Below are 72,089 nucleotides of genomic sequence, written 5' to 3' on the forward strand. Positions count from 1 at the left end.
ACATGAAGCAACAACTTGAAAATTTTAAACTCATGTATAATCACATTCCAATCAAATGTGATAATACAAGTACTATAAATCTTTCAAAGAACCTAATACAACATTCTACAACTAAGTATATTGAAATAAGATATCATTTTCTTTGAAATCATGTGCAGAAAGGCGATATAGTACTAGCGTTCACAAACACACACGATCAGTTAGCAGATATTTTCATAAAACCTTTACCAGAAGATAGATTATGTATGATCAGAAGAGAAATATGTATGATGCATGATATGAATATCTCTTAAAAGATAGACCAGATTCAATAAAAATAGAGAGGAATTTTTTAAATACTTTTACATAAACTTGAGATTCTTAACCTCATGTTTGAGACGCTCATTCTCTTCATACAATATCATGTCATTCTTATCCATGGGAACCGGCAAGTGGAATGAAGAATCTAATAAAGATTTCAACTGTTTATTTTTATGCCGAATGATTCCTTCCCTTGTATGAGACTCTTGAACAATTCGTTGAAGTACAATAATTTGTTTTTTAAGATTTTCAACTTCATGATTTCTGACTTGTAGCCGCTGAGAAAAAGCAATAATAGAGGAAGAGTAGTAAGTCCCAAGACTCACCAAGTCATAGATAGCATCAAAATCTGACTTATTAGCAAAATTATTATTTTCATGCTGAAATATGGCACCAATGGTAGCTGTAAAAAGGACAGGAAGTTGAGGTGTAGAATACCTCATGGATGAATTCAGAGGAATGTTAGAAGAATGAGCCATTAAGAAAAGAATTGAAAGCTTAAAACGAGAATGTTGAAGGAATGCAGATGAGTTATAGAGATGAGAAGAAAATTTGATGCGGATTGGATGAACTTTAAGACTGATTTTATAAATATAGCATAAAGAACAAGACAAGCTATCATCCAAGTCAAGGAGAAATGTGATTTTTTTTACTAATTGGTGAAAATGACATTTTTTTAGAAACTCGGAGTCTTCAATCTCGTTTGTCAACAATATCAGGCGATTTTTTCAAATCTCCAGCCACACTTATCAGGTCACGGACGGATCATTTTTTTAACTATCTACAGTTTCTACTAACGCACTATTTTCTTCAGTCTATTTACTTATTGCGAATCCTTTTTAATGATACCAAAAGGGGGAGAAGTGTTAGACTATACATTAACATTATTTGAATTGCTAAACTTGTTATATATGCTAAGAATTATATTCATACTTTTGCTTGAAAAACTAACGCACATTCTCAGGGGGAGTTTAAGTATTAATATAGGTTTCAGATTCTATCAAGTATTTGTCATCATTAAAAATGGGGAGATTGTTGAACCCAAGGTTTCAAATTTTGTGTAATTATATATCTACATATGGATTTTGATGATAACAAGTGAATTCAAAGAATAAAGAAGTTCCAAACTTAAGTTGTCTACACAATGGAGTCAAGCACATCAATGAAACAAGTATGAGCAAGAAGGGAACAAGTTCACATTAAAGTAGAGTAATGTTGTAAATCTCTTAAAAATTTGAAATTATGATTAAGGCTCAAAATTAATATTTTATCATAAAGCATTCAAATGCATTTTCTACATGTGTATGAATATTTTAAAAATTAAATTTAAAAGTTTTGAAAAATGATTGATTGTCATCTTTTACATGTGCATGCCTTGATTAAAGGTTTGAACTTTGAAAATATTAAAGATAATTGATTGTCATCTTTCACATGTGCATGTTTTATTTGAATATTTTCAAAAGTGATTGATACTTTTTTTGACTTATGTAAAAGGTAGATGTTTTTGTTTGAAAATTTTGAAAAGTAAAGTGTGCTCCTTTTGTCATATACAAAAAGTAAAAAGATTAGGTTTGAATTTTTTGAAAAGTAAAGTGTGCTCATTTTGTCATATGCCAAAAGTAAAATATTAGGTTTGAAGTATTTGAAAAATGAATGATGTTGTCTTTGACAATTGAAAAAGAAGAACATTTTATTTGATTTTTTTGAAAAAGCTAATGATGTTGTCTTTGACATGTGAATCTTTTTAAATTTGAATATGAAGTCTCATATGCTTATAAATAGATCATTTGAGAGTTTCAAATTTACAACACCAAGAGTATACAACATTCATTCAAAGCCTTCATTCTCTCTTCTCTAAGTATTGAGTCTTAATCCTTATTCATTTTGAGAGATATATAGTTTGCGATGTATTGTTCTTATTTCCCTCATTGAAGAGTGTTTTCTGATAACCTACCCAACTATCAGCTCTTGTATCAGTAAAAGGGTGTGTATAACCCTTGTGCGTGTAGAAAGTGTTCTACACAGCGAATAGTTGAATCACCACGTATAAGGTGATTGCAAGTGTAGAAGATGTTCTACACGGATCCTTTATAGCTGTATTATTCAAAGGTGTAATAGGTTTCTATCTCCACATGAAGGAGGTTGAATAGTGAATTTGGGATCCTCAAGGAGTAGCTTGAGGCGAGGACGTAGACAGTGGGGTCGAACCTCGTTAACATACTGAGTTTGATTCTCTCTTACCCTTACTCTTTATATTTATTACTGTTTCGTATTTTGTTTATATTTTATATTGTATATTTGATTTATAATTGTTATTTTTTTAAATACAACTCAATTCACCCCTCTCTTGTATTAGTCATCTGGGCAACACAATCTGTATGAAAATACAAAACCAATGGATGATGATGTCAATCTATTTTGTCTGTTGATGAGCAGTGATCCAGTTAGTTTTGTGGAGGCTAACAAGGAAGATAAATGGTGAGGTGCGATTGATAAAGAAATCAAATCCATTGAGAAGAACAAAACATGAGAGCTGACCAATCTTCTAAAGGGCTGAAAAGCCATAGGAGTGAAATGGGCCTACATGACCAAGAAAAATGCTTAAGGAGAAATTCAAAGATACAAGGCCAAGCTTATAGTAAAAGGATACAAGGAGTATGAAGGAATTGACTATGGGGAGGTGTTTGCCCCAGTAGCCAAAATGGAGACCATTAGGTTGATGTATTTCGATGGCTGCACAAAAGAAATGGAAAATCTACCAATTAGATGTGAAATCAGCATTTTTGAATGGATTTCTTGAAGAAGAAATCTATGTCTAGCAGCCACTTGGATACGTAAAGAAAGGTTGAGAAGATATGGTTTATAAACTAAAGAAGGTTCTATACGGACTGAAGTAAGCTCTTCGTGCATGGAATATGAGGATTGACAATTATTTCAAGGAGAATGGACTTAAAAAGTGTCCATAGGAGCATGCACTATATAACCTGAAGAAGGAAGCTGATGGAAGCTTCTTGTATGCATGTTTGTATGTTGAGGACCTGATCTTCATTGGAAATAATCTAGGTATGTTTGAATCCTTTAAACAAAATATGTTCCAAGAATTTGAGAAGACAGATATAGCGCTTATGGCTCACTTCCTTGGCATTGAAGTCGTGCAAAGCAACAAAGGCATATTTATCTCCCAAAGCAACTATGCTAAAGAGATTCTCAAAAGGTTTAGCATGGAGAACTACAATCCAGTTGCAAGTCCTATTGAAACAGGACTCAAGTTGGGGAAGAATGAAAAATGAGATGTTGATCCAACCTATTTCAAAAGTCTGGTTGGAAGTTTAAGATATCTTAGAGCATCCTCAATGGATTAACTAAATGTTAAATCCATCCCATATTTAGCTAATAGACCCCAAAATAACATCACATTGGATTAGCTAAAGTCCAAATATAGTGACTTCCGAAAGATTTTCCAAACTTGAAAGTTACTGTAGAGAGACCAAATGTGTATTTTATTATTATTTTTTCTCTTTCTTCCTTCTCCCAACTGCCCCTTTATTATTTTGAACCACTTACAGGAATTTACATAAAACTCAGTTCACATTAAAGAATTAAATACAAGCAAAGGAAAGAAGTGAGAGAAAGCAATGCTACCGGTAGAAGAAATCAAAATATTAAATAAATAAAAAGAAACAACGTAAAAAAGAATTGCTATAGTTGGATGGGGAATAAGTAGATTTTTTTAATTATTAATTAGAATATTTAATTTAATTAGAATATGATTACTAATTAATTTTTTAACCCATAATTTAATTAGAATATGATTATTAATTAACATGTAATAGGTAGATTGGTAAACTATGATAAAATATATTAATAATTACAAAAAATTAAATATTTTTTTAATTATTAATTACTGATCATTACTATATAAGGAAAAAATGGATAATTCAATATGAAAATTTGATGTGAATAGCCAAAGTCAAATTATTGTTATATTATTTTATTGTTATATAATGAAAAAATAGCTATTCCATTGTGATGACTTATGTGAATGGAATAGCCAAAAGCCAAATTCCTCTTCACATTAGCTAAAATTGTCCTTTAGCTTTGGACAATCCATTGAGAGTGCTCTTATGTACATCAGGCCATATATACTCTATAGAGTTGGACTAATCAGTAGGTACATAGAGACTCCTAACGAGTCTCATTTAAATGCAGTAAAAAAGACACTCTGTTATATCAAGGGTACTATCAATGATGGTCTGTTTTATACATCAAATGAAGATTCTAGACTCATAGGCTAATTTAGATAGCGATTATGGAAGAGATCTGGAGGAAAGAAAGAGCATGACTAGATTTACATTTTTCTTGGGAGATACAACCTTTACATGGTCTTCAAAGAAATAAGCTATTGTGACACTATCATCGTGTGAGGCTGAGAATGTTGCTACCAACCCAGTTATATATCATGGCATACGGATAAGAAATGTGTTAAAATATTTAGGATTTCCACAATAAGATCCCACAAAAATCTACATCTATAATCGTTCAACAATTGCACTAGCCAAGAATCTAGTATTTCATGAACAAAGCAAGTACATTGATACAAAGTATCATTTTATCAAAGAGCATGTGAAGAATAAAGAAGTAGAACTAATCTCTTGCAGGAAATGTGATCAAATTGCTTACATATTCTCAAAGCCTCTAAATCATGACGTGTTTACAAGACTAAAGGTCGTGAATGGGATGAAGAAATTTGGAGAGTTAAGTTTAAGGGGGGATGTTGAAATGTAAACTTAAGAAGCTTGGAGAACCCACCAAAGTGGGTAGCTATAATCCACATTCAACCAAAACAGTGCCAACCATTGTTGACCATGTTATGAGGTCATTGCTTATGCAATGTACCTCCAAATTGTATCTATAAATAGAGCTCATTATAATGAACAAATGAATTAGAGGATGCTCGGCTATGAACGCACCGGGCGTGGAACTGGGCATCGCTAGTTATGAAGTTATGCGTACAGTCGTTACCCATGGTGTGACTAAGGGAGTCAGGGTGTGCGGATAGTCCCTAAGGGAGATCATGGTGCATATATGATAATTTGGATAATGGGCTATTTTTTGAAAAAATAGCAGTTTTGATAAATGGATATGTGGACTATTTTCTGGAAAAATATCAGTTTTATACTCAGGCATTTTTCTGAGAAAATTGTAGTTGTTCATTTAATAGACTTGTTTTGGGCCAAATGGGATTTTGGCATGCTTTGGAAAATAATCATTTTGGAAAAATGATTGTTTCAAACTCATTTATATTACGGCATGTGCATGCATTCATATTGGTTGTTTAAATATATTTTTATCTCGTAGGTTGTTTGGTTGATTTTTACTGAGATTCGTATCTCATGTGGTATTCAATACCCTACGGTTCTGTTTTACGGAATCGTAGATTTTGATGTAGATGATGATGCAGAGCCGAAGGCTTCGGCTCCACTAGAGGAGTGACCTAAGGTTGCTTTCGCGTGCATTGTGATTGGTTTCCCGCTTTTGGATCTTGTATTTTGGTTTTATTATATTTTACCGGATACCTGTAATATATTTTGAAACGCTTTTATTTAAGTAAATATGTATTTGAAATCCTGGTACTTAGTTGACTTATTTAATTTATCTGCTGCTTTTTTTTTTTTTTGTTATACACTTTCTATATGTAAACACACTTGGCACTTATTGTTGGGATGTGTGACCCGTGTTGTCATCATCCCTACATCATGATTCTCATGTTTCTGTACGTGAGAGTCGGGGCATCACAGGTAGTATTAGAGCGGTTCGACTCTGGGTAAAATCACATATCTCGTAGGTGCAGTACTAAAATATTTTAAAGGTGTAATTTGAATTTATTTTATTTAATTTGAAATTATGTTATTTTATTTATGGGATTTATTTTATTTTACTTTGTTTTGTTTTGTCTGGAGTTAAAAAGTGGGGTTAAGGGTTATGCTATGGCAAGAAGATAGTACTATTGAGAATACCATTGTTAGGCTTGAACATTTAGTGTAGTAGGCCTGAACTCTTAGTGATGTGGTTTTCTATTAAAATATCGAGACTTGAAGGGAATGCCATAGTTTAGGTGATCTCTTTGGAGTAGGAACTAAAGTCACAACTGAGGAGGGGAATAGCTTTAAATTATTTAGAATACTTGAGGTTTTAGATTCCGTAGAGTTTATGGAATGAGTTTATAAAATGGGAGGGTGTAAGTTCAACAAATTCTAAGGATAGATTTATGAGAATTTCATTTAAGGTTTGAGGCCCTATAGATTTTATGAATCAAGTTTATGGGAATTAAGGTGGTAGGTTCAACAAGCATTTGAGGGATTAATTAAATTAGAAGTTTTAGATTTTGACGATTCTGATGAGTAATTTGATAAAATTTGGGGCTTTAGAATCTACAAGCTTTGCAAGGTGATTGTTTTTATATCTAAGTTCACCGATCTTGAGGATTTTGGAAAATGATTCTTAATTGGTTCAAAGTTTTAGAATTGCAGGCTTGAAAGACTGATTTGTAATAAGATTTGGGTTTTTAGTTCTGTAGACTTGGTATGCTAGCTTGATCTGTTCTGAAGGTTGATTAGATTGTAACCATTAAAATGAGATGATTAGAGTTAAGCTATTGATATGGAAATTTTTCAGGAGATTTTTTCTTTGATAATTGAAGGTAATGATCTAATTTATGTATTTTTCTGAGGATTGAAGATGTCGATCTAGTTTGGAAAATAATTGTTATTAGCTGGAGGTTATAGTGGCATGTTTGAGTATTGATCCATATCAAGTTTAAGGAGAATAGATGGTGCAGATTTAGGAGATGATTCTTGTTGATTTTGAGGATATAGGTCTACGTGATGACAATGGTAGAGATGGATCACTTGTACATTTGGAGTAATATTGGTTTTGGCTAAGGATGCATGAGATCGACGCGTAGTAGTCGTGAGTGCGTATGGATTTCAGAGAGTATAGGTCCTAGTTTCATTTTTTGGCTTAGAAGAAGTGGTTTTGGTAGGTGTTGAGGTGGATTTAATGTGATAGCATTAGATTCAAGAGACCTTAGCTTTGGGTTTTCGACGAGTCGATCGAAGTGTTTAGTCGAAGCGTGTCACCCAATGAAATGATGGCTGGCAGTAATTATTGTGATTATCTTCAAGAATTAGTTATGACTTGAGGTCACATAGGAATTTAAATTTTTGAAGCTATCATTTCCTTTGGAGATTGGATGTCCAATTGGGAGAATTATGGACATTGTTAATTAACTTGAAGAGAAATTGTTGGGTCACCAATGTGTGGTGTGCGATAAAGGCTTGGATGTTGAAGCTTAGGAATGGTGGATAACATAACCGGATCTATAAGGTAATAAATCATTAGGATCCAAGAGTGTTGTGCAATAGTTTTTGGTGGATTAGAGATCTGAATAGCATGGCCTACTTTGAGGTTTAATCATTATGAGATATTGAGGAACTAGTCGTGCTAATACTAGGACTTATGAGAGTAGAAGCAGGTGGGTGAGTTACCAAGAAGATTTTAGTAATATTTTGGTGAATTCGATGGTGGTTCATATTGAGTTTAGTCACCTCCAAATTAGATGGTATTCAGAATCTAGGTGATAAGCTTTTAAGTATAGGTTGTCGGGAAGAAGTTTATAGGTGCTTTTATTGTTGGCCGGGATGGATTTGAGTCTTTTAGGTAAATTCTTTATCTTAGATGGGATGTATGTATTTTGAGATGATTTTACTTATTGTCAATCTGGGATGTTGAGGTTGATTTGGTATTGGTTTCCTGTCTAAGATCGTGGAGGTATTCTGTGGAATATTCATTTTGATTGAGACAACAAGAGCCAATCGAGGAATAGGGTGATAAATCATGCTTTTGGGAGACAGAGTATTTTCTACCAAATGTGGTAAAGGTTTTCTTGTTAGTAGGTTGAGCTAGCTTGTAATGGATGATGTTTTTTTTTTTTAAGACATAATTTTATGCATTTTGGCGAGTTATCAAAGTGCGCACAAAAGCGTGATATTTTGTGATATAGTTGGAGGTTCAAACTTCGTACCGATCTTGAAGAATTAGTAGTAACTTGAAATTTTGAGACGATACTTATAGTTGGAGATTAATCATTTGGTCGTGCAAATTATGCTTATTGATGGTTAACTTGAGAAGCGCCTAATGAGTTACCAAAGTGTAGTTTACAATGAAGGTTTAGAAGTTATAGCATAGGAGTCGATTGAGGTTAGCACAGTTTATCACATGAAGATAATAATCATTGGAGTTTATTGGGTGTTGTATTAAGGTTATTGTGGAAATTGAGATTTTGGATTACATGGCTGTCCTAAGAGTACTAGATGTGGTGTGCCACTGGGAGACTTGTGCGTATATGATGGAATCACCTATAGGAATAGACATGAGAGAGCAGTATCCATAGTGGTTTGGGCATTAATGATGGTATGTTTTTCTCAAGGGTGTGCTGTTCTAGGTTGTATCTTATATCTTGCCTTGGTGTTAATGTTTGACCTTACCAATTTCGAAGACAACATTTTATTTAAGAGGGGGATGTGATACCCTATATTTAAGTGTATTTTTAATTAAATAATTATTTCATTTATTAAGATTATAGGCTTCTTGTTTTAAATTTTAAATAATTTATGTGGTATTATTTTACGACTTCTAACTGTGAAATTTAATTTAGAGTATTTTCTTGCTATTAAATATTGTTCATTATTTATTATGCTCTTTATTTTAAATTGGTTTATTGTTGGATCTTACTATTTTATTTTATTTAGTCACTACGTTTAAATTATTTTACTAAACTTGCCATTTTAAAATTATTATCGTTAGATCAATTTTGGGACCCCAAGTTGAAAGGGTTGAATCTCATTTCTTTTTCCTTTCTTTTTCTTTTTCCTTTTCCTTTTTTTTTTCTTTTTCCCTTTCCTTTTACTTTCTTTTCTCCCCCCCCCCCCCCGCATCTCTTCCCGCATGCAGACCCCTCCCTTCCCTCACGCCATGCATCCTTTCCACCCAACCCAGCCCTGTCGTGCACCACCACTGGCCGACACCACCCAACCCACGACCTCTCCCACCCACCGACGACCTACCCCACCCCAGCTTTCCTTCCCCACACACACACACTCTCTCTCTCTCTCTCTGCTGGCCGTGTGTAGCCCGAATGGGTTGTACATTTTTCTACTCCACTGTGTGCCGCCCTTTGGTGCCAACACCACCATAGCAACTTCATCTCTTGCCGACCATCCTCCTTCACTAAGCTCAGCCCCTAACTTACCATCATTCGCTCCCACGAAGCCCACAAAACCCCACGGTTTTTTCCACTTTCTGTCGTCATCCGCCACCACTTGGCCACTGCACTACCACCATTAGCTTTCCCTTTCCCCGGCGAGTCTCCCCTTGCCTTCCCACCCCCATCGGTGCCTCCACGTTCCCTCACTCTACCACAGCCTCTTTTCCTCAAAGTTGGTCGATCTCCTCCGTACACCGCCACCCACGGCCACCAGCCACCACCATCAACTCCACCGACCTCCATAAGCCCCTCCATGGCCAATCCAAGCCTCCCGTAACTCCCTTTTGAAATTCTCAATTTGAAACCCATGACTATTTCTTGGAAAACACTGTCCGCCATTGCTCTACCACTTTTGGTGTGACATTTGATCTTCCAGAATTGCCTTTCATCATTGTAAGTAATTTTTTGAAGAAATTTACAAGATTTAAATACATTTTTACCCTAATAAATCTTTTGTGATTTGGTTGGTTGTACCAGACGTTGACTCCAAGGAGTTTGAGGGTCGGTTGGATTGGAAGATAGAGTTGTTTGTGAAATTGGATTGTGGTGGGATATTTTATTTGTAGTGTTCAATGTCTTAGCATTTATCATTATGTTTATGCATGTTCATGTGTTAGAAATAAAAACTAGGTTTTTATGTGTAAATTGATTTTTGGGTGCGTGCGTGTCACGACCCCAAGCCAAAATGAGGCATTATCTTGGTGGAACTCATCTACTTACTCGGGAGCGTAATATACTAAGTGACGTCCCCTTGAGTTGTAGCTGGACGACAACGGAATTGGACGGGATGGTAACTCTCTCGTGCCAACTCCGTGACCCCTTTGCTAGCGAAGGCTAAAGGATGCTTAGCTACGAACGCGCTGGGCTTAAAATTGGGCATCGCTCGTTACAAAGTCACACGCACGGTCATTACCCGTGGTGTGACTAAGGGAAACAGGGTGTGTATAAGGTCCCTAGGAGAGATCATGATGCATACGAGATAATTTGGATAATGAGTCATTTTCTGAAAAAATAGCGGTTTTGATAAATTGATATGTGAACCATTTTCTGAAAAAATTGTAGTTTTATACTCGGAGCATTTTCTGGAAAAATGAAAATTGTTTATTTAATGGACTTGTTTTGGGCCAGATGAGATTTTGGCGTACGTTGGAAAAATTATGATTTCAAGCTCATGCATATTTCGGCATGTGCATGTATTCATATTGGTTGTTTAAATGTATTTTTATCTCGTGGGTTGTTTGGTTGATTACTTACTGTATCTCACATGGTATTCATCACTCTGCGGTTCCATTTTATGGAATCGTAGATTTTGATGGAGATGATGATGTAGAGCCTGAGACTGCAGCTCCAATGGAGGAGTGATCTGGGTCGCTTTCTCGTGCATTAGGATTGGTTTCCCGCTTTTGGATCTTGTATTTTGATTTTATTATATTTCACTAGATAACTGTAATATCTTTTGAAACGCTTTTATTTAAGTAAATCTATATTTAAAATTCTGGTACTTAGTCGACTTATTTAATTTATCCGCTGCATTTTTTTTTTTTGTTATACACTTTCTACATGTACACACATTTGGCACTTATCATTGAAATGTGTAACCCCTGTTGTCATTATTTCGATATCACGATTTTCATATTTCCAAACGTGAGAATCGAGACGTCACATAACCAAACGAGACCTAACTATAAAGTAAACGCTATGTCTCTCTTGAAAACCTAATATATTTTCTGAGGGGGGTAAAAATTAGTAAAGAAAGAGGCATAGAGTTCAGCTATATATGCTAGCTTCCTTTATGCTTTATATATGGTCATGGACGTCTACAAATTTAGGAAAATTACAAAGGCAGGCATATATAATTCAAATAAATTAAAAATGGAAGGAATGAACAATCCGAAATGTTTTTCAAAATACACGATACACGATCAACTTGCGTGCTCCAAATTATTAATTTTGTATGTAGTTTGCAGTAGTCCTAATGGAAAATGTGGTGAGTAAATTGGGAAGGCAGGGCTCGTGAGAGCTTTATTGGGGTCGATCATGATTGCGGTCCCTCGCTTCCCAAGGCTACTGTGAATCCTTCCCAGCATTTCTTCGCGGCTTCCTCGTTACCCAACATCTTATTTATGAGAGCCTGTCATGCATGCATGTGTAATTACATCCATCATATATATATATATATATAAATGTAAGAACCGTATATATTTGTGAATTTAATTCGTTTTTCCAGAAGAATATACGCACGTACGAGTCATTATATAATTCCAGGCTTGCAGAGAAAACTTGAGCATTTTAATCTGCCATTAAGCTTTTAGTTAATTGCTCAAATGATCTAAGATGGTCAAATGAGGCAACCTCGGCCGGCAAGTTAATTTGATTTCTAAGAGGTACAGTACTTTGCATCATGACTTCTCTTAATTTTTTCTACTTGATTTTCATTTTTCTTTTATTAAGTACTTTATTAGTTACTACACTTGAAGATATCAAATGATATTCACATACCGAGAAAAGAGGAACTCGAAAATCTGCAATTCCACTCGTACTTTGACAGCTGATACAGTCGTATTGTAAGGCTTCTTCACATCTTCCCTGTACAAGTAACTCATGAGATTAATTATATGTAAAAATATCACGAAGAATACGTACCCTGCATGGTTTCCAATGATCTGCCTTTTTTACCGTGTTTTTCCCTCACGATTACCTCATGCAATGGATTGTTTTAATTTTCATTTTTTCTTTAATTGATCATTGTCCTTTGATCTCGGACCTGCTAGGATTAAACCAACATTTTTTCTTTTCTTATCTTTACAGTTCAATACGTTTTCTCTAATAAATAATAGAAATACTTTAACTACAAAAATATTTCACAAAAGTGTACCCACAAACTAACGTAGTTTAATATGATATATTAGATTATAAACCTACTTTTATTGTAAAGTAGATCTAATATATCATTAATGGAATTCATGTCAATTTGTAGATTTGGATTAATTTCTATGCAACTCTTCTCAAGAAACAAAGCATAAAGAAAAGCATTGCAAGCAAGAAAGACATGGAAACATTGAACATCACAGCTGCAACACACAAAGCAATACATGCGGCAGCAGCAAAGGCATAAATGAAATACTTTGCAATGACCAAGAAGTACATGCAGTAGAGAAAACACACTGCAGAAAAGAGAAGCAGAAAGCACCTACAGAAATAAGAAAGCACTGACAAAGAAAAGCTAGTGATCACTCATGAAGTGCATGGTTACATGTCAGGGACTAGATATGTAAAGCCATGCTGTCCATAAAGTTGCAGTCCATTACTTGTAATTAGAAAGTAGATTAAAAAGTTGGTTTTTAGATCTTTTGCTTTTCAGTTTTTTGTAATGTATACATAGCAGTAACTTTGTATCACAAAAGACAATTAATGAGAACAAGACTTCTCTCCATTATTACTTGTTTATTTTCAAGTTCTGCTCTTATTTTAACATGGTATCAGAGCGGGTCTTCTCTTAGTTTTTGAGCAGACCCCATCTCGAAAATCATGACATCTTCATCTTCTTCTTCTCCTTCTTCCCTTGAAGATCCAAATAGTCATTCCTTCCTACATCACAGTGACAATGCAACACTGTGATTGTCTCACCACCATTAACTGGTTCAAATTATATTTCTTGGAGCAGATCTTTTCTGCTTTCCATTTCCATCAAAAACAAATCTGGTTTCCTAGATGGGACCATTACCACTCCTGATTTGTCAGATCCTTCCTACATTTCATGGCTAAAATGCAACAACATCCTCCTTGCATGGATCCTAAATTCTGTTTCAAAGGACATTGCTTCTAATGTTTTTTTCATGACCTCAACTAAGCAAGTTTGGGACAAACTTAAAGAAAGATTTGCTCAACTTGATGAAGCTCGAATTTATCATCTTCAACACAAGCTGAGTGGCATTGTTCAAGGACATCTATCGGTAAGTGATTACTTCACACAGCTTAATGCTATTTGGGAAAAGTTGCATAGTTATAGACCCCTTCACTGCTGTTCTTGTGGAAAGTGTACCTGTGATGCCTTGAAAAATGTTGGTAAAGTTCAACAAGGAGATTATGTCTTTAAGTTTTTAATGGGGTTAAATGATAGTTATGATTCTGTGAGAGGACAGATCATTTTGCTAAGTCCTTTGCCCTCATTGGATAAAACCTTCTCATTGATTTTGCAAGAGGAGAGACAAAAACAAGCAAGGAACATAGCCTTACCCATATCAGAACCCTCTGCCCTTCTTGCCTACCAAAGCTTTCCAAAGAAAAAGGAAAAATCAGACATTGTTTGCCATCATTGTGGCAAGGTAGGACATACAAAGGATAAGTGATATAGGTTAGTAGGCTTCCCACCAAATTTTAAGTTTACCAAAACCAAGTTCAGGAATGCCTCTACTACTCCATATTCTGCAAACCAAGTTGCTGGACAAATTACCACTTCACTTAAGGAAATGCCTGCCCAAAGTGCCTCTCAACTGAACATCTCTCAAGCACAAGCACAGCACCTCTTAGCTCTTGTCAATGCTCAATTTCCTCAGATGAACTTGGAACAAACCAGGCCAATTTTGCCTACACCTTCTCCTGCCAAGCTAGACACTCCTAAAACTAGCTCCTCAACCACACCTTACTCAAACTTAGCAGGTAATCATCACTGCCTTTCCTCTCTTTCTATACCTACTGATCACTCTCATCTTAATGCTGTGAAACACTCTGATACTTATAACACACCATGGATCATGGACACAGGAGCCACTGATCACATGGTGTGCTATACATCCTTCTTTGACAGCCCCCCTTCTTGCATACAAGCCCTTGTGCAACTCCCACAAAGGCTCGAGTCACACACATAGGCACTGTTAAGCTATCAAGATCACTATCACTAACTGATGTCTTATATGTGCCTTCATTCACTTTCAACCTCATCTCAGTTAGCAAGCTTACTCAAAAACCAAATACTTGTCTTTTTTTCTTAAGAGATCTTTGCTTCATTTAGGTCCTCTCTTCATGGATGACGATTGGACTTGCTAAAATCCATGCTGGCCTATATTATCTGCTGCCTCCTTCTCATGACAACAGCATCAACTCTCCTTTGAATCCTTCCAATCAAGCTCGACTCAACCAAGCAACCATTCAACAAGATTTTGACTTATGGCATTTTAGACTAGGACATTTATCTTCACAAAGAATGAATTTAATTCACTCTCTTGTTCCCAATGTAAAGTCCAAGGACTTGCCTCATTGTAAAATCTGTCCCTTGGCTAAACAGAAACATGTTCCTTTTTCTTCAAGTGTGTCCACTAGTTCATTTCCTTTTGATCTAATTCATTGTGATATATGGGGCCCATATTCTAAAGCATCAATTCAAGGGTTTCATTACTTCTTAACCATTGTGGATGACTATTCAAGAATTACTTGGGTTTTTTTAATGAAATTGAAATCAGACACAAGACCCATCTTGCAATCATTCTTTCAGCTCATACACACTCAATTCAATAGCAAAGTTAAGAAAATCAGAACTGACAATGGTCTTGAATTTGACATGGCTGATTTTTATAAAGATCATGGCATCATTCACCAAAAATCTTTTGTGTATACTCCTCAACAGAATGGTGTTGTTGAAAGAAAACACCAACACCTCTTGAATGTTGCTAGATCACTCCTTTTTCAAGCTGGATTACCTACTTCCTTTTGGGGAGATGCCATCTTAACTGCAGCATACATCATAAACAGGATTCCTACACCCCTCCTTTCTAACAAATCTCCCTATGAAAGGTTGTTTTCTTCACCACCCTCCTATTCTCATCTTCGAGTCTTTAGATGTTTAAGTTATGCTAGCACTCCTAAGCACCATAGAACCAAGTTTGGGCCTCGAGCCAGACCATGCATTTTTCTGGGATATCCAGCCATCATCAAAGGATACAAACTCTATGATATAAAGACTCATTCCACCTTTGTTTCTAGGAATGTAATCTTCCATGAATCTGTCTTTCCTTTCCACTCCACTCCATCCTCTCATTCCTCTTTAGATATTCACTCCTCCTTCCCTCAAAATCTGGTTCTACCTCCTCCACCACCAGATAACCACTTCCCATCCTCCCTTGATGAGCTGCACTCTGATGAACTACCTTCAACCTCCAATTCTACTCCCCAATCTGAACCACCTCCTCTTGAGACATCTCTGACTGCTGCCTCTTTTGATCCACCTCTTCCTTCACCTCCTCTTGATGAGATACCTACCACCTCAGTTTCTAATCCACCTCCTCGAAGATCCACCAGAGATAGGCATCTACCTACCTATCTCCAACAATATCACTGCCAGTTAGCAGAATCTCTACCTCTCAATACCTCATCTCCACCCTCCACACTTTATCCCCTCAGCCATCACCTTACCTACAAACAGCTCTCTCCATCTCATCAATCATTCTCTGTTTTCCTCTCCCTCCTCTCTGAACCTCACTCTTATAGTGAAGCTGTGGAATTTAAACATTGGCAAGATGCTATGCAAACTGAACTCAATGCTTGGAAGAAAACAACACTTGGACTGTCACTTGTCTTCCCCCCAACAAAACTGCCATTGGTTGCAAATATGTCTACAAAGTAAAGCTAAAATCAGATGGTTCATTTGAAAGAACAAAGCTAGACTTGTAGCCAAGGGGTACACTCAAAGAGAAGGTTTTGATTTTCAAGAAACATTCAGTCCAGTGGCTAAACTCACCACAGTTCGTGTCTTCCTTGCCTTAGCATCCATTCATAACTGGTTCTTATCTCAATGGATGTTCATAATGCATTCTTACATGGGGATCTCAATGAGGAAATTTATATGGAGCTGCCTCCAGGCTATCACATTCACAGAGAGCAAATTGAGGGGGAGAAATTAGTATGCAAACTGATTAAGTCACTCTATGGACTTAAACAAGCATCAAGACAATGGTTCTCAAAGTTTTCTAACTCACTCACCTCTATTGGATTTCAGCAATCTAAATCTGACTATTCCTTATTCACTAAGGTTAGTCAAAAGGGGTTTACAGCACTCCTAGTATATGTGGATGATATCATAGTGGGAAGTAATTCTCAAGAAGAAATTAATTCACTCAAAGCTTACCTTCACAGCCAGTTCAAGCTTAAAGACCTTGGACCTCTCAAATACTTCCTAGGCCTAGAGGTTGCAAGGTCATTTTCTGGAATCAATATCTGTCAAAGAAAGTATACTCTTGAAATCTTGGAAGATGTAGGCTTAATTGGTACCAAAACAATCTCTACACCTATTGAGTTGAATCACAAGTTGAGTCACACAATCACAAGTAATTAGAAAGTAGATTAAAAAGTTGGTTTTTAGATCTTTTGCTTTTCAGCTTTTTGTAATGTATATATAGCAATAACTTTGTATCACAAAAGACAATTAATGAGAACAAGACTTCTCTCCATTATTACTTGTTTATTTTCAAGTTCTACTCTTATTTTAACAACTCTAACATGTTAAAACCTGAATCAAGACTTCAAATAATATTACTTTTATTGCCGAATTGTTCCGGACGGTACCTCAACATGATTCATAGTCCATGCTGCATGGTTGATATATACAAACAAAGAAAAAAAAATGAGAGAATTAAATACCGAAGGTTTGATCTAGTTTTCTTGCAAGGTAACGGACAGATTGTTTTTCTGTCGCCGGGAATTATCATCTGCTGACTTTCATTGAAAGAGGCAGCCAAAGGGAGAAAAGCCTCCTTTTGTCTAGGTAAAGTCAGTCCTAAAACTTGCCTTATCAGTAGGATGTTGGTTAAAAGCAATACTATCAATTCTCCATCCTAATTTTTGTCATTCTCGATCACACATGGTGATAAAAAATTCGCAACCAATTATCAGTAATAGTATAGTAGTACTACTAGCTAGGGTCTGTACGTATGTTTCCAAGTTGTGTCCTGAAATTCTCATGATGTGAATGCTAGGAGGGGATAAGTTATATTAGAACATACCAGGCAGATGAGAACTTCAACCAATGCCATCTCCACAAAAAATTTAGACTCTGTACCATCGCACTCCTTTAATATTTTTTGCAGTAGTCCCACTGCGTCATTACCCTTTCCAGATTTCACCATCCACATTGCCTCATTCTACATATGTAGTTGTGAAGAAAAAGAGTTGTTACACTATGAGAAAATGCTGTTATAAGAATCAGTTCTAACTCGAATGGTATCCAAATTTAGTTAGAAATCTTATACATATATAGAGAGAGAGACAGAGAGAGAGAGTCAAGCATGGTGAGCAAAAATGAGCACTTGGTGCACCCAGCTGTTAATTAAGCAGTCTCATTCAAATATTCTTATTTACCCACTAGCTTTTTTAATTAGTCTAATTCATAAAATATCTCATCTCATCTCATCATTATAATTTTTTTAAATTCTCATACAAAATATAATAAATAATTTTAACTTTTTCAAATCTCAAAACAATAATAATATTTAAAAAATATTCTAATAATATTTTACTCTAACTCTCGTCTCTAAATCCAAACCTGGCCTTAATGTCCAGAGAATCAAGTACTGAGTTAACTGGGGCCGATAATAAAGACAACATGACGAAATGTATTTTTAGCTTGTGAAGGGTTAGGATATAGATCAAGTCAAAACAATTTTATCTATATCAAAACAATTTTCTATGGTATTTTAGCATCAGATTTTAGTTTGTATAGAACTGGTAAACAGACTATAGTTGGATAGCCGGGTAGATCATGAATGCAAGTTGTAGGGAGCAGAGATGTAAACCTTTAGGACACCAGCCTCCTCCTTTGAAATCTTTTTATCACGGTTCAGCTTGAAATGGGCGGGCTTCTTTTGACTTGAATAGACCCTGATCATATCCGAAAAGTATTTCAGTGCGGCTTCACCACCCTCTGGGTATATATCATGTATAGCGCAGACCACTTCAGGTTTCTTCTGATTGTTGTAAATTGCCATGGCTTTAGGGCTCTTCATACAGCCGCAACTGATGATACCAAGAGCACAAGCCAACATAAGAGACGCCCCCACGGTCCCAGCTCGCACAACTTTGCTGTCACTCTCATCATTAATCCTCCAAGGTGTTGGGTTCCTATTCATGGCACAAACTATGGGACCGAATGCATGCCCGAGCCGGCGGTAGATGCATAGGTTAGTGTTACTAAGTGAAAGGGATGATGGGATAAAGCTGAAGTGAGGCATGGTTATTACCCTTGCGGCACCATTAACAGGGGAATTTGGGATGCGCAGGGTTAGACCGGGCAGGTGGCCATGGCGGAGGCAAAGTGCAGATTCCATGCTGCAGCTTCGGCTTTCAAGAATTACAACCTAAGTGGCTATTATATTGTAGCAATAAGCTGGTTACAGCGACTTATTGGTGGACATAATTTGCATGGAATAGCCATCACTGACACAACACCTGCCTTTTAGGCATTTAAGTAAGGTATCGGTTAAGTGCTTTAAACCAAAGTCTCATCATCTAACTGGCAAGGCATATTTTCATGCATTCTAATAGCAAGGAGAATGAACGTGTTACACATGTTCGAGAAAGGACTTGGCTTGGACACATCTCAAATATTGGAAAAGATTCATGTATTATTACTGGTCTGGCCATATTCATGGCCATCTTCAACTCTCCAAGAAGTTGCACAACATAGTAAATTAAACCTTTTTTATCTGCTTAATTCTAGCCTAATACATTTTTCTCCCTCTTGTTCCACGTGAAACTGGCATTTGGAATAAAGCTTTGCTTAAAACACAAGAATTTCCTTTGGAAACAGGGGCAAAGTTCTTGCTTCTTTTGTAGGAGAGGAACAAGCCCTTCTTTGAAGTTTGAAATTAGATTCCCGAAAATGCTCAAGATTCTTTAACCACCTTGCAAGTTAGTAATCGGAACCATTTCATATCCTTCACAAGCAACTAATACATGAGTCTTCCATCGTCTCCCTTAACTTGCCCACATGATACGTACGACGGTGCTTGATCAGCTACAAATTAAAAAGAAATTATTCCTCGGGAAAAATTCCAATACAATGAATATTGGTTATAACCAATAAATGTGCATGCCTCGATTATAAGCTTTGAGGATAATTCACATCATCACATGGCAAACCCTTTCAGGAACTTCTCCATAAAAGATAAATATGGAGCAATGGCAGCAACTGCAACAGTACCGGCCATTGTCATATTTGCAGGCGTTTATGTAGCATGGGTTTATGCAAGTCGTGTTCTTAAAAAATATAATCCACCAGTTCTCTCGAAATCCACATCCATTGGAATGCTCCATGGTGGCAAACTAGCCTTGAAGAGACTGCTTGATTATCACCATGCCCGAGCGGATGCGAATGTGTTGGATGAGGCTGCCAATGAGTTAAAGACTGCACTCGGAGACGCATATCCAGATTTCTGGAATCTGAAGGTTAGGCCTCTATCTCTACCTTGATCATCTTGCACACTTTTCAATCAAACTGCCAAATATTTTAGTTCTTAATTATTCAGGTACAAGATGAACTTCACCAAACTTACATGAGCTGTCTCCCCCATATATCCCATATTTTTTGAAACGATATTATATAGAAGCAAAGCTAATTTCTGAATCGTTCCTTATGAACGTGGTGTAATTTTCTTTAAATTCACTAGACTACTACATCTTCGGAAAGCTTTGTTTTCTATTTAAAGATATTTAAGAATCTTGTAATTTGAGGTATAATTTAAGAATCTTGTTTTCGTTGAAGTGTAATGTGGCAAAGATGGAAATGAACGGAAAAGAAGACGAGGCAGTGACGATGCTAGAAACTGCATTTGAGGAGGCCAAGAAGCAGAGGAAACCGCATGAAGCCTACGAGATTGAAATGTTGCTCGTCGAAATGCTTATATACAAGGTGTTAAACTGATCTGCAAACAAGCACCCTCACCCCTTTCATGAATATGCTCGATCCCTAGCCTGCAGCGCAGCTTGATTTCCCAATATATACACAATGACAAAGCAATGATGGCTGCACTGTTTTCAAGGGACTTATCACTCCCATCCAACATTGCATGCAAAGCATGCATATTATCATTATCAGTTTCCTCCAAATAAGATTGCATCCTGCCAGATGTTAGAAACATCTTCTAGAATTGTCGCAAATAACCACAGATCGATACAAATTTCGAAGTTCTGCTGCAAATTTCAAAGTTCATATTCTGACCGCTGGATTACAGAATTATATATAAAAAGCTTTTCTTTTGTTCTGATCTTCAGGGAGAGTTTAAAAAGGCTAATGATTGCGAATGCTTATCAAGTGAAGATCAAATTTCAGACGCACGCCGTCCATTATACAAGGTATTTTCTGCTATTCTATGTATGTTCTTTAAACAAGTAATGAATATTAAAGAGAGATAGAAAGAACTCATGATCTAGCTATCCATAACATGATTTTAATAGTTCATTGTTCTCATAACTAAGATGGTCAATTCCATGATGAATAATATGGTGATTATTTACTACTTTTGGCTCTATGAAAATTTTTTTAAAAAAAAAATAATTAGTTATCATCGTTTTAATCAACAATATTCTCTTAATATGCATCTCATTACGTAGCATTAAATAATTGTTTTAGGTATAAATAAATTAAATATTTTTCTAATCATCTAATACTATATCATAGAATAATTATCAGAGCTGATAAGAAAAGAGATCATGATGAGTAAAATCTCTCGTGAAAAATTCACAGGCTGTTCTTCAGATCTTGCTGGGGCACTCAGATCTAGCCTTAAATTGTTGGCAAGATTTCAAGAGACTTCGGAAACACTTTCTGTTGCAGCCAAGTCTGGAGGAAGAAAAAATCCACAAAATTGTCTCCGATTTTGACGAGTTCAAGAAGTTAATCAACTTGCTCAAAGAAGATATTAAAAAGGATCGCCTGAGAAAAGCACCAGGACTAAAGAAATAAACGATCCATGGTATTATTGTGCTGCATGGAGTGAGTAGGTCGTAGTGTAAGAAATACGATATGTATTAATCCCTTTCCTTTCCTACTACTCTTTTAACTTTTATCCTTTGTCGGTTCTTCTCAACCCGTGCATGGCGGTGGACTACTATCTTCAAACAGTTGAGAGAGTTTTTATAAATAAGACAAAAACAGCATTAATCTCATGACTGCTCATAATTTTTTTATACTTTTTTATATCATAATGTTTTAAATTGTGGGTAATAATTTTATAAAATTTTGTTATTTTTTACTTTATAAAATAACTAATACAACGTAAATTCGTGAAGTGTATAAATATTATATAGTCACTTTAAAAACAGTAAAATTTATTATTAAAAATTAATTTTTTTTCATATAAATCTCGTATTTATTCACTTTTTTCAAAATGATTGCATGATATTTACATACTCACGACTACAAATATCATTTCTTTTATAAAATTATCTTTGATTTAAAATACAGTTAGGTAAAAGATCATAAAACTGATCGTCTATATATAATTTTCTATTTCCTCATTGATATCTATAATTTATTTGTCCTTAGTTCCACTCCCGAAAAAATTATAAAACGAGTTTTATAATAATTATAGGATATCTAATATTATTCAAGAGATTCAAACTAAGAATTAATTAAAAGAATAATTATTTAATGTGCTCAATTATTTAACCAACCATATATGTATGGTCATTAAATACATTACAATTTTGCTACATACAGTCGCCACATGCAGTCGGCGTGCAGTCGACTGTACGGAATGAATAAAAAAAATTATAAAAATTTTTTTTTATATTCAATGGGACCTACATGAATTATAAAAAGTTATAAAAATAATTTTTTTTTCATGTAGGTCCCGTATTAATTTTTTTTTACAGCCGACTGCACGTCAACTGTATCTCCCGACTGTAAAAAGTATTTCTCCATTAAATATTACAACATAAAGGTGTGACCTTTACGTGACATGTAAGTACTATGGGGTCAAATCAATTATTATATTTTAGGGCAGATCTCCCGTGGCATCATTGGCCAAAGAAATATTCAAAATCGCATATATTTTTTTTGATAAAACTGTTGGATTCCCCGGGCAGTACGCCCAACTTCAAGAACATATTCTTGTTTATAATCCAGACATTTCCCAGCTTTTTGCCTTTTCTTTTTTATAATTAATAAAGCTCAACTCACATCGCATTTATGCTAGAAAAGTTACTTGAAATTATAATTAAAATGCTATAGAATCATTATAAAGAGTATGGTTATGTTTGGGAGAAAAGAAAGTGAGAAAAAATAAAAGAAAATCAAGAGTTAAGATAATTAATACTAGAGATAACAATAGGCTACGACAAGTTAATAAAATTATATCTTTTTTATAACAAAAGTTTTATATACAGTTATTTTTACATATTATTTATATATATTCTTATAATTATATAAGATATAATATATTTATCAAACATGTAAAATTTTAATTGTATTAAATAATTAAAATTAATCAAGAAGTTTCTTTGATATAATTGTTTTTCATTCGAGCACAATCATGATTTCTTTGATTTAAATTTTTCTTTAGGCGCATTAGCAATTGAAGTAATCATTATGCTAAATCACCACAAATTGAATTCCAACTTTCAATAAGCATCGGTACTAAAAGTCAAATTATTATTTAAGATTATCATCTTAATTCTCTATATTTATTAATCATTTTCCACCTTCATCTAATAAAATAAAATGAGAGTTTAATAGATACTCCAATTTATAATTTTTTTAAAAAACAAAATAACTCTAGAACGAGCACTTCTTATTTTCTACAAAAACCTTATTACTTGGGATCGTCACCCAAATAGGATAAAAATAAATAATTCTAATAAAAGAACATATAGTAGGCGTGGAAACTCATAGGATTGCTCTTTATGGGGAAGGTAATTTCAACACCACTCCTGTTCCAATCAAAGCTCCTCTGTTTCTCTCTGTTCTACCTCTTCACCTCTCTCTTTCTCGCTCTCTACACCTCTCTCTCCCAGTCGAAATGCCTCTTCAGATCATCCCCCTTCGATCCAATCCAGGCCCCTCTCTTCGTCTACCCTCCTTCCTACGGCGAGCACAAATACGCCATCCCTACCCATCGTTCCACATGCACTTCCCCTGTCTTCTTCTCAGGTATCCTTTTTTATTTTTTTCCAGCTTTCCCCTCTTAATCACTGAATTTTTGCTTTTATTGATTGCAGTCACCGTATTTTAATAATGGTTTTTTCTTTGTGTGTTCAGATTATTGGGTGGTGTTGAAGGAAATCCAGGATTTCTGTAAGAATTCTTCGCTGGTTTCGCCGGTTTTGAAATATATGCAGGGCCACGCTGATAGTTTCGGTGGGAATTTCAGTACCCAGAAAAGGATTTCTTATTTTGATCATGAGAACACTAGTGTCGAAGTTCCATGTGGATTCTTGAAGAATTTTCCTATTAATAAATATGGTTAGTTTTATACCGAAATTCTCAGATTCATAGTTTTCTTGCCGTCTTTCAGTTTTCGTATAAAACGGGGAATTATTTTTCTTTTATTTTACATACCAGTCAGTTCTTACGTGAAATTCAGATCGAGCTGCAATGGAAAAATGTAATGGAGTGGTCGTACTCTCTGCAATCTTCAATGACCATGACAAAATCCGGCAGCCAAGGGGTCTTGGATCCAAAACTCAAGATACTGCATGTTTCTTCATTTTTGTAGATGATGTTACTCTCCAAGGACTTCATCACCACAAATTAATCTCGAACAAATCAGGGGAATATAAGATAGGAGTGTGGAGAATTGTTAGAGTTTTGAGCAAGTACTTGTATGAGAATCCAGCCATGAACGGAGTGATACCTAAATATTTAGTTCATAGACTTTTCCCAAACTCAAAATTCAGTATTTGGATAGACGCGAAGCTGCAGCTAATGGTGGATCCCTTACTGCTGATTCATACACTTGTTGTATCGGAGAATGTGGATATGGCCATATCCAAACATCCCTACTATGTTCATACCATGGAAGAGGCAATGGCAACAGCAAGGTGGAAGAAATGGTTGGATGTTGATGCCTTGAAGACGCAGATGGAGACGTATTGTGACAATGGGTTGCAACCATGGAGTCCTAAGAAGCTCCCCTATCCCTCAGGTACTACAGCATTAATACAGTCTTGTTCTGTACATATTTAATTCCCATATACATTTCCATGCCATTGAAAGCATCAATGAGTTACCGCCAAGGGTGGTGACTCAATAGTCTTTAGGTTACTCCCACATGATTTGGCATGTATTAGATACTAGGCTTGAATTAGAACTTGAATTTTCCTTAGACTATTAGTATTAGTCACTTAAAGATTCCTTGAATGTTCTAATAGGGCTTAGATCTAGGCTATGACTCAAACTCGACTTAAATGAGCGCTTGTGGCTTCTTGCCATCTAAACCCCTCCTATCCTGTTCCCAATAGGTAAGGTGTCACTATGACCATGCCTAGGTATGGAGACTACTTCCAGTCTCTCCCTACTAGACTTTCTACTCACTAAAAAGGCAAAAATAAAAGCGATCTGTTTAACTAAATTCCTTAATGAGGGTGAGCTGTAAGGTAGGCGTTGATGAAATTGACTGGTAGTTCTTTCAGTATACCAATATATGTATATGCAAACTAGACTCTATAATTGATGTGATGTCCGCTAAGGTTGTTTCCCTGGGCCCTATCAGAACATAAAATTATTAGGTAAATTACTCCCTCGGATGATATCATCCTGAGGATAATTCAAGAAACTATGACCTATGACATATTCCATGACGAAGGCAGAAACCAAGTACAATGGTGCCAACTTTACAACTCATCTCTCATCAATGTGTTTTTATAAGACACAAAATGACTGCTTAGGTTTCAGTGAAGTTTCTTCAAACGTTGATTAGATGCATCAATTCTGGTCTAAAAATCAATCGTGGTCCCAAAAAAGTGAAACATGTATAGATCAAGTATGCTATAGTAACTATGCATTTCCCAGTTCACAGCAAGTAACACTGTTTTCCGAACATTGGTGTGAGTACCACATGCATAAGATAAGATTATTCTTCATTTTGGTCCACATGATTTATTGTTTATTACTACTCCATGTGGTAGGTCATTGTGATTATAACCTAACCAAATTTTCTCAACCTCTAAACTCCAAAAGAATAAGCATTTGGTTGCTTCTTCTCAGATGTACCGGATAGTGCTCTGATATTAAGGAAGCATGGACTGGGTAGCAACCTTTTCTCCTGCCTAATGTTCAATGAGTTGGAAGCTTTTAACCCTAGAGACCAACTGGCGTTTGCACATGTGAGAGATCAGATGAAACCAAAGCTCAAGCTCAACATGTTCGAGGTAGAAGTATTTGAGCAGGTTGCTGTGGAGTACAGGCACAACCTTAAGCGTAGCAGTACTAGCGGTGGGGAAAAGGGGTCGAAAGGAACAATCAAGAACAAAAGAACCAAAAGAGCAAGCCCAGATTGGTTGTATGTTAATGGCAGCTGCTGCAGCAGGTGCCAGAAATACCTTTTGGGGATGTGGGGTGAATCCTGAATCCCAAGATTGCTTTTCTTTTTTCTTTTTTCTTTTTTCTTTAAAAAAAAAATCTAAACTAGTTGTATATTAAAAGAGTGGAAATTAGATAAAAAGAAAGAGAAAGTGTTAAAAGAATCCAACAAACTGCCTGTCAGATACAAAACCTGACAAGCAATAACAGATTGGCAGAGGAGAGGATCTTGCTTTTTCCTTTTGTCTCCATTCCCATTCTTTTTTTCTAGAAGGCGTTGACAGGTCATGTTGCTTCAGGGGAGCATTAAAAATATATCGTTGTATAGATTGTCCTCCTTTGACACTACAAAGATAGAGATTTATGGCTGCTACCATCAATCAATTGAGACCCTATTTGGATGAACTAAAAGCGAAGAAATGGAGGTAGGATTACATACTTTTCAAAGTTTATATTGTTAATGAATTTTATGATAAAAAATATTAAATATTATAAGATTTATATAATATGTATATCTCTTTAAAATTATACCATCAATATTTAAAAAATAAAAATAAAAACTTCATTCGCCATCAACAATGGCGCGTGAATATATGATAAGATGTCACTCATGTGGTATATTTGAATTGGCTGGCTTTTGGAAAAGTAAGGGAAACTATATATTTCTTTGGTTCCTTTGTGTCTATTCACGAAGAAACGAGAATATATGGCCAAGGAAAAGAAAAAGATAAAAAGAAGGGTAGGCAGTCTGTAAGATATTTGAGGAGATGATCAATGGAGATGCTTCTCGACAACTTACCACCGTAAACTAAACAAAATACCAAACTAAACAATATTCAAATCCAAGCTTTTGAAGGCATGAAACCATCCACCATTGATATAACGAAAAGAAAGAAAGATTTTTTTATTGCCAGCTCGATCTTTTGTCCTCATAAACATTTCCACGCTCTGTCTGCATAGAAGTGATAAGCGTGTCAGGCGAAATCAATCAGCCCAAAATCGGAATGGTATTGGCGTTAATGGGGTATTAGAATGTCTCTATAGCATTTAGCGCTTTACGAGAAACTCTCAGAGGCCAGAGCACAATTAAATGATCAACCAAAAAGTAAGACTTGATAACCAAAAGAGCACTTTAACCTTCAACAAGTAACTTTCCCCCATTTGCTCAATTATGTACTTGAGTTCTACTATGCCCAATATATAAGGTGTTAGATGTACAATGTTGTTGTTATTATTATTGCGGCATTTTATGCATGTGGGTCGTGTTGTTTAAATCATGAGTACTAGACTATACACATCAATCCAAACACTAAAATCCTAACATGACCTCTATTAAAAAAAAACAAATATCCTAACATGACCCATATAAATATAAGTTACAGTTATGACCTGCTTAACCCATTTCATATAGATGAGTTTAGCTAACATGTTAATTTTTTAATCCAATTAATATAATTTCATATATAATACAAGGATAACTATATACATAATTCACAATTACAACTGAAATATTTTATTATCAAAATCGAAACTAATGATATATAAATAAATTTATATTTTCTTAATATAAAATTACATATTAATATGGAGTATAATCAGTTTGATTCAGTCTGATTTTAGACATATTTTATAACTGAATTGGTCGAAGTCAGTTTTGGAATTCTAATTCCTTTTTTTTTTCCTTTTTTCTTTTTTCTTTTTTTCTGTTTCATATCTATTCGGTTCGGTTTTATAACATGTATGGTTCAGTTTTAGGCTTTTTTTGGTTGGACTAATTGGTCTTATAACCCAAATGAAAAAATTATACCAAGAATTGTACTTATAAAAAATGTAATTTTCCTTAATATATATAATGTACTCTTATACTTATACTATATAAGGATAAATAATAAAACATTAATAGTAGTGTTTAAGAATAATTTTATAAAAATGAAGTATAAATAATAAGACTAAAATTTCATATTATATTAATTTTATAATATGTATAAAATAAAAAATTAAAAAATACGTATTTTGATTTGGTTCGATCCAAACCAATTTTCAATCGATTATAGTTTCTAAGAATCGAAACCGATTGAACCAATTGTGGTGAGCGTGACTAATATAAATATTACATCCCAACAACAAAATAAGACATACAAAATTATCAATTATAAAATCTGATAATAGAATTTATTTGTGTTATACAAAATAATTGCAGATTTCATGAATTGATAATTATTTATTAATTCTATTGGATCAACTTGTTTAGATTTAAATACATTTATATCAATCCCAAACTCATTTATTTTAAAATATATTATCGTATAAGAGTTGTGTCATATAATTACCTCCCTATTTCTCATTGGTAGACACGTTTGATATCACCCATTAAATATGAAGATTCCCACTTCGCATGCTGCAATCAAAAGTGGGTTGAATTCGCTTTCAAATAAAATAGGTTGAATTCGTTGGTAAATAAAATAGAATAAAAATAAAAAGGGTAATAGGACCCCAAAAAAAGAAAGAAAAATGAAAAAAGAAAAAAGAAAGAAAGATTACAGAATCATTAGAAGATCATTTCCCATAATTTCATACAACGCTAATGAAAAAGCATCATGCTCACCCACCCCCGCTTTTATATCTCTCAAAGACGGGGGAATCATCCTCAACGCAGAAGAGACTGAGGAGAAAAAAATGGGAAGCCAGCAAATAGCAAACCACAGAGACGACGCGGAGATCTACCATGGCGAAGCACTGTGCAAGCAGAAATCTCAGGAGCTCCTCGGAGATATCTCTCTGCCCAAAGGGCTTCTCCCTCTTAACGACGTCACGGAGGTGGGCTACAACCGCACCACGGGCTTCGTCTGGGTCAAGCAGAAGCGCAAGAAGGAGCACCGCTTCCGCTCGATCGGGCGATCCGTGTCGTACGATACCGAGGTCACGGCTTTTGTGGAGGACCGCCGCATGAGGAGGCTCACCGGGGTCAAGAGCAAGGAGTTTCTCATCTGGGTCACCATCTCCGATATCTACATCGACGACCCCAGTTCGGGTAAGATCACCTTCGCCAATCCAACCGGCATCTCTAGGTCGTTCCCAGTCTCGGCGTTCGAGCTTGACGAGGGGAAAAGTGGGGATCACAAAAACTGAGGCCTCTGTTTCTGGGGATTTAGGGGATTCTGAATTGCAACTGATGGATATGGGGAAATCTTGCGCCGAATAACACCTGTATGGGTTTCGTGTTTTTACTTTTCTTGCTTTATTTATTTCCAACCGGTTCGAATCGATACCGTTTGGTTGCTAAGAATCCTATGGATAAATGGAATTCGCAGCCAGAACTAAAACCCACATCTTTTTTTATTTATTTTTTTCTAAATTTTCTGATCACCAATTCTTGTTTTTCAACTTGTTAATATTCGAAGTTGATTCACTGAGTTCGGCGAGGGAATTTATTACTGAACTGCATCGATCTTAATACCCGAAAAAGCTAGAAAATTTTATATTATATTAATTAACAATTTAACATATAATATAATATAAAAAATTAAAATTATATATACCAGTTCAGTTTTGTTGAAATTGGTTTTCAATATATGAAAATAATTACCAAACCGGTTTTCAGTACTACACCGGATCAATTACGAACAGACCAAACTCACCGGGCCAGTCCGGTTCAACCAGTTTTCTGATTATTTTTTTTACACCCATACGCATAACGATTCAAGGAAGGACCTTGGGCATAATTGTAGTCAGCAAAGGTCCTGGGCATATTTTGGTGTTACAACAATAAAAAAATAAAAAAAATGTGACTCAAAAATTTAAATTATGTATAAATTAGTTTAAAATATGAATTTAATATTTAATTTTAGTAAAAAGATTATATGAATCTAAATAAATTCAGCAAAAATGTAATTCATGGATATGGTCTTAAATGTCTTTGTTTTTTATTTTCAAAAAAAAAAATGTCTTTGTTTTTTCTCATCAAATATCTTCATTTCTAAAAAATTCATATGCTATAAATTTATTCAATTGGGATATTTTGCGCATAACCACAAATTTTATATAAAATACTTATTCGCTCTAAATTTTTTTCATTTCAGCTAAAATATTGAAGTAAATTTCATAATTCATCTTTTAGACTTTGTACATGCCATTTTATCAAATACAAGGATGAAAAGCTTAATATAGATTTAGACTATATTTGGTTGTTAGATTGAGCTAAATCTATTTCAAATCAATTATTGATATGATACTATTTTTTCAACTTTACATAAAAAAATAAAAAATAAAAAATTAAGAACGGTGCTAGCAAGCCACCTAGCATTTACAACTGGGTGTACCCCTAGTGCAATTTTTTTTTTCATGTTCTTTTAAATATCTTTTAACATCCTTAACCATTAAAAAAATATACAATTTTACTAATAGTCATTTTTCTTAACCACTAAGCAAAGCAAAATAAAATAAAATAAAATATTCGAACGATATCTTTAAGCGATAACATTGAGTGGACTAAGTAGCATTTTCTAAAAGTTAAACCTCATTTCAACCTAGTTCATATATTCAAACACATATCTCAACCTATTTATATTTAAACACATCTCAATAACATCTACAAAATACTATTATTTACAAATCAAATCAAATCATCTGAGATCACCATAACACCCAAACACAGCCTAGTGCTCTCATATTTTGTACAAGCAAAAAAAAAAGGCTCATGTCTAAAACAAAACAGTTTTGAATCAACTCAATTAGATCTGAATTCGTTAGAATTGCTCTAAAGTAGCCGATGAAATCGATTTTGTTGTCCAATAGAAAAATACACTAAACCGAATTCAGTTTTTGATCAATTATTTGAGATGAATTGTGTTTTTATAAAACCATTATTAAGAGCGCAGCCAACACAAACTACATGGATTCTGAGTACTTGGTTTTTGGGTTCTCATTGCATTTAGCTTCATAGGATGATCCTACAAAATATTCTCACTACTTTCCCATTAGATATCTTGCCTACATATACCAAAGAACCAAAGAGATTAGGAAGCTTCCCTACCCCTTCCACCTTTGGACGATTGTGGTTCAGTGCTTTTGTGTTTATTCATGCCACTCATCTTTGGGAAAGAAGAGGGAAATGTAAAGAAAACGAGGAGTTAAAGGTTTATGATCTTATATATAAGGTTGTTCCACATCTGAAACACAATAAAAAAAATGTAAGTTGAGTCAATTCAAATTGATTGAAATCAATCTAAAGATCGATCTGCTGGCAACAAAATGTTCTCAAGTATTATCAGATATTTCCTACTCAACCAGCTCAAACACAAAATATTTTAAATTTCATATCATCAACTTTTTTATCTAATCTAATAATTACAAATTTTTCAAACTCCCAAATAAAAAACAATTTTATTTTTTTAAAATTTCAAAATAAAAATAATATTCAAACAATTTTTTCAACTTTTTATCTATCATTTTTCAAAAATTCAATAAAATAATCAACTCAAATCATTTTACTATTATTCACAGGTATACTGATATATACTAAGTATCCAAACGGACCTTAAATTAGTTGGAATTTGTATAAATCAACCAAATTAATCGATTTTGTGGTTGAACATTAAAAATGTACACTAGAATGAGTTTGCTTTCAGATCGTTGAATCAAACTATATGGATTAATATTAGCATTTACTTTTGGGTGCTCATCGCATTTAGCCTTATAGGGCGACGCTACTAAATATTACTTCGGTACTAAGATATCTTGCCTACGTACACCAAACAACCAAAGAGATTTGGTATAGCTACCCTATCATTTTCCCCTTTGGATGATTTTGGTCCACTTTTGTGCATATTCATGCCTCTCGTCTTAATTTGCTAAAAGCTAGTAGAGGGAATTGTAAAGAACATAGGGTTAAAGGGCTATGCTCTATATCTTTACACTTACCCATAAGTCTTCCCAACTAAAAGCATAGGACAATGCTAGGGAGTGCCCCAGTATGTACTGTTAGCTGTGTCGCATTTTTAATTTTTTTCTTTTTCTTTTAAATATATATATATACACATTTACTAGTAGTCATTTTTTTAACCATTAAGAAAAAAATAATAATAATAATTAAAACACAGGTTAAACTGAGGGGGCAATATCATAGGCTATTTACTACTTAGCAATGTAGGGTTTTACCAAAAAATTACTTTTAAAACTTGGAAATGGCAAGAACTCTAGGGGATTTGGTTTGGGTATTTTTTTTTTTTTTTTCCGCCTTTTAATCACAGATTATTATAAGCTGAATAGAAATTTTCCAATTTCAAGCTTAAAGTTCAAACTTTGCTAAAACTACTCAAAATAACCTAAAGTTTGTACATCTAAAATATATATATTAATGAGAGAATAGTTAACATATAAAGTCTGTCAACCCTACATTATTTATACTTTTTGTATGAATTATTTAAATAACAATACATGCTCAATAAATATTGTGTAACCCATTTATTTGTCCATTTTTCTTATACTTTCAAGTTTCAACTCTAAATGTCAAAATCTTACTTCAATTTCTTTTAAGTTTGTTTAGATATGATTAGGGGTGAGAATCGGTCGATCCGGACCGGCCATTTTTGGACAGGACCGAATTGGGTCCGGTCCGGTCCGGTCCATTTTTAGGAAGACCGAAGTCATTCGGTCCGGTCCCAGTTTAGGGGTTTTCCACCCCAGACCGAACAGTATGAAAAAAAAATAAAAAAAATATAATTTATATAAATAATTTTATAAATTAATTATATAATTTTTTACTTATACTAATATTTATAATTATATACTAATACTAATAGTCTAATATGGTATTAAAAAAAATAATACTAATAGTCTAATATTATAATATACTATAGTTATACTTATACTAATATAGACTATATAGTTATATTAAATACTATAAGTAATACTAATACTAATATATAGCTAAATCACTATAAGTATAACTGTATAACTATATATATTTAGTATGAATGTATTATTATATTCTTTAATGTATAACTATAATATATAGTACTATTATATATATTAATATATTAACATATTATAGAGTTATAGTATAAATATATTAATAAGAGTTATGATACTAAGAGTTATAGTATTGAAACATCGTATTCAAACAAATCCTCATCCAACTTCCGAACACTTCCAATTGAAACAACTTTCAATTAAGAATTGATCAATCCAGTTATAAAAAGAAGTGATGATAACATCTTCCATAATCACAATTTTTTCATATCAAATTCAAAAATTGCAGCTCTGCATTGCATGCAACCCACGTTTGATTCGATTTTTGAGATTCTCTTGATTCATATCACATTCACGATAATGATGATAGCGATCTATTATGATCAAACGGTACAAAAATACAAATCGTCAGTACTGCAATTCTATAATCTTCTCACATGTTAGATATTCACCGTACATTAAGACGTAAATGACACTCTAAATTGGTGCTGTGCGCAATATTGATCTAAATCTCCACTATTCACTGTACATGAACTCAACAACCTCTCTCGCAAAATCATATTGCTCAAATCCAAAATTCTCTTGCTCGAACGCAAAATCTATTTTCTAGTATCCAAAATCCTCTGGCTTCTCTGAAGCTCCAAATCAGTGTGAAAAACTTCTCCATGAACACAATTGATTTTGCATTTTTGCCATAGACAACCACAAAGAGGAGAGGGACGATGGAGTCCGGCTTTCAAAGCTGCAATTTTTACTTGCATGAGGGAAGGGGCGATGGCGTACAAATGAAGGGAGGAAAGGAAAGGCTTTTACTTTATCATTGCAGTTTTATTTTTTATATATGGGCCACTCAAAACATAATACTTAGCATCGGTCAACTATCGGTCTAAAATCTTCGGACACCACATTCACTACCTGCAACACTCTGACGTGTATGTGAGACACGTGTCACACATGTCAAGCCATTGTCATGCATCCACGAGAACAGGGCGCAAGCCCAACCCAATATATAAAGGCCCATGCACGCATCCCCCTACACTTCCTTCCAAAGATATAAATACACTTCCTTTCAAAGAAATAAATGTCACAAAGATATTTGATTCCTTCCAAATCGCATCTTCAGGCTTCACCCGAAATACATGCAAACTAAATGGCAACTCAAGTGATCGAGTCTTACAGATAAAAGACAGAGATTTACCATGGTGGAGCACCATGGAGCTCTCTGCAAGAAAAAAGCATATGAAATACTGTTGGAGGAGTTCTCTCTGCCTAAAGGTTTTCTTCCATGGTGTCCTGTGAGGGTTACTACTGATGGGAAATACATTCTTCAGGTTCACCCAATTAGATGACATCCGTAAACTTAACAGCTTGAGATATAAATACACAATCCTTTACTAAAAAAATCAAATTTTCTTCTGAACACCAATTCATTGCTCCTCAATTCCACAGTGCATCCAATCTTCTTGCACGTTTTTGCCTTACAGACCCTCCATAGGTACTATGCAACAGCAACAAATGCCCAATGCAATTGCAGTAGATTTCAATGAGTGATGCATTCTGATTTAGGATTTTGTATTCGCCACCACCTCTGCTCATGCAGGTGCCTGCCCGTACGGTGGAATGTTCCCCATCCGAATCCAACCATAGGTACGATCTGCAGTTGCCTCATGGTTTTAGAGATTCGCACACGAGGCAAGAATGTGCAGGAACATCGAATGTACCACCAAACTAAGAAGCCAGGAGAAGGAGAATCTTATGATCCAAGACTGACCCAGTTCAGATGTGCCACCAAACAAAGGAGAGATTAGGAAGATCAAAATAACCTGAAACAGACAGATCGTGGTAAGATAGTATTACATTTTTTTTAAATAGCATCCATGCAGAAATTACCTGCAGTGACTGTGAGCCAACCAAATTGAAGCCAGGAATGTTCGTGTTTACCAAAATCTTCTCTAACAAGGATTAGCGACACTTAATCTGCACAAATTTACATGCTTCCTCGAGCACGGTAACACCCCCAAAAAAACACAGATTTAATTCTAAAGCACGGTCTAAGATAATGGTGAGGATGCAACTCCCAATTACAGCACTACATGGAATGTTCAATATACAATTTCCACCAGGTGGTAGGATTCTAGCCCCCAAGACTTGTGAGGAGAGCTCTTCAATCAGTCACCGATTCAAAATAAAATATTCATAGGCAAAAGGAGCCATGCATCATGTTGAAGATTGGACAAACATTTATAACAAAAAATAACTTGAATGCCCACTGAAAAAGTGAAATAAAAATAAATAACATAATATGCAGAATTGTTGCCAAAACTCTTTGTTCTTTCTACTAGATAATCTTTTTCAGAGAAATATTAAGTTCCTGAATTAAAAGACTCCAACAGGAAGGGCTCCTCAAAGCTCACACACTATATCAACAAAATCCCTCCTTTGAAATTGAAACCAATTAACAGTTCCCAACTAAAATCGAGTCACCATTTACCTTTTTCTCAGGTGTTCTTCTTGTAATCTCCATTCACAATCAAGATTACTTTGCCATCTCAACCAATTCTTTGGCCTTCCTCTTGTCTTGGCTAGCACATTCAGCTTGAACATATCATTTCCTTCAGAAGCAGTCATTCTTGAGTATCACACAAGCTGCTCAGAAGCAATCATTCCAGAAAATCTAATCTTGTCTAATTCCCCGGTAAGTGCCCCTTCTGACTTTTCATGAATGTAACCATTCCAAGTTCAATCTGTTCTAATCATTTCAATCACTTCTGTCATATAGACATATTCCTTTTGGAGGATAGACATCACATGATGATAATGGCTAAAAAATTTATTTACAAGAAGGTATTGAAGCATCAAAGCTGTGCTCTAGAAGACATTTAGCCAGATAACAATTGTGTATAGTGTGTATGGTCCACAAGTATGCAATGAAGACGGGGAGCTAAATTTCAACATTCGAAAGTTCTTCCCTAAATCCAGAAAAGAATTCATTCACAGGGCCCCATCCACCTTCCCTGAACCCTCATTTGTTTTAGTTTCATCAAAGGACCGACTTTTCCATACCCCAAAAGTTTTATAGTCCCATACAATCTCAGATATCTCATCTTGAGGCAAACTTAAACCATGTCGTTTAATTGATCTATGCAGTTCACAAAAGAATTTTGGGTCTTGCAGTCTAATATATTCTCGCAACACCTTCTCGTGATCTGGGACCCAATTCCTAGGAAACGGGGTGTAATCACATGATGGAATCAAAGACATGTGAGAAAACTGAACACCCTCAATAGCATCGACAAGTCCCATCCTCAAAAGATCTGAATATTCAGGAGCTGAATTGTTACTGCTCGCCCTCAGAGGATGGCTAAGATCACGTGAAGCAATCTTATACACCTTGGCACGAGACTTTAGTCTATACCTTGCAGCATATAGTTTAGCTAAAGAGCTCCTAATCACATAAGCACAAAACCCAACAACTTTCTTGCGATTGTCAGCATATCTGTACCATTCGGCCATGGTCTCAAGGAACTTGTTCATCTGGGAATTTGAATGAGCTTGACTTGAATACAACATTGGGTTGCAAGGCAGTGGCTCAGGATCCTTATCACCCTTAACTAACTCAAGCCGCCTGAATTGGCGAATACACTGTTGCAAGCTAGCAGTAACAGAAAGCAAAGTACCTACACCCTTTTCACTCACAATATTACCTCCAGTACCAGTGTAACGAAGTGTCGGGTGTATCACCCTGCGACAAATTATATGGTCCAAGAAATTTATACCCCTGGTAATGTGTTCTATCTCCACCTTTGAATTATCCAACCTTAACCCAAATCTGCTTTCACAAAACTCAATTATTTCCTTTCTAACTTGCACCGCGTCCTCTCTAGGGCCTCGGATCCCGATCAAGAAATGACCCCCATATCGTATATAGTCCATTTTCCTAGTTTTCTCTTTCCCACTAGAAGGAACAAACTCTGGCCAAGCTGGGTTATGACACCCATCATTAATAGAATCTTTCCATATCGAATCAAGCTTAGACGGCCTAAAAAACTCAACTATTCTCTCTTCCATCATATGATCCAATTCATTAAGACACACATTAGCAAGCAAAGGACTAAGAATACCACAATAACCATAAGAGGGTACCTTAGCAGCCTCTTTAGGTGCGAAATTAAAAAATGTTCTCAACCAATAAGGATCCGGCTTGGGCTCATTCTCATTGAGGATCTTCTTCTTCTTAGGCTGCCGTTTCTTCTTCTTCTTTCTCAGCTCTTCTTTATCTTCAGTTTCTAATTGTGACCGATCCCTAACCGGTCCTTTGAGCGCCGATTTGATCAAACCCAACACTTTCTTATCCTTAACGGCCTTTTCAACACAACCCAATACCAGACGTCCATCTACATTATCAAATATCTCACTCAAATCGCCTTTCAGGAACCACAGGTACCCTGCGAAGTTACTGCGAATGGTCCGAATCACCGTATGTGCATTCCGTCCAGGCCGAAACGCTTGTGATTTTGGCGAGAACCGAGCCTCAAAAACCGGCTCCAACACCATCAAAAGGACCTCCTGAACGATCCTGTCTTGGAAACAAGGCTCGTCGGATTCAAGAATCGCCTGAAGCTTGCGTTTGGAGATAACTCTAGTAAGGGGCTTGTCGTTGGGGCTCCGAATGTACTGCTGGGTCTTCTTGTTCCAGAAGAATTGCCCATGAACGACGGCATTTCGGAGGGAGAGGAGGTCGGAGAGGACATGAGAATGGATGGCGTTGCGAGGAGGGAACGTGCCTGTCACTTGAGCGCAGGAGCGCTGGTAGGCGAGGACCCAGAGGTCGAGCTTGGAGAGGAAGCCAGTGAGGTTCGGGAATGTTATATCGGGTGGGGAAGAAAATGTTTTGACCCAGAGGGAGGAGCAGATTTGGATAGGATCCTCCTTGAGGAGAGAGTACGGGTCTTGATCATGGTTGTGGTTTTGGATAACGTGGCGTGGTGGCTGTGACGGAGGGTAGGTGGCGATGGAGGAAAGGGATCGAGAGGAAGCAAGGGGTTTAATCAAGTAACGGTGGTGGCGATGGAGGTGTTTGATAATTGTTCTGACTGACATTTTTATTCTCTTTAGACATGCAAATGGGTCGGAAATTTTCAACCTATTCTGGGCGAAGCTTTGATTGGAAAAGGGCAGTGGGTGGTTGGTTGGTTGGTTTGGGTTTGAAAGCCGGAGACAGCGTGGAAAATTTAAACCGGAGAATCGGCCCGGATTGGTTAGTCTATTTTTCAACTGGTCTGGCCCAGAACCGATTCTTATATTTTAAAAGGATCGGGTTAGTGTACCACCCAGTTCTTATTGCTATGCCGCCCAATTCAACTTTAATTTTTTTTTTTATATATTTTTTAATATATTTAAATATTTTTTAAAAATAAAAAAATATACCAATATACTTAAAATTACTTTTTTAATCATTAAGTAAAAATAAAAAATAAAAAAATAATTTTTTTTATCGAGTGGTACACTTGAGCAGTACCGCCCGAACGACATAGTAGCATTATGCATTTTAAAAATTGGCTAAATCTAATCCTATTTTAGTTTTTAGTTTTTCGGAATTGAACCGAACCAGATCGATTTGTAATATATATAAATTAATTTTTAATATTATATAAAATATTATATAAAAAATTTTATATATAATTATATATGAAACTTTTATATATAATTATATATAAAAGAATTTTTATATTATAATTTATAACATAAAATTTTAATTTTAAATGTGAACATTTTTTTATCATATATTATTAATATAAAATATATATACTAATTATATTTTATGGCCTAATATATTCTCAACATATTTATTTGGATAAATAAATATATATCCAAGATATATAATTAATATATATAATAGTAATTAAATGTATGAAGTGCAAAATATAGGGCCAAGTGGTACAACCGTCCTTAATTCTTGAATAAAAGTAAAGAATAATATATGATAAAATTAACTTCATTAAAAACATAATACTTACAAGGAGATTAATTATCAAAAGATTGAAGGGTAAGAGACATGAAAATGAGTTTACAAGGGAGAGTATTTTAGAGAAGAGTGACGAGAGAAGAAATGGAAATGGCTTCAGATGAGAAGGTCTAAATGCCCCCTTACTTACAATCTATCTATTTATAGGCACCAAAACAATAGCTTACAATAATATTACTGGCATGAACAGTGACTTCAATAACTCATACACAGTAAATAGGTGGCTACATTAAATAAACGTGGGCGGCTAAACAGTAAATACTAAATAGGCAGTTGGACGACTGACTTTTCTTGACATGTTCTGATAGGCATCTTGAACAATATTATGATAATAGACAAAAAGAACAATAAGCTTCTGAAATTATATAATTTGATGGTCATAATTTGTAAATTCCAGTTCAAACGGATCTTGAGAATCTATCATCTGCGAAGGATAATATGACGAGTTGTCATGAGAATGAGAGGCTTGTTAAGAGGGAGAGGCTTGTTGTAATGATGATGATGTTGCCTGTTGTGCTGGAGATAATCTGACTTGATGGTCTTCTTCTTCATCATTGTCCGAGACTTGTGACATTACCTCAACTAATTTTTTCAAATCCTTTTTATTAATAATTGATGTTAATTGAGCTTGGAATCTATTTCTCTGAACTAGAACTTTAGGGGTCTTGATCATTTTTTAAAAGATTTTTACAACATGATCATAATGGTACTTTTTCCAGCATTTTACAGAAACTTGGTGGGCCAAGAACATAATATTTTTTAGAGAATGATGAGGTTTAATGACATATTATCACTTCATAATCTAATTTAATTTGATTTTAATGAAGAAAATGAAAAGTGGTGGACAGTGTGATAATAAATGTGGATAATCATTTTATAATATAAAAACCAGGAGACTTTCCTGAAGAGGAGTAGAGAGAATGAGAGATTCTACTTTAAACTGATATCACCATATTAGAAACCATCGTGGGAGTATTTTAATTTCTTATAATTTGTCAAAATAAAAAAATAAAAAAAATAAAAACTAGGAATTGTGCAAATTCTTGTTGTCTTAAAAATGTTTTGTTTCATGCCTGCTGATAATTATAATAATCAAAATAGGGAGAATCATATTGCTAAGAAAATCTTTTTGTCAGATAAGGGTTTTTTCCCCACTGTTTTAAGGTAAAAACTTGTTTAATAGTGATTTTGTGAAATGCAATAATCGGAGTTGCAGGTAGAGAATGTTGAGATTGAAGAGAACAAAGAATTTCTGAGATAATAATAGAAAAGAATCAGGTAATTTTAAAAGATCAGATAGGTGCTGTAATTTGGGTTCAATAGGAAAGACTGTATGCCAATGGGTTTTGAAGATAATGGGAGTTGCAGAAGGTTGAGATAATAGTGGAGGACTGATAATTTGGAAATGAGTAGAAGTAGAAGAAGAAACAACTTTTGAGTATGTTGGTAATTTTGGAGAGGATAATAATGAAAATGGATTGTAGGATAGCCTAATATTTTGTGGTAATGTACCTAATATTGTAAAGAGTTTTGGTGTGGCAGAAGGATAAGGTGGCGAATAAGAAAGAGAAGGTGGCTTAGCATAGGAGGATTTAGATTTTACTCTGGACTTTGAGGAAGACATAATTTTCCCTATAAAAATTCTTGGGATAGAAAATTAGGAAAAGAATTAGAATCTCTTTTAATATATTCAATATCAAAATAAAAAATATTTAATATAACGTGCCATCTAGCAAATATTTGTTTAGCAACCAAGTTTTTAACATCTTTGACTAAAACTTCCTTGGCTAATTTACAATCAATTATAAGTAAAAACTTTTGATTTAACATGTCATTTTGAAACTTAGAAATGCATAATACAATAGCCAAAATTTCTTTTTTAATAGTACTATAATTCTTTTGAGTAGGATTCCAGTATCCTGAATGGAATTGAATAATCTGTTCGGTTTCATTTGATAATTATTATTTCGTATTTTCTCTATAACCAAGATCGAAGGTATCTGTTTCAACAATCTTGAAAGCATTAGGAAATGAGAGTTCTAAGCATAGTAATTTCTTAACATAAACCTTTATTTGTTTTATAATATTTGTGTGTTCTTATGTCCATGGAAGTGGATTCTTTTTTAATCTTTTGAATAACGGTTTACATAATGGTCTAAGTGTTTAATAAAAATCAACAACATAATTTAGACTTCTTAGAAATCTTTGTAGTTGTTACTTATCTTTTATTTCATTAGAAAATTTATTAGCAAACTTTATAACCCTATTTATTGGTGTAATAGTTCCTTGATAAATGTCGTGTCCAAGGAACCTAATCTTATCTTGAAATAACTTAACTTTATATGATAAAACTACTAATCCATTTTGTTTAATAATTCAAACAAATGTATTTAAATATTTTCAATGTTGTTCAATAGATGAAGAGAATATTAATACATTATTTATATAAACTATAGAAAATGAGTGAAATGCGTAAATATTTCATTCATAATATTTTGAAATTCACTATGAGAATTTTTTAATCCAAAAGGCATAACATTTCATTCATAATATCTAAATAGGATAAATGCTTCTGTATTAGTCTGTTTAAGAGATGAAAGATATTATAATTTCCATGATTCGTTACTTGACATAGTTGAATCTAGCCTATTCCAAGGTCCAATTTATTTTAATTGTTATCTTAATTATTCACTTTCATTATTTGATATTAATATTTTACATGTTTTAACATTAAATATTTAAAAAAAATGGTTATCATATGATAAAAGGATCACATCTTTTAATAGTAGTATATAAGATTCATTATAAATTAATGAAAACAACATTAGAGCCACAAACTCTTATTACTAGCCTAAAAGGTTATACATTATTATTATAATCTAGTACACCAAATTCTAGCATACAAATTCCTAAACAAATTCATTAGAATTAGATTACTCTTCCTAATGAATCACAATTAGAAAATATTATTTCATTACCAAATTAGATAGAAAATAATTCTAAAGACGATTTAGATTACATAAATTAAAACTAGGATGAAACAGTCTAAATTACTTTTAAACCTTTTAAGAAATTAAAACTAGGATGAAACAGTCCAAATTGCTTTTAAACCTTTTAAGAAATCATTCTCTCATTATTCTTCTCCAGCATCTCTTAAACCAAAATGCTGAAAAAGAAATATATAAAACTACATTTACAGTCTCATTTAGACATTATGAATGAAATGTTATACCTTTTGGATTAAAAAATACTCATAGTGAATTTTAAAATATTATGAATGAAATATTTATGCATTTCACTCATTTTTCAATAGTTTATATAGATGATGTATTAATATTCTTTTCATCTATTGAACAACATTGGAAGCATTTAAATACATTTTTTCAAATTATTAAACAAATGGATTAGCAGTTTCATAATCTAAAGTTAAGTTATTTCAAGACAAGATTAAGTTCTTTGGACATGACATTTATCAAAGAGCTATTACACCAATAAGTAGAGCTATAGAATTTGCTAATAAATTTTCTGATGAAATAAAAGATAAGCAACAACTACAAAATTTCTAAGAAATTTAAATTATGTTACTGATTTTTATCAAGCACCTAGACTATTATGTAAAACGTTATTCAAAAGATTAAAAAAGAATTCACCTCTATGGACAGAGGAACATACAAATATTATAAAACAAATACAAGTTTATGTTAAGAAATTACCATACTTAGGACTCTCATCTCCTAATGCTTTTAAGATTGTTGAAACAGACGCTTTCGATCTTGATTATAGAGGAATTATGAAACAAAAAATTATCAAATGAAACGGAACAGATTATTCAATTCCATTCAAGATGCTGGAATATTGCTTAAAAGAATTATAGTACTATTAAGAAAGAAATTTGGCTATTGCATTATGCATTTCTAAGTTTCAAGATGACCTGTTAAATCAAAAGTTTTTACTTAGAATTGATTGTAAATCAGCCAAGGAAATTTTAGTAAAATATGTTAAAAACTTGGCTGCTAAACAAATATTTGCTAGATGGTAAGTTATATCAAGTACTTTTTATTTTGATATTGAACATATTAAAGGAGATTCTAATTATCTTCCTGATTTTCTATCCTGATAATTCTTACAGGAAACATCATGTCTTCCTCGAAGTTCAGAGTAAAATTTAAATCCTCTTATGCCGGCCACCTTCTCCTTCTTATTTTTCACATTATCCTTCTGCCACACCAAAATCCTACACAGTATTAGGTACATTACCACAAAATATTAGGTCATCCTATAATCCATTTTCACCATTACCCTCCCCAAAATTATTAGCATACTCAAAAGCTATTTTTTCTTCTGCTTCTACTCCTTCCCAAATTATCAATCTTCAGTATTATTTCAGCCTTCTGAGACTCTCATTATCTTCAAAACCCATTGGCATACAATCTGTGACGCCCTCAAATTCCGTTTGGGATCGGACGGACATTTGAAGCATCGAGACATGCAACACAAGTTTACCTGCCCCCGTTCATGACATATAAGATGCAATGTTCCTAACATGCATCTAACATTATACAATATTCGCAGAGGATAATTTTTTTCTTTAGCAATACTATGCACCAAATTGAAAATATCCCAAATGCTTAAAACATACTTCATACATAAAGACCTATTGAATAGATTACAACACTAGTCCAAAATGGTTATGATCTAAAAAGTACTAAAGATGCAACTCCATTGTACAAGTAGTAATTTACGTTAACTACTATATTAACATTGACGTCGCACCGTCGCTTAGTCAACTGTGTTTAGTTGATCAGCTCCTGATTCTCCTTCAGGTCCTGTAACAAGATCTACCATTCGGGGGGAATGGTAGTTGAGACTATTAAAATGAGATTTGATTACAAATCTCAGTAAGTTAACAAAAAAACTTCCACATAAGCTAATGATGCATGCATGACAGTAAAAACATAAATGCATAATCAAATTTATAAGTAATTAAAGCATAACTTGGCATACAACATAGCATAATTGACATAACTTAAATTGAAACATGAACTGAACTTGACTTGACATGAACTTGATCTGAAACTTGACTTAACATGAAAAATACATACTCCACAGTTGTTGTGGACCCATGTATTCTACGTGTAAATACATACTCCACAACTGTTGTGGCCCTATGTATTCTACACAAACTTGACTTAACATGAAAAATACATACTCCACAGTTGTTGTGGCCCCATGTATTCTACGTGTAAATACATACTCCACAGTTGTTGTGGCCCCATGTATTCTACGGAAACTTATTCTTTAACTGCTTAAATACATACTCCACAATTGTTGTGGCCCCATGTATTCTACGTGTCACAATTGCTGTGTCTCACGTAGTGTATGCGTCACAATTGCTGTGACCCCATACATAAGTAATCAAGATGAAACGTGACTTAAATACGAAATGACTGAAGCCCTGACGTAACATGACGTGACTTGAATATAACTTGAAATACATGACCAACTTGAGATAGAAATATTTCGTAACATTGCATAACATATAATAGACAGCATATTTAACATGACATACTTGCAACAGTGAATATTACATGACTTGACATACATGTAATAGATGACATACTTAGCATGACGTACTTGTAAGGTACAGTAATACATGACAGAATATATTATGTAACAGATAAAAATTGACGACAGAATAAATTCTATATAATAGACAATTACGTGATAACTTGGCATGGCATGACATATATGATAACACACATACATACACTGTAGTTCCTTTACTTAGTACACATACACAGTAGACTGCTAGTAAGTTAAAAACTAACTTACCTCGATTTCCGCATTTCTTATAAAACTTCAAGTGCGACCACGAGGAACTGTAATTAGTGATTCTAAAAGTTAGAACTAAATCACTAATAATTTGAAATATGGAAAATACTAACTTAAAGAGTAAAATTTTCTCTCTACATGTGGGAAAATGACCGTTTTACCCATAACTTAAGGATTTTGCATACTAACTCCAAAAGTTTCCAAAATTTACATTCTTCATGTAAATTTTGTCCTAAACTTAAATATCAACTCAGAAAAATTAAAAACAAAACACAACTATGAAGAACACACTATGGCCGAAACATCCATAGGCATTTCCCTTGATTTTTGTTGCAATTCCTTCTAACTTCAAAACTCATGCTTAAACCAAAATTTTGCAACAAACATCTTCCAATCCTAAGTTCAAAACCATACTTAAAACATCCATTTAGAAAAAGCTAATAATTAACACCAAACGTTTTTTGTAAAAAGATCCAAGCACTTGAATCACAAGTTTTGACCTTAAATCAAAATATCTCCAAGAATTTCAAAAATCAAATCTTATTTCTAACATATTCATAATATCATCCTAACATCAACCATGCTTTAAATCATCAAACTAAAGTCACCAAAATCACAAAATAACATTTGGAGTTTTTGGTTTTACACTTAGTCCAAAAACAGAAACTTTTTCCTCAACTAGTTTTGATAAATCTCTTGATCTATGACTTATAAATATATGATCTTCAAACCAAACCATCACATGGTTTAAAAAGATGTCCTAAAATATATATAAGCTTCTAATTCAAGATCACATGGTTAGAAATTAACCAAAACATAAATTTAGGCAAGAATATCCACACTTTGGCTTATTTGAATATCTCTTTGCATAAAATTTCATATCTTTGAAACTAACAGCAAATATCTTCAAAATAATAATATAACATGTATATAAGATGCTTAGGATCCTCCAATAAAATTATCAAAGTCATTGGAATAGGTTTAGACCACCAAAGAGTTAAACTTTCTCAAAACAGAAACTGTTTTTCTTCTTCCAGTTTCTAAGTTTCTAAACCTGAGAAAATCTTTCATCAAAACCTTTAATCATGCAAAAATCCTCAACCAATAGTCACATATACATGTTAACAATACTCCATAAAAATTTCAGACCAATATCTATCCATTAGCTTGGTCAAAAACTCCAAACTATAACATATTCTCCAGTTTATCTCCCAGAATGACCTTTCTATAGTTTACACAATATTTGACTGACCAAATGATCTTAAAATGGGGCAAATAAGATATCCATGTAAACTAGACTAAAAAAGGAACAGCTTATATGAAGGAGACTTTATGATAAAACACTTACAAAATCTTCGAAATGGGTGTGCAAAAGACCTCCTAAAAGCTGTCCGAGAGAGTGTGTTTGATATTCTTTCAATGGAAAGTGTAAATGAAGATAATTTCGTGGGAAGAGGTGGCTGGAGATACTTATGGATGAGATATGGAAGAGATGAGGCTGGAGTTGAGAGTTGAGTGTAGTTTTCTCCTACCTAAAATATCTATAAAAGATTATCTCATAATATTCTATCCAATAATATCTACAAAAAATCAACTTAAGATATTTTTATCTAATAATATCTATAAAAATCAACTCAAAATATTTTTACCCAATAATATTCATGAAAATTTTCTCAAGATATTTCTTTTTATCCAATAATATCTACAGTTTTGAACAGACGTTTTGTCCGAAAATATGAAAAAATGTTATTGCGCCATAAGACTTTAAATAACCCTCCGAGTTTAATGACACAAACCATAATACATTTTGACACTTCTAACTATCTCCAATAATCAAAAACACACTTCTGATACCATAGTAAATAATAACACTAACTATGTAGTTAGACAAAAACCTATACGATTAATGGATTCGTGAAAACTTATGGGATTTTCACGAGGTTCCTAAAGTTAATAGAAATTTCACAATTGAATTTCTAGCGGGCTGTTACACAATCTTTTCTATTGAACCCGAATTACAACACCTATCTAATCCCTAAAAATTACTTGATACTTTGTTATTACCAAATTGGCATTATATTCTTCAAAACATTACGAATACCCAGAATTTTTATGAATTTATTTTGGTAGATACAGACTCTATTATTATATCAGAAATTCCTTATTCTCTTCAATCCCAACCTTCTTCACCTGCAGCTCCGATTATTGTATTTCACAAATTCATTATTAAACAAGTTCTTACCTTAGAACAGTGGAAAAAAGCCTTTATCTGACGAGATGATTTTCTCAGCCAAATGATCTTCCATATTTTGATTATTTTGATTATTATGATTATCAGCAAGCATGAAGCAAAACATTTTTTAAAAAAAAACAAGATATTGCGTCATTCCTGGTTTCTTTATTTTGATAAATTATAATAAATTAAAACACTCCCACGATGGTTCCTAATATGGTGGTATCAGTTTGAACTATAATCTCTCATTCTCCCAACTCATCTCCAAGAAAGTCTCTAGACTTTTACATTATAAAATGATTATCCATCTTCATTATCACACTGTCTACCACTTCTCATTTTCTTCCTTAAAACCAAATTAAACTGGATTATGAAATGATAATATGTCATTCAATCTCATTCTTCTCTAAAAAACATTATGTTATTGACCCGCCAAGTTTCTGTAAAATGGTAGAAAAAGTACAATTATGATTATGCTGTAAAAATATTTTCAAAGATTAACAAGATCCCTGAAGTTCTAGTTCAGATAAGCAGATTCCAAGCTCATTTAGCATTAATTACCAATAAAAATGACTTGAAAAAAATTAGCTGAGACAATGTTACAAGTCTCGAACAGTGATGAAGAAGAAGATCATTGAGTCAGATTATCTCCAATATAACATACAACATCATCACAAGTACAACAGGCTTCTCCCTCTCAACAGGCCTCTCATTCTCACTACAACTCGCCATATTATCTTTCGCAGATGATAGATTCTCAAGATTCATTTGAACTGGAACTTGCAAATTGTGACTCTCAAATTATGTAATTTCAAAAGATTATTGTCCTTTTTGTTTATTATCATAATACTGTTCAAGATATCCATCAGAACATGTTAAGAAAAGCCAGTCGTCCAGCTGTTTATTTACTGTTTAGCCGACCTTATTTATTTAATGTAGCCGTCTATTTACTGTGTATGAATTATTGGAGTCACTGTTTATGTTAGTAATATTATTGTAAACTGCTGTTTTGGTGCCGATAAATAAGCAGATTGTAAGTAAGGGGGGCATTCAAAACTTCTCATGTGAAGCCATTCTCATTCCTTTTCTCATCACTTTCAATCTCCAAAATACTCTCTCTTGTAAACTCTTTTTCATATCTCTTGTCCTTCAGTTATTTGAGTATTAGTCTCATTGTAAGTATTATGTTTTTAATGAAGTTAATTTTATCATATATTGTTCTTTACTTATATTCATGCATCAAGGACAGTTGTACCGCCTGCCTTTATATTCTGCACCTCATGCATTTAATTACTATTATATATTAATTATATATCCTGGTACACACAATACTAATATATATTTATATATTAATTATATTTTACTTTAATTAATAAGTATACATTAGGAAATTATATATATATATTATGATATTGACACTTAATTAAAACTGGACCAAACTGGATCGGAGCCGATAAAACCAGAAGTTTCAGTTTAAGAGGAAAACTAGTCCAAGATCAGTTCTTTAAAATATAAAACCGGTATATACTAATTTAATCTCAACATTTGTAGAAAACTGAACCAGGTACACCTCTAAGCATGCTCGGCCTAAGGCTTGATTTATGATATAAAAATGTTAGAAGCAAGCCTTACATAGCATACTTTTATTTAACTAATATGTGATTTAACATTTTTTTTTCTTTTTCATTTAAGCATATACATTTCTTTTTATATATACATTTGGGGGATGAGGGTTTAAATGGAGGTCTTGGGGGTTATGTCAATCAAGTCACAAGGCTTTGGCAACACATACATTTTTAAGTATTAACGTAGAATAACAAAAATGAAAAGTTACAAATTGAGACAAAGGTGTATGATGTAATGTTTTTATGTAGAATTTCTCTTTATGATACAATAACATTTCTTAGCCTCTCTAGTATAATTTCATGAGATTTTATAAACTATACCCTTATTCTCTAACTAGATATAGTCTAAAGAGGTAGCTTAGAGCTCATTCCGACAGTTAAATATTTATGAATAATAATAAAATAATTTGTGAATAATAATGAAATAATTTGGTTTAAGATATTTAATTGTGTTTCAAGAAATGAGAGATAAAAAGTAAAATAAAAATATTATAAAATTAAAAATTATTTTGATTTCTTTTAACCGAAAAAATTATATTATTTTTTATATTTTATTTAGAAGTTTGGAAAATTTGTATTGGGTTTTATGTTTATATAATAATTAGGTAGTATGATTGGATAAGAAAATTGAAAAATATTTTACGTTTAAATGATGTTTGAGAAATAAATATATGAAAATACCTTAATCAATCAATTTTTAAATCTTCTTTTAAAAATATAAAGGAATATCCGATGATAATAAAAGTGAAATAAAAATATGGTTTGTTAACTCAATATATTGTAAATTTCTTCTGATTTCATTAACTAATAAATTGGGAATAATTCAAGAGGGAATTGAATGGGTAGCCCAACAAACATTCCAAGATGATAGATACCACACGGCTTTCAAAACAACAAATCAAGAAATAGCGATACGATAATTTCTCTGGTCTCGATGGCCGCCTGCTGAGATGGTTGTTGAAGCAATCCAATAATTTGATTTGATTGCTATGATTTATGAAAGGAAAATGTTATGTTGTCCTGTAAAGATATCGTTAATGTATTTGATTTTTAAAAAAATATTAAATAAAGTTATCTATTTATGCATTTTTTTAAAATTAAAAATAAACAAAAGAATTAGATATTAGTATACGAAAAATTATACTTATCATCTTTTATACCAAACATTAACATATGATTTATAATTTTTGCCATTCTATTTAACTACACACAATAGATATGACCCAGTATAGACACAGTAACATTATACACGCTGATTTATAGTTCAAACCAACCATAAATCACTACAATAGAGAAGACTCAATACAGATAGAATAATTTACAATCTATTTTTGAAGTTCGTCATCTTACTTGTAAAGGTCAGTCTCTCTCTTTATTAGTTTTTTTTTTTTATTTTTTTAACCTTCATACTCACTCAACAATACATCATCCTCCCTCTTCCTAAATGTGTTCTCTCTTCTCATAATATTCTCCTCTACTAATTGATGTATATTTGACCATGTGAACAATTGACATTTTGTTTCTCTCTTCATTGAGGTCAAGAATTTAATAGTGAACCTTCATGATCTAACAAAGCAGCCAAAAGAGACATATCATTTCCAACTGATATGAGTAAAAAAAAAAAAAATAACCTTCACTCTCCAATAATCAAACCATGCATATGGACAGAGCCCATGCGAGGTCTGTATATACAAGTATATATAATACAGAGTTAATGGCTCCAACCTTCTCTATATACAAAAGAAGATAGCATTTTTTCTAAAAAAACATCTCTGTGCAAAGTAGAAATATACTACATAAACTTAAAACAAAGGAAAAAAATCAAGTTACCATACTTGCCTTTGTTGAAGAAAATATACTATAGTTTCCTTCAATTGTAATTGATGCCACAAAGGACAGCAAAAAAGTACCTTAAAAATTAAAATCAACAAACGCAATGGAGCACCATATGAGTTCTGTACAAGTTGGTCCCAAATTAGCGAGAAAAAGTGTTGGACATGAGGTGGGATTTTGTGGAACACCAGGCAGCAGAGGGTTATGGTGTTATAAGAAATATTCTTACAAACATAACTCTAAAATTTAAAGAATAGTGCAAGTACTAATCATATGCTTTTGAATATAAAATGAATCCAAATATACTCAAGTCCTATGCTGTATAAAATATATGCAATGACCCCATGGGTAAGTGTTGCTTAGTGATCCATTGCATAGCAATATTCCCACTTCACAACTCTTTTAAATGGATAGTAGGGATGCCTAGCTACCTAAGTAGTCTCCAGAATAACTTGATGGGCATGGAATTTTTTTCACATGGACCAATGTCTAAAAGCATATTCATGTATCTCCTATATATGGATGATAAAATTGTTCAAATATTCAAGCTTGTTTCCTAACAGAGTTTTGCTATATACAAATAAAGTCACATATTAATCTGCGTATTAATATTGATTCCTTTATACTTAAAATTTTAATTAGTACTGTTTTCAATAAAATTTACTTTTTGACCAGTCACAATATATTGATACACATATTAGTGCACAATTATGCTTGCAACTAGATTTTTTCTTCTTAAAATAAAATTGTTTTAACATAACTTAGGAGGGAGGACGTAACGGGAAAGAAAAATTATACTTATCATCTTCACACCACATATAATACATAATTTTTAAATTTTTCTCTTACTAAATATGTGGTACATAGATAATAAGTATAAGAACTCAATTTGTTCAGAAAGAATAAAACTAATTTTTTTTTTAAATTTTAAAATATAAAATTAAGTATAACGTGTGATGTATAAAAAGGATAAATAATAAAATTCACTGGAACAAAAGGGAAGTGGGGATCCGAAGAGAACAAAAGCATTTGAAAAAAAAAGACAGCAAAGCGGGGTAGGATAATTAATTATAGAGGCAGGGTTGATTTTTCCTTGTTAATTTAAATAAATACTGACAAATAATGAATTACAAGTTTTAACTTAAAAGTTTTTATTTTAAATTACAAGATGGAAATTCTGACAAATAATGAATTAAATAAATCCAAAAAGTAGTGGGAGTATTCAAAAATTAAAATAAAACAATTTAAAAAGGAGCTTAAGCTTAAAATTACAAGAACAAGGAAAATGATATTATTACTATTCAATTACAACTTATCTATTACTTTTTTTATATTTAATTTTTTTTAATTTTTAATTTTATTTAATGATTAAGGAAGTGAGTATTAATAAAATTATATATTTTTTAAAAATTTTTCTTAATAATTAAGGATGCTAAAAAAATACTTAAAATAAAAATAAAAAAATTTAAAATACACTTAAGTGATAGATGGGTGGTAATAGAGTGGTAACTCTATCACTACCCCAATAACAATATCCGAAGAAATTGAAACCTAGCTAGCCATGCATATAATTGCATAGATGCCAAGATGCAGGTCCTAAAATAATGAAGAAGGTGTACATGGTAGCTGGCTAAGCTTGGCTTGCTGCGCTTGCAACGTCAAGACGAACGTCAAGACGAGGCATGCATTGATTGTGATTCATGTGTTTATTACGAGGAAAACTGCGGGAACCTTCCTAGCTAGCTAGCTATCTGTTGTAATAGTATTGCTAAAAGCAAAGCATTTTGGACAACCCACCGACAGAGGCAGAAAAATATTTTATTTGTTTTAATTTTTTTAATCATTTTTTTTATATTTTTAAATATTTTTTTAAAAATAAAAAAATTCATAATATTATTAAAAAATTATTTTCTTAACTATTAAAAAAAGAAAAATCAAAACAAAAATTCGAAATCACATTTGGTGAGTTTAAGATTTCTGATCTATATAACTCAGTCATCGATAGATCTTGAGTAACTACAGGAACCTTCCTAGCAAGTAGGCTAGCTGGGATCGATCCGAGATACTGCACTCAATTACCAAAGGTCCAAAGCAACGGGAACTGGCCTGTAACTTCCTAGTAGATCAGAATGTACTCATCAAAATCAATATCATGTTGAATTTTTGGCTCTATTTCCATAAATTTACGTAACCAATGTGACAATGCCCTATTTGGTGTGGGCACCAACGTCGTCCGATCATCACCTGCATGGCGAGACAAGCAGTACCAAGTGCAGGTTTAAATTTGTGCAAAAGACAATATTGCTTGCATGGCGTACGTACACGCGCGCTAAACGAAAATGTCGATTACCCATGAAAGAAATTAGAGCCCCGTGATCATGAACGACGGAAATTAATTCGCATATATATTTAATTGGTTTCTTGATCATGTAATTATAATCCTCCAAAAGAAATAGATCTCGCGCGTGCAATATGGGACACCTTTTCTATTTTTGAATGAAACAGAGACATTATTCCTCTACGAAATTTGAGTGTATAAAGGCTTATATATTTTGGAATCATACGGGCCCGGATTGAATTCCCGATAATTAATTAATTCACGTTTCAATGACACTACAACGGAAAAGCGCAGATAGGGAATTAAAGAAATCCATTTTGATTAGTGTCTTAGCATGCAAAGTGGGAAAAATTGTAACAATACAAAACACCAATATTAAAAGATATAAACAAATTTCAGAACAAAATATATAGGAACCATGACCATCCTCGTGATCTGTTTTCATGAGTGTCCATCCCGCACCAAGCTGGGGGCCCCTTAGTACTGCAGGGCATTACTCACTAGGGATCGCAGTGGAAGGTGGCCCTGGCCGAGTGAGGATATTTATTGCTGCACGGAGATGAACCTGAGGGAGGTACAAAACCCTTTGGCAGCATGACTGCGAAAGGCCTGCTGGTTTTCTCTTTCTTGATCTTCTTTCTCCAAATATTCTTCTTGCTGCTCCTTCTCTTCTTCCTGAGGTCTTGTTCTCCGTTCATGGCGAATGTGTCTGTGTTCTTGACGTAGAATTCTTGGTACTGATCAGCTGGGACTTCATGAGGGAGTACTTTGGGTTGGATTTCCCGGGATGAAACAGGGGAAGGAAAGCCGGAGGTGCCGAGGAGCAGAAAGAGGAAGAGAACGGTGCAGATCAAGTACTTCAAGTTCTGGTTCAAACCCATGAGAGGAAATAGTTTGGGGTAGGGTGCATTTGTGGTGTGATTGCGAAAGCAAATTCCGCTGTGGGGTTTGAGTGAGAGATAGAAGATGTTGATGTTCTAATATTGGTTAATTTTTGTAGAAGCTATGCGTGTGGGGCTTAATGCATATCGAACTTGTACATATTCTTCCAGTAAAAACTAATTCGGAATTTGTCAAGCAAAAATAGGCTAGAAAGCGTGGCTTTATATATATGGCTGGGCTCTTGTAAAAGCCTTCATAGTCTAGAACCCAAGAGTCCCTTCGAAGGCTTTTAAAGTAGTTGGGCCTTGCCTAATCGGAAAAGTTTAGTATAAGAGAGAGAATACAAGTTGTCCTAGCAAGGCGCTGTAAATGAGTCAATATGTTTGATAGGCCCCTCCGTAGTCGTCCGGTTAAACTCTAATTAAATTTAATTTGTGAAAAAAAAAAAAAATCTAATGTAAAAATAGATATACGCTTGATTAATAAATAACACATATCTAACTAATTTGACTAAATTATGGCTCGTTAAAATCCACTTATTTATACCTGAATTAACTTATTAGCTTGACTCGATTAAATCTCATTCAAATATTGATAAATATATACGTACACCACTCAATTAAATCTCATTTATGTATTGATAAATATATATGTACACCTACATATATACATATATATATATATATATATATTAGCTAATAATATAAAGATATCACTTTTATAAATTACTCAAAGCAAAGGGTAGTGGCCTGTAACTTCCTAGAAGATCAGAATGTACTCAAAGTCAATATCATGCTGAATTTTTGTCTCTTTTCCCATAAATATACCTAATCAATGCCCTATTTGGTGTGGGCACCAACCTCGTTTGATATCATCACAGCCTGCATGGCGAGACAAGCAGTACCAAGTGCAGGTTTAAATTTGTGCAAAAAACAATATTGCATGCATGACGTACGTACACGCTAAATAACGAAAATGTCGATTACACATGAAGGAAATTAGAGCCCCATGATCAAGAACGGCGCAAATTAATTCGCATATTTAATCATGGTTCCTTGATCATGTACTATATTTTGGCTAGCTAAGACTCTGCATGTATGTAAAACACAAAAACATACATACATACATATATATATATATATATATATATTTAGGACTGTTCATCTGAACTGGATTTTTTTTTTCAGCCCTGTCTGGAATCTGGATTTGATCCGGGTCGAAACTCGCATTACAAAAATCCAGACCAAGCCAATCGGTTCCGTTTAAAATCCGGTACCCGGGTTATTTATATATATATATATATATGACCCCATTAAACAGGCCCTCTCTCTCTCTCTCTCTCTCTCTCTCTCTCTCTCTCTCTCTCTCTCTCTCTCTATTTTGAGCATCTAGATCTCTTCTCCATGGGAGGAGGTTTCTTTCTTATCAAGATTGTGTTGGGGAAGCCGAAACCCTAGCTATCGTTGCCAGTGTTAGGGACCTCAGACTAATCCCTAAACACTATGGTTCTCTAGATCCGCTTCACCCAACTATGACAGAAGAGCTTATCCTTCTTGCTTGCCCTTTACTTGAGTACTAGTCTTGAGTGATGAGATTTGGTGAATATAGATGATTCGTGTCGTGGTTGGTGAATTGGGATATTGATGGAATGGTATGGTGTATCGTATGATGATGGCCGAATGATGAGATCTAGGGTTTATGGTAGGCGCCCCTTGGGTGGTATTTTGGTAATTATGGAAGTGAGGGTAGGGTTTAAGATTTTCTAAAATATAGGAAATCCTTATGGAGGCTAAGGCTTTGTGTAGGAAATATGGAGGCACTAGATCTAGTTTAGATCTAGGGTTTTATGATGAAAAGAATTAGATCTAAGATTATAGAAGGTTGTATGGAGGCTAATATAGTATTTGGATAATAGGAAAGTGAAGGAAAAGTGAAGGGAAGAGTCCAACAAAGCTAGATCTTCTTGGAAAAGTAGATCTAGCGTGTTGGAATGGTAGATCTAGCAATGGAATGGATGAGGCGTAATGTATAATGTCAATTGCAATAAGAATAATGCAAATAACAAATAAATAACAAGAATGCAACTCAATAATGGAAAAGATAAACAAACTTACTCATAAGATTAATAATTGAATCAACACCCATCCACAAACGTCAAGGTGTTGAATCTCTATTTGAGATTTATACGGGTTGCACCCAAATAGCTCAAATGCCAAGCACCGAAAGAGATCTCAAGAACAAATAAGCCATCCACAAAGGAATTTGTCAAAAGATAATCAAAATGGAGCTAGGGTGGCCTTTATATAAGTTTACAATGGGGAGACTCCTAATAGTACTTGAATAAGGAAATAATTCCTAATAATACTAGCATAAGAAAATAATTCCTAGTAGTAATAAAATAAGGAAATAAGGAAATATATAAATATTAGAATAAGGAAATAACATAATAAAATAATTATATAATTATGGTTGTGGGGCCCATGGCGGCATGGGCTTGCCATGGCATGGGCCATGCCATGCTGGTGGCTTATCAGGGGTGCCAACTAGGCATGTCAGTGAGTGTATCGAGACTTGGCTCGGAACCAATTTTCTAGAGGGTCTAACAGACTAGTAGAGGCTGTCGTTTGGCTAGATCTGCTCTTTTCTTTTTGAGTTTTATTTTTTCGCCCAAATCTATAACCTGTTATGTTGTGGTAGTGCGTGAGTAGTGTTTTGGTTGGCTAGATCGGCTCTTTTCTTTTTGGATTTTATTTGTTAGAGTTTTGTTTAACTTAGATTCTTTGTTGTTATTATTTTGTTAGTTGTAATTGGTTGGCTAGATCTGTTTTACCTATAGAGATTAAGTTTTGTTTAGCTTAGATTTCTTGTTATTATTATCAGTTTCAGAAATTTTAGATGACTTTAGTGAAAGCAGATTAAGTTGTAGGCATGGACAGAAGAATGTAGTTTCTAAAAAACTTAAACCACTCTACAAAGAGTTATGGAAACATGTTCGCTTCTCTTTCCAAACTTGCTGCACTTTCATGGGGATCACAGTGCAAGACAGTTAGAGATGTGAACCAAACACTTCAGGAAAATAAACACGCATGTCATACTTCAATTTCCAACAGTTGTGTCGAACCTTTGATTAAATTTTTGAAGGATGCACATGAATTAAATGACGTAAAAGAACAGGGAGATGGAGCAGAGGTGTTGTTGGCGATTTTGAGAAATAAGAGGTGATAATTCTTTTGCATGGATAGTTCTTTTCTTCTTTACTGCAGATTATAACTTTAATTATGAGCCTTTATGGTTTCAAGGCAAGAGGGTTTCCAGTTTTTTCTTGAAATGAGAAAAATTGAAACAGAGTAGTATAGGATTGAAGATTATAAGGCATGCTACAAACGTATGGTTTCACATAAACCAAAAGAGCCATTAGATCAAAATAATATAACCTACTCAAGAAAAAAACAAAAAATTCATTTTTTGGGTGCTTAAACTTTTAGGTAGGTGACTGGGAACTTATATGAAAGATATTCCATGGATTTCCCAAACAGTTGTAGAAAGTACTAAATAGTAAATGAATTGCTAGTATATACAGGCAAAACATTTTTTCATCCTCTTGACTCTATTTCTGCTCCCACCCTTTGGTGGTGGTTGCTATGAGCATGAACCTATTTGTTTTTCTTTCTATTGTTCAGTATATTTTGGTGCATGAGAAATTACTAGATCCTATGATGATCAACTTTCTGCTATTTCATGCAGCAGTGAAATGCTACAGTTTGATAAAGATGGGATTTACGTGTTGGCATCGTATATTGAAACTGAAATCATTGAAGAAGTCCTTGGTATCATAGAGGTTTTGTCTTCCCAACTTGAATACAAGTCTAAGATAGTGGCATCTGGTGTTCTTCCTTCCATTCTTAAAGTCCTCGATGCCAAGACCAGGGACTTTTACAGTATTTGCTCCAGTCTTTATCTATATATCATGTTATATATTTACTCTTATCTGCTTTTTACCTAGCTCAATCCCTTGCTTGTTGCTTTACTAATATGCTATTGGCTTCTATCCCATTCCAAGATTCCTATAAAGGCATATTTTGACTCTTATCCATACATTGTTACACATATGTATATAAATTTTATGCTGATTGATGGGCAATCACGTACCTCAATTCTTCAATTATGAGAGCCTCAAGTAACATCTATATTTTGATTGAACTTTTAGCTTGTAATTAGGATTAGGGAAGTGGGCATTTATGTGTATATTAGAAGGTCATGTTCATCGTTTGCTTGGGAGAAGAAGTGTCAATATCATGGAAAACATAATCAAATTTTCATTTTCATCTTCATCTTCATTTTTTGTTTGTTTTGGGTAATATGATTTCATAGTCTAAGTTTATTTTAATGCCCAATTATTAGTTGGTTATAAAGTTGCAGCTTATTTTAATCTATTTTCTGTTTCTTATGATTGCATCTTTTATAGGAAACTATGATATAGCAGCCCAAGAACATTACTGAATACATCTTGCAGATAAGCTTGGACCAACAATTACGGAAAAAATGCATTGATTGCATGAAGCAGACATATTATGTAATATGTATTTGTGGCTCACTGTAATCCATTTTTATATGTATATTCATATATTGTAATTGTGTTTTGTAATGTAATATATAAATACTAAATAATATAATATGTAGTGATTGTATTTTTATTTTTTTGCATGCATTTACATGATCAATATTAAATTTATTTTTTTCAGATGCATTTAGTTAAAAATAATAATTAGTTTTATATATAAAAGAATATGCTTTTTAACCATTTTTTCTTGAAAAATTTGTAATAGAATATAGGTTTTAAGATAAAAATAAAATGCTTTTAAAAAAAATTTAATAATATAGGTTTTTGTTTTAAGGAAAACAAAAAATCGGTTTCAACTCGGAAACCAGAATTCGGGTTTTTCAAAATCCGGATACATCTAGGTTTCGGATCGATTTTGACCCAAATTAACCTGGGCTGGGTTCTGGTCCGAATTTGAGACCTGGGTTTCGGTCCGGATGTACCTGAGTTTCCGGATTAAAACCCGGATAAACAGTCATATATATATTATATATATTGACCTTCAAGCTGGAGCTAACATACCAGGAAGATCTAATCTTTTTTATGGCCTTCCTCCCACATAACTCATCTTAACTTCGGGCACAGAATATGCTAATTGCTAGTCGGCTTGTTCGTTGTCACCTTGCTGTCCTCCGATTATTAGCCATATGCGCTTTTGAGCTCAAACTATAATCGGGCTTGGCCCAATTTTCAATAGATCTGGGTAATGAAAACTTTGAGAGAAATGTTTTTTTTAGTAATTTTATAAAAATAAATTTATAAATTAAAATAATTTAATGTGGTGTTTTAAATTATAAGAAATAATTTATATAATAGATCTAATTTATCACATAAAATTATGTCAATTTATAAATTTATTTTTATAAAAAAATTTTATGGTTGTAGCACTTCTCAAAATTAATTTTTAACTTTTGAATTTTTTTTAAAAAACAAATGATTTAAGGGTAATTAAATATTATATTTTATATACTAATATAAAAATAAGATGAGAATTAGGTAATTAAATTACTACTAAATTTTATATATATAATGGAGACATTTACTTCTATCAATAGCATCTGCGTGAGAGTTCGAGGGTGATCTGTAAACGAGAGGCTGTTGCATTGAGGTCGTGGACAAATATAATCCACAAATACCCCCAAAATTCCAGCCACTCGTTCAATATCAAGACTCCATAGAAGAATAATTCTATGGTCATACTAAAAACCTCCTCTCCAAGTTAAGATCTATACGCAGACAAAAATATAGACCATGAACAATCTAGGAAAAATAATCACTTATAAATAATCTACTAATAATCATACCAGGAACATCTGAAATTTTAACTAACATTCATTCTTGGTGATGTTATGTAGCTTATATAAGATCTGAAGAAGATTTAAACAAAAACCATTTTGCATTTTCGTGGAGGCAGTTTAGGCATTGATCAGTATATATACTTATCCCAGATTTTCTTCTATTAATAAAAATAAGAGTTTTGCTACATACAAGAACAGTTGCACACTAATCTGTATACCAATACTGATTTATTCATACTTAAAATTTAAATTAACATTGTTTTCAATAAAATCTACTTTTTGACCAATCACATCGTATTAGTGCACAAATTAGTACACAATTGTGCTTCCAACTATATTTTTCCTAAAAACAATCATTCTATCTTTCATCCACATATAATGTTAAAAGTTGCCTCATTGGCATTATGAGGAACTTATTACCCAATGACTTGTCTATCCGTATTGAAGAACTTTTAGAAGAAACTACCCACCTGCATGCATCTCAGCATTTCATCCCTCGCAAAAGATATCTGCATTTTGCATGCATTGGTTAATCCTAGGGGCTCCTCTCATTCCACAGTATCCATGCCTGAAGGAATTACTTCTATAAACAACTGGTACGTATATACTTGTATGACATGATCTATTAGCTTATGGCCATGAATCATTAAAAAATATAAAAAATCTCAGGACCCAACGGCCGGTGAGAGTAGCATTTTTCTTTAAAGAAATTAGATAAATACTTAAAATATTTATTTTTGAATGAAATAGAGACATTATTCCTCTACGAAATTTGGGTGTATAAAGGCTTATATATTAATTTGGAATCATAAGGGCCGGGATTGCAGCCCCGCTAATTAATTCACCTTTCAATGACAGTACTACAACGGAAAATCAATAACAAGTCATGAAACAATGCCCTAATTATGAGCCTCAGAGCTGCCTGAACCGATATAATTTAAAAAATAATATCATACAATATTAATGAAGGAAATCACAGATAGGGAGTAAAAGAAATCCATTTTAATTAGTATCTTAGCATGCAAAGTGGGAATAAAAACTGTAACAATACAAAACACCAATATTAAAAGATATAAACAAAGTTCAGAACAAAACATATAGCAACCATGACCATCCTCATGATCTGTTTTCATGAGTGTCATGCGCCAAGCTGGAAGCCCCTAAGTACTGCAGGGCATTACTCACTAGAGATTCGCCCTAGAGATCAGATCGCAGGGGAAGGGTGGCCCTGGACGAGTCAGGATATTTATGGATGGGATCGATCACCTAGACCATTGTTGGATCCAGGAGGACGTCGATGAGGAAATGAGGGAGGTAAAGGACCCTTCGGCAGCATGACTGCGAAAGGCCTGCTGGTTTTCTCTTTCTTGATCTTCATTCTCCAGATATTCGTCATGCTGCTCCGACTGTGTCTGTGTTCTTGATGTTCTTGACGTAGAATTCTTGGTACTGATCAGCTGGGACTTTATGGGGGAGTACTTTGGGTTGGATTTCATGGGATGAAGCAGGGGAAGGAAAGTCGGAAGTGCCGAGGAGCAGAAAGAGGAAGAGAACGGCGAGGATCAAGTTCTTCAAGATCTGGTTCAAACCCATGAGAGGAAATAGTTTGGGGTAGGGTGCCATTTGTGGTGTGATTGTGAAAGCAAATTTCGCTAGCTGTGGAGTTTGAGTGAGAGATAGGAGATGTTGATATTCTAATTAAAGAAAATGATAAACTTACCTTTTATTTATAATTTGTATACAATATAGAAAAATAATATTATGTTAAATTTTATTGATGATTTAATGTGTTTAAATATAATAAAAAATTATTATTATATTTAAAATTGTTTATAAATTATAAATGGATTGGTGTGTATCATTACTTTTCTATTAATTGAAGATTATCAAGATGTCGGATTTTTTTTTTATATAAAATCAATGAACTTTGATACAATTATTGATGAATTGAAATCAATCTTGACCACATCCCGTATTTTATATTAAATTTCTATTTTTCGTATTATGAAATATAAAAATATTGTTCTCATTTTACTAGGGGTGTACAAATTTATGAAAATTCCGACTCCGACCGAATTCCGTTCTGACTCCGACTCAGATAGAGTCGAAATTTTCGAAAAACGGAGTCGGAATCGGAGGCACTCCGAAAATGAGGTCGGAGGTCGGAGTCATAGTTGGGGTCAGCATGGGCTCTGAACTCCGACTTTTTAAAAAATAAAAACAAAGATTCAAAACGACGTCGTTTTGAATCTTTGTTTCCCCCCCCCCCCCATTAACTTAAACGACGACGTTCCTTAAAATAGTGATGTGAACCCCAATAGACTTGCTTTGAGACCCAACAACAATACTGGAAAAACAACCCCAAGAAAGCCAAACTCAGGTATATGGATGGAGAATCTAAACCCAATAAGAACCCGTTCAAAGAACCTAGATTATATCAAAATCTAGACCCATTGAAGAACCCGTCTCAAGAACCTAGATTACAAAGGAAGAACGCCACAAAGGTTTTGATTTACCCTTGATAAGTTCAGAAGTTCAAGAAGAACAAGAGGAGGTCACTCAACTCTCAATCACAATTCCATATAGTCTGCCTCTCAAATGAGGTTACAAGTGGTTTAAATAGACAATCCCCAAAACCCTAAGTAAACAATGCGTCGGGGTACTGTAGCGTGAACAGTGCCATACGCCGCGCTACAGTTACTTCTGAAACCCTCGTAAGACATAAAATTTTAACTTTCCAAATAAACTCTTGGCCAAAAATACAAGGCCTTCCCAAAAATAACCCTAGTCCATTAGAAATAAGACATACGTGGGCCAAGCATCCTCAAGCCCACTTCTTCTAAATTAATAATAAAATACCGTTAAACAAATTGAAAGCCTTAACAACAATAGGCCCAATCTCTAAGTCATGTCTTCCATAGCTTGTATCAAGTGGATCAAAACTGGTTCTTTTTCCTTGAAGCCCATCTTGAGTGTTGGGCTCTTCCTAGCTTCATCCCAAGTGGATTGCACCAATCCTTGCATTGCTTCCTTGATCTTCTTGGCTCTTGATCTTGTAATTGACCCATCTGGAATTTGCAAGGGATCTTTAAGGGTAGCTCCACCTTGGTTCCCATCAAATAGGAACGACATCGTTTGCTTCGTTCTTTTAAACCTATGCGGCCATCCCTGATCCCCCTTTCTTCTTCGGTTCTTCATTTCGTATGTCCCGATCCCTTGCTCACCGACTCAGCCGCCGACCCGCCCCTTTCTTGTTCTCCATTCTTCTTCATTTCATCGCCCCTTGCTCACCGACTCAGCCACTGCCAGTGCCCACGCTACCGTGTTCACAGAATCACTATGTCGCTGCCCACGCCCCACGGCACCACACCTCACCCGAGTCACTCCTCAGTGCAGCGGCGGCAACTGGATAGCCTTGCCCCAAAAGATAGGTATGTAGTTATAAGAGGGTGTTTTAGTCCAATGAGTATCCTATGCATTTTTTATCACCATGCTACATGACGAATCTATTGCTCAAAATTCTTCAAAATTTGAAGGTTCTAAAGTTTTGGTTTCTGCCCTATGTGTATTAAGAGTATTGGATAGTGGTTTGAGGTGTGGATTGAGAGGTGGAAAATTTTTGCATCAGGATGAAGCATTGTCCACGGAGGACTCCATGTCTATTGTTAGTCGAAGTGAATTTAGAACCACTGTAACCAAGGTCTACAAACCCATTATCTTCCATGAATTTTCTTAAACCACTGGTTGCTGAAGTAGAGGCAAAGGGCCTACCTCTATGTTTTTCATATTGATTTAACAAGGAATTAAAGTCACCTATTTCTAATATGGATCCTGAATAAGCAATAGTTATTTGGTTCAAAAGATCCGAGAACTTCATTTTGCATGAATATTGAGTAGGGCAGTAAACCATCAAAAGCAACCATAGCGTATATACAAGATTAGAGTACACAAGCATAGCTATTATGTTGTTAGAGACATAAACGAGTTCTACATCTACCCCATGGTGCCACATCAACAAAAGCCCTCCCTTTTCCCTTGGCTTGGAACATTTATATATATATAGAAAAGCCTAAACTATTCACAACACCTTTTGTTTTAACATCTTTCAAAATTGTCTCCATAAGGAAGACCATATCAGGTTAGCGAGTTTTGATATGAGTCCTAAGACTTCTTCTTGCAGCAGGTCGGGTTATGCCTGCAATTCCAGGATTTCTTATTTGGAGATAGATAGGACCCTACCTCTCCAGTTATTTTGACAATTGATGGAAATTTAAAAAAAAAAACAGAGAGAGAGAGAGAGAGAGAGAGAGAGAGAGAGAGAGAGAGAGAGAGAGAGAGAGAGAGAGACTTGAGGGTTTTGAAGTTGCTTACTCTCATTCTGTTGGAATTACCTTCTTTGTTTCTTTAGAGGATGTTGGAATTATGACATTTTTTCTTATATAACTTCCTCTCATTTTTGGTGGGATATCTCTCTCAGAGTGTTCTGATACCCTATTCTTTGTAACAGGTCTTGAGTTAGTTGAAGTTAGTTGATTCTCTTTTGGTTCAGACATGTTCGTTTCTATTGTCTAGATTGGGTGGGATTATTGTTAATGGCATGTAGATGTCAATAGGTGCACTTGGTTGGGCTTCTATAAAGAAGAGTGGCTTCATGTTATTTATTTTTGCATTGCTGAGCTTGATGGGGGTAGGTTTGATTGGGCCTTGACCTTCCTTTGAGTTGGAACTTTCTGATTTTTTAATTGCAATGCATGCCTTTCTTGAAGGACTATGCAGTAGTGATAGAGTTGGACTTTGCTGATGGATTGGCCAGAAAAGTGTTCAAATTGGGCTATGATTTTTTTTAAGATGATGGAGTTTATTTAGGGCCCAGTTTCTTTCTCTTTGGTGGTGATGGTTTGTAGCATGGGGAATAGTATGTGGGCTGAATTAAATGTGTTTGGACTATTGTGAGGTTGCAGACTCTTGTGGCTGTGTTTAAATCGATGTGGGACATGCTCTCAGCTCAAGATAAAGTTATCTGTACTTGGCCTTCCTGAGGTTGTATGTTGCAGTGTTTGTGGGCTGTATTGAAGGCTTTATCCTTATCCTAGTATATAATATAAAGAAAAATTTTATCCATAAGTTTCATATGGATGATTAGTAGAAGAATTCAATTATTTTAAGAAGAATAAAATTAAATAAAATTTTTTTAAAAACAATTATTCATATGGAAGCTTCACCTAGTGGAAGGTCAGAAGGGAATCCAAGTGCCACAATCCCGTCATCGAGGCTGAGATCTAGACCCACTTCTAAAGCAGCTACATCTTGTGCAAGTAGCCGATTCTCCATGCCAGTAGACATAGAAGATGAGGATGAGTTTAATAAGGATGAGGAGATGGGTATTGGGGATCTACCACCTCCATCTGCAACTCCCTCTCAGCCACGAAATAGGTCAAAAAGGTCTTGGACCTGAGAGCATTTCACCAAGATCCCTGGTAATCGTGAGAACCCACAGGCGAGATGCCACCACTGTGTTGCCACCACTGTGGGGCACTATGTGGATGTCATTCAAAGAAGCAAGGCACTGCTGTCTTAAATTCTTAATAGCCCATCTTGGGGGTTGCCAACGATATAAAATGTCGAAGGGAGAGGCAATCAAGGATCAGACCAAGCTCAGTTACGAAGCTTCTACGGCCACTGATGGTACACAGATTAAGAAAATGGTCATCCCTCAATACAGTGAGAAATTGGTGAGGGATATGCTTGCAGAGATGATAATTGAAGATGAGATGCCTTTTACCACAGTCGATAAAAAGAGGCTTCCGAAAGTTTGTCAAAACTATTGAGCCATGATTTCCACTACCATCACGGTATACGGTGATGCGGGATTGTATGAAGAAGCATGCAAAAGAGAAGGCGGAGATGAAGAAGATGTTCACTACCACTAACCAGAGAGTGTCATTTACGACTGACACATGGACTTCCATACAGAACATTTCCTACATGTGTATCACAACACACTACATTAATAGTGAATGGAATTTGAGAAAACGGATTATTGGGTTCAAAGAGATTATTGATCATAAAGGAGCATCAATTGGTGCACTAATGGATGATTGTTTAAAGGACTGGGGAATTCAAAAGGTTCTATGTATTGCAGTTGACAATGCCAGTGCCAATGACACCGCAATTGAATGGTTCAAAAGGAATACGAGTATGAAAGCTGATGTCATCCGCAACCACGAATTTATTCATGTTCGATGTTGTGCTCATATCCTCAACCTGATTGTCAGCGAAGGGTTAAAAGAGGTTGACGATTCCATTACCAGAGTTCGCAACATTGTGCGGTATGTGAGAGCTTCCCCTCAAAGGCTGTCAAAGTTCAAGGCAATAGCAAGCCAGCTTGGAATTTCATGTTCTAAGACATTGTGTTTGGATGTTCCGACTCGATGGAACTCAACATACCTTATGTTGGATATGGCACAAAAGTACCAAAGAGCATTCGAGCGGATAGAGGTCGAGAATGGGGAACTTAAGTATGCTTTGCTGGAGCGTGCAGGAAAGGGGCTTGGTGCGCCAGACACACATGATTGGACTAGTCTGGGGCACTTTATGAGATTTTTACAAGTTTTTTATGATATGACTGTGCGGATATCTAGATCCGCATATACAACTGCAAACTTATTCTTCAGCGAGCTCTCAGAGCTTCACTACCACTTGCAAGAAGGTTGTACAGGTTCATGCGGATTATTATCTGGTATGGCTATGAGAATGCAGGCCAAATATGATAAATATTGGGGGGATGTTGAGAAAATAAATAGATTACTTTTTGTGGTTGTGATCCTTGACCCCCGATATAAGTTGGCCTTGATAGAATTTTGGGCAAATTCCACAATGGGGGCAGTGAAGGCTGCACGGTTTATTACAGCGCTTAAAAAGGATCTTAATGACTTATATTCTCACTACAACAATAGTGGTCAGCCTTCATCCGCAAAGGGCACCTCACACTCGAGGCCGACACCTCTATTCGATGACCATAGCTCAGATGACTCATTAAATCCACCTCGTCGAGGTTATAATATTGTGAATCGGTATCATCAACTCATTGCAACGAGGAATATTATGCAGTGTACTTCTGAGATTGAATGATATTTTATGGAAGAGGTCGAGGCACCTAGCGAGTCATTTCAGCTTTTAACTTAGTGGAAGGTTAATTCCACCAAGTATCAGATCCTTTCTCGTGTTGCCTGAGATGTGATGGCCATTCCAATCACTATGGTTGCCTCTGAGTCAGCATTTAGCACTGGAGGTCGAGTATTGGATTCTTACCGGAGTTCATTGTCACCGTCAACTGTGGAGACCCTCGTTTGCACACAAAATTGGTTAAGTGATACGCCCATTGGACTAGATACCATTGGCTTTAATCTTGATAGCTATAAGATTGAATCGGGTAACTTTATTTGAGTATTTTAATTGATTTATTTAATTCTTTTTATGATTTTATAAATCTATTAACCTTATACTTTTTATGATTTCATAGATATAATTGTGAACCCTAGCATACTTGCCGATGACTGATACTTGGAGTGTGGCTAAGTTGATAAACTCACGATTAAAAAATATTGATTAGAAATTATAATCATTTTTTTCTGAATCATTTTTTTTCTTTTTATTGATTGTGACTTTTTATTTTAATTTCAGGTATACCAACGACAAACCACGATGTATTGGAAGTTGTTTTGGAGCACCTCTGTATTGGAAGATGTTTTTATTTTGGTATTGGAAGATGTATTTAAACTATTATCAATGTTTTGGACAAATGTATAAGAGTTTTTTAAAGATGTAATATGTATTTTATATATATATATATATATATATTTTTTTTTTTAAGAACTCGGAATCGGAATCGGGCGGAGGTCGGAGCCTGATTCCGATCGGAACCTATCGGAACTCCAATCGGAGTTCGTAACTCCGAACTCCGATCGAAGTCGGAGTGAACTTCCGGTTCCGACTCCAGTCGAAGTCGGAGGTCGGAAATCGCGATTCCGACTCCGTCGGAGTCGGAGCCCAAGCCTGCATTTTACTTTATTTTTATATACCACTTTATTTATTATCCACTCATAAAAGACGTTACAACCAACATGATTTGAAGATGGATTGTCAAAATCAAGCTGCATGTTGGCCAATAAGACTTTTTATATAAACTATTATTTTATATATACCTGCACAATGTTATCATTTTTGTTCATTGTATAATAATTTAATTTGAAAAGATTGAAATCCAACCTTTTCGTGATTAACGACCGATGATCCCCAATGTAATAAATATTAAATAATAATATGTCATATAATTTGAACTATAATATCGTTTACAACATCAAATAGACTTAAATAATATTAAATTTAACTCAAATTTAATATTATGGACAAGACAAGACACTTTTTTAGAATAATATTAAATTTAAATAGAGTGAAAGAGAACCCACATCCAGAAATTTCCGGCAACGCAGTTAAGGTATTTTTACATGTAAATAATCTTCTTCAAAAAGGTTCTATGAAATTCTATGGTTTGTGATCTAGGCAAATGTTATAAGATTAATTTGGGCAACCTAACATGGCGTAGTTAAGAGGAGTTGCGTATTTACTTGTTCGTTAAATTTAATTTGTTGTTCTAATCGCGGTTTGACTTTCTTGTCTTTGACACTTCTTCTAAATGCATATGTGGTTTTGAATTTGATTTCCAATTGGAAACTGAAATTGGATATATGGTTTCAGGAATGTGTTCCATGCTTGATGAGACGAGATGTTTATCAAATCTAAATGATGAAATGGGTTACACTTTCCCTCATCTTATCTTTGTTATCTTTGCCAACCCACCTTTCTGCCACAAAGTTTTCAACTATTGATTTATTGCAGTATAATGCAAAGGCTGCCACAAATTATATAAGACAACACGACTTATGTTAATGTACATTTTTTGGGGTTTGGTTTGCCTTAACTCTAGTGTTCTTGTCTTCGAGTGATCGAGCTGCCTAATATCCTAATTAGCCAAAATATTGAATCCAATTTCTCCTTGGTAAATTACCCAAAAAATTTTGGATTCCTTTCTCTTAACAATACTTAATTGAGAGGTATATCACCTTCATTAATATTTATTCTTCAATATTAATTTTTTTAGAGTTTTGCTATATATAAGCACAGTCGTGCACTAATCTGTGTATCAATACTGATTTATTCATACTTAAAATTTAAATCAACACTGTTTTCAATAAAATCTACTTTTTGACCAATCACATCATATTGGTGCACAGATTAGTACACAATTGTGCTTGCAACTATATTTTTCCTTTTTTTTTAAGCTCGTGCGCACCCACTAACAACAATGCTAAATCATGCAGGCAACATCATGTCCACAAGCTGTCAAAAGAAGAATCAATTACTTCTACAATGGAAGTCTAGTTGAGTATTTTGCTTTATAACCAGCTTTTTTTCTTCTTAATTTTAAAATTATTAAATTTTACATTTTGCTGGGATGATTGTTGGATTAATAACATGTCACAGACAAGGATTTGTGGACCAAAGCTATTTAATTCTTCCAGTTCTGATTTGTGTTGTTTCCATTATGATTGTTTTGGTTACTATTAAAAAAAATTACAATTTTTTTGGTTGCAATGTTACAATTCAACAGGAATAAGAAGATATGGGGGGTTGTGATTTTATTAGAGTCTTTACAGCCTTATGCAAATCTTAGAAATAACTATCCTGATAATAATTTTAAAATTTTAAAATTAAAAAATATTTTATATTTGAAAGATTTTTGATAATGAAATTACGATAAGTTTTGTGAATTCTAAGAATTTTCAGTATCCAAACATACCCTAATTCACTATAATAGAAAAGGTTTTTAGAATTTATTCTTCAAGACATTCGAAGACTTATGGATGGCTTTCAAGAAGTTAAAGTTGTGCATGTCAACTGCTTAGGCAATTTGGTGGCTCATCGTTTGGCAAGACATGCTTGATTGATTGATGATATTTGTATGTGGTGAGATTATTGTCCTTCATTTGTTAGTCAAACTATATGGCTTGATAAACTTTCTATTTATAAGAATACTTAATTTTGAATGAATGAAAGTCTGATTATCAACAAAAAAAAAAAAAAGTTTTTAGCGACCACTATTTGCAACAGATTTTTTTTCCTTATTAATAATTAGCTTTTTAGCAACTATCATTAATTTCTCTTTGCAAATAGATACAATTGTTACGAAATAATTTCCTTGCAAAATTAACATTGTAATTAACATTGGAACTCGTATCCAAACGAGTTACCAACGATTTTGAGATCAATTACAATCGATATATGAGTTGCAAAAATTTGGTGGATGCCAACAAAAACTTATGTTTCAGTGCAAAAACATGATAGATACATATTAGCAATGGTCTATGTTTGTTGCAAAAAAATCCTTCCTCAATTAGCAACTATTTGCAATTTGTTGTTAATTAAAAATTAATATTACTACAAAAAATATACATATTTCTTAAATTAGCAACGATTTTGCAAAACCTAAAACTATATTACTAACAATATATTTTCGTTGCAAAAAGGTTGTTCCTCAATCAAAACTAAACCATACCACCAACGATATATTTTTGTTACAAATAAAATTCCCTCAATTATCAAAGATTTGCAGTCCATTTCAAATAACAAAAATTTATTCCTAGAAAACAAAAAAATCCCAAACTATCACTAATGATAGTGATTTCGTTGCAAATGGAAAATCTATTGTTAATAACGAAATACTTTCGTTGTAAATATATATTTGAAAATTTGCAACATTATACTTTCCTTGCAAATAACTAACACAATACCAATAAAACTATATTTATTACAAATAGAGGTTGTTTGGATAATGAGATGAGATAAAATGATTGTAAATTTAAGTTGAAAGTTGATTAAAATATTATTTTTTAATATAATTATTATTTTAGGATTTAAAAAAAATTGAATTGTTTATTATATTTTGTATAAAAATTTAAAAAAATTATAATGATGAGATGAGATGAATTGAATTAAGAGTATTTCTCAATCCAAACGGCCTCTAAGTTGGCTGCGTTTGGTTCCATAACTCCTCCTAACTCATCCCATCTAATCATTATAATTTTTTCAACTTCCAACACATAATATAATAAATAATTAAAATTTTCAAATTCTAAAATAATAATAATATTAAAAAAATAATATTTTATGCAATTTTCAACTCAACTCACCATATTTATTCTAATATTTTGTTCTATGATACCTTTCGGGTGAGTGTTTCTATTGGTGTTTTTACCTACTCTCATTCAAGACCCATCAATGGAATGCTATTTCACCCTCCATTAAAAGCAAACCACCCAAATTAACAAGGACATAAGTATTCTCATTTCTCACAACGTGTTCGAGTTCTTGAAATTTAGTCAATCATTCCCAAAATCATCAAATTGCAATTAGTAATTATTTTCACAAATAGGTGGTGTAAAACCAGATTTTGCACCGTGTCTACATCAACACTCACTCTTAAATAGTACCTGCTTCTCAATAATATATACTGACCATGTTTCAATAGATGAGTTTAAAAAATACATGTCTATAGAGCAATGAATATACCATCCAATCCTAACTGATTCTAATGGAACAAGTTACCATATTGGTATATCCCTCTAAAAAATCAATATCTCTACAAATTTTTATTTCATTTAAAATAAAGTATAGTTGTAAAAAGAATTGTAGATATATTTTATAGTACCGTTATTTATAAAAAAATATAATGTTACATATAATAGTAGAATGCATAAATATTATGTAATCGTTTTAAAAAATAGGAGTATCTATTATTAAAAAAATAAATTTTTTTATGTGAGTCTCTATTTACTTATTTTCAAATAAATTACATAATATTTATATTTTTATGCCTACAAATATTCTTTATTAATAAGTCTTAATAAATTTATTAAAAATATAGTATTTTTTTTTAATAAAATAATTTTTAAAAGCTTTCAAATCCAAACTTACGGTACAACATAAACACGTCCAGTTGCGGACCTTGCGGTGCCACGGCGAAAGGGATAAAGCAAGATTGACTCTGTGTCTTGACTTTGAATCAAAGCAAAATGGCCGTCAATGGCTCCGTGTCATATACCATTTGATCAAAGCCAAACGCATTGTCCCTGGAATCGGATCCTGACCGAACCCGATCCGAAATTCTCAGGCAGTCAGGTGCCCTTTACTTTGTTTGCATCAGAGCTTCCGAATTAGAGCGGAGCGGAACTGATCGTTTTACCCTAGCCGGTGATCTGAATCC

General features: G+C 34.0%; 7 protein-coding genes across 10 annotated transcripts in view; 4 read left to right on the plus strand and 3 right to left on the minus strand.

The window, feature by feature from the left end:
- Positions 1–11,391: 11,391 nt before the first annotated feature.
- Positions 11,392–19,122, minus strand: LOC122275357. The gene is made up of 4 exons (XM_043084369.1): positions 18,409–19,122; positions 17,620–17,757; positions 12,125–12,211; positions 11,392–11,756 (listed from the first exon to the last, which is right to left on the minus strand). Exons 1-4 carry the CDS (start codon positions 18,937–18,939, stop codon positions 11,661–11,663), a joined length of 852 nt encoding a protein of 283 aa, XP_042940303.1. The 5' UTR covers positions 18,940–19,122; the 3' UTR covers positions 11,392–11,660.
- A 461-nt stretch (positions 19,123–19,583) lies between these two features.
- LOC122276688 lies at positions 19,584–21,778 on the plus strand. Its single transcript, XM_043086576.1, has 4 exons — positions 19,584–20,059; positions 20,376–20,522; positions 20,885–20,965; positions 21,357–21,778. Exons 1-4 carry the CDS (start codon positions 19,745–19,747, stop codon positions 21,573–21,575), a joined length of 762 nt encoding a protein of 253 aa, XP_042942510.1. The 5' UTR covers positions 19,584–19,744; the 3' UTR covers positions 21,576–21,778.
- Positions 21,779–23,495: 1,717 nt separating this feature from the next.
- Positions 23,496–26,570, plus strand: LOC122275405 (probable hexosyltransferase MUCI70). The gene is made up of 4 exons (XM_043084446.1): positions 23,496–23,762; positions 23,871–24,074; positions 24,196–24,756; positions 25,818–26,570. The coding sequence occupies exons 1-4, from the start codon at positions 23,516–23,518 to the stop codon at positions 26,177–26,179; spliced, it is 1,374 nt and encodes a 457-aa protein (XP_042940380.1). The 5' UTR covers positions 23,496–23,515; the 3' UTR covers positions 26,180–26,570.
- Positions 26,571–28,675: 2,105 nt separating this feature from the next.
- On the plus strand, positions 28,676–29,498 carry LOC122275238. The gene has a single exon (XM_043084221.1). It carries the CDS (start codon positions 28,809–28,811, stop codon positions 29,259–29,261), a length of 453 nt encoding a protein of 150 aa, XP_042940155.1. The 5' UTR covers positions 28,676–28,808; the 3' UTR covers positions 29,262–29,498.
- Positions 29,499–34,173: 4,675 nt separating this feature from the next.
- On the minus strand, positions 34,174–38,313 carry LOC122276395 (nuclear intron maturase 1, mitochondrial). 4 transcript variants are annotated; one of them, XM_043086073.1, is made up of 3 exons: positions 35,593–38,313; positions 34,992–35,078; positions 34,174–34,924 (listed from the first exon to the last, which is right to left on the minus strand). In XM_043086073.1, exon 1 carries the CDS (start codon positions 38,199–38,201, stop codon positions 36,093–36,095), a length of 2,109 nt encoding a protein of 702 aa, XP_042942007.1. In that variant the 5' UTR covers positions 38,202–38,313; the 3' UTR covers positions 34,174–34,924; positions 34,992–35,078; positions 35,593–36,092. The 4 variants fall into 4 exon arrangements, with proteins under 4 accessions (XP_042942007.1, XP_042942006.1, XP_042942005.1 ...); XM_043086072.1 differs by lacking the exon at positions 34,992–35,078; XM_043086071.1 differs by having other exon boundaries at positions 34,174–35,078.
- Positions 38,314–53,289: 14,976 nt separating this feature from the next.
- Positions 53,290–54,040, minus strand: LOC122277501. The gene has a single exon (XM_043087498.1). The coding sequence runs from the start codon at positions 53,866–53,868 to the stop codon at positions 53,488–53,490; it is 381 nt and encodes a 126-aa protein (XP_042943432.1). The 5' UTR covers positions 53,869–54,040; the 3' UTR covers positions 53,290–53,487.
- A 17,770-nt stretch (positions 54,041–71,810) lies between these two features.
- Positions 71,811–72,089, plus strand: part of LOC122275973 (mannosyl-oligosaccharide 1,2-alpha-mannosidase MNS3) — a 5,374-nt gene continuing 5,095 nt past the window's right edge. Inside the window, exon 1 of the mRNA XM_043085352.1 lies at positions 71,811–72,089. This exon is cut by the window's right edge and continues 85 nt beyond it. The gene's annotated coding sequence lies outside the window, so the exon portion shown is untranslated.

The sequence above is a fragment of the Carya illinoinensis genome, chromosome 9, assembly GCF_018687715.1.
Source record: "Carya illinoinensis cultivar Pawnee chromosome 9, C.illinoinensisPawnee_v1, whole genome shotgun sequence".
NCBI lineage: Eukaryota > Viridiplantae > Streptophyta > Magnoliopsida > Fagales > Juglandaceae > Carya > Carya illinoinensis.

What these genes read in the sequence shown, in the direction of transcription:
- LOC122275357 (XM_043084369.1), bottom strand. Translation starts at nt 18,939, where the DNA reads ATGGAATCTGCACTTTGCCTCCGCCATGGCCACCTGCCCGGTCTAACC. An exon ending in AGGAGGCTGGTGTCCTAAAG is followed by an intron (nt 17,758 to 18,408) that starts GTTTACATCTCT and finishes CTACATATGTAG; the next exon opens with AATGAGGCAATGTGGATGGT. An exon ending in TTCGAGTTCCTCTTTTCTCG is followed by an intron (nt 11,757 to 12,124) that starts GTATGTGAATAT and finishes CATGCATGACAG; the next exon opens with GCTCTCATAAATAAGATGTT.
- LOC122276688 (XM_043086576.1), top strand. Translation starts at nt 19,745, where the DNA reads ATGGCAAACCCTTTCAGGAACTTCTCCATAAAAGATAAATATGGAGCA. An exon ending in TCGAAATGCTTATATACAAG is followed by an intron (nt 20,523 to 20,884) that starts GTGTTAAACTGA and finishes TCTGATCTTCAG; the next exon opens with GGAGAGTTTAAAAAGGCTAA. An exon ending in CACGCCGTCCATTATACAAG is followed by an intron (nt 20,966 to 21,356) that starts GTATTTTCTGCT and finishes AAAAATTCACAG; the next exon opens with GCTGTTCTTCAGATCTTGCT.
- LOC122276395 (XM_043086072.1), bottom strand. Translation starts at nt 38,201, where the DNA reads ATGTCAGTCAGAACAATTATCAAACACCTCCATCGCCACCACCGTTAC.
- LOC122277501 (XM_043087498.1), bottom strand. Translation starts at nt 53,868, where the DNA reads ATGGGTTTGAACCAGAACTTGAAGTACTTGATCTGCACCGTTCTCTTC.
- LOC122275238 (XM_043084221.1), top strand. Translation starts at nt 28,809, where the DNA reads ATGGGAAGCCAGCAAATAGCAAACCACAGAGACGACGCGGAGATCTAC.
- LOC122275405 (XM_043084446.1), top strand. Translation starts at nt 23,516, where the DNA reads ATGGGGAAGGTAATTTCAACACCACTCCTGTTCCAATCAAAGCTCCTC. An exon ending in TTCCCCTGTCTTCTTCTCAG is followed by an intron (nt 23,763 to 23,870) that starts GTATCCTTTTTT and finishes TTGTGTGTTCAG; the next exon opens with ATTATTGGGTGGTGTTGAAG. An exon ending in GAAGCTCCCCTATCCCTCAG is followed by an intron (nt 24,757 to 25,817) that starts GTACTACAGCAT and finishes GCTTCTTCTCAG; the next exon opens with ATGTACCGGATAGTGCTCTG.